Source organism: Gadus chalcogrammus, chromosome 12, assembly GCF_026213295.1.
Source record: "Gadus chalcogrammus isolate NIFS_2021 chromosome 12, NIFS_Gcha_1.0, whole genome shotgun sequence".
NCBI classification, from domain to species: Eukaryota; Metazoa; Chordata; class Actinopteri; order Gadiformes; family Gadidae; genus Gadus; species Gadus chalcogrammus.
In genome coordinates this window covers 14,659,560-14,730,643 of record NC_079423.1, presented here as the reverse complement: position 1 = coordinate 14,730,643, position 71,084 = coordinate 14,659,560, and the positions used below count along the sequence as shown (strand labels likewise).

The window sequence follows — 71,084 nt, the reverse complement described above, 5'->3', positions numbered from 1 at the left end:
TTCCTACCTTCCCAGCAATCTCCTCGTCTCACCCCCTCTCTTCCCCTCTCCCCTGTCTCCCCACTCCTCTGCGGGTCGTCCACCGTCATGGCCTCCAAACCCTTACTGTGAAGGTTTCCTGATCCATCGCAGCGTCTGACTCTCCCCAGTGCTGCAATTAGGCACCAGCTCCCCCTGGTCCTCCCCTCCTCCTCCTCCTCCTCCTCCTCTGCCTCTGCCTCCTCCTCCTCCTCCTCCTCCTCCTACTCCGCCTCCTCCTCCTCCTCCTCCTCCTCCTACTCCGCCTCCTCCTCCTCCTCCTCCTCCTCCTACTCCGCCTCCTCCTCCTCCTCCTCCTCCTCCTCCACCTCCTCCTGCTCCTCCTCCTCCTCCTCCTCCACCTCCTCCTGCTCCTACTCCGCCTCCTCCCTGCATCATGCGACCACAGGCAGTTGAGCAGGAACAGCCTCCTATAGAGGCAATGGCTGTGATAGGGAAAGCTCAACTCCCTCCCGCTAATGCTAGCCACGGGGATGCTACCGTGGGGACGGGTTGAGAGGAGGTGAGCTATGCCGTGGGAGGTTGAATCAGGAAACAATCTCGCTATGAATCTAACCACAGTGCTTGGGTCCCCTTCCTCGACCCCCACTGGGAGTTAATAATAGACTGAACAATAAAAGCCAACCCCCCCCCCCGTTCTTTAAAACTTTGTTCAGAGCCCCCACAGAACCACAGCAATGTATCGAGGGTGGGAAAGTGAGTGTGAAGAGCTGACGCTGTAAAGTATGAACTTGTCACTCGCCATTATTGTTAAACTGGCGAGGCATCGTGATTCAAAGCCAAACAGGCGAGTGAGTTGCTTGCTCCTCGCCTAAAATTGAATAAAAATGCTTAGAGACTAAATCAATCCATAATGATAGTGAGGATAACTCTGTCATGCTAACAAACATGGGCTTAAGAGTCCCACCCCCCCCCCCCCCACCCACCCTGAATCTAAGAAAGACCTTATAATCCGTTTATCTTGGTAAAAGACCACCATTTGCTTTTCAGGAGCACACAATTAGAACTGTCATTTGGACGGGCGAAAAGACTAGATGTTCACAAAGGATTAGAGAAATGCGCGCGACGGTAGCCGCCGCCGTGGATGTGCTAAAGGCTAATTGTGCCTGAAATTAGATTTTTAGCGGGTGAATTAGCAGAGGGCAAGCCGGCAGAAAAATGAAAAGCAAAATGGAGGGAAAATGAGTATGAGTCACATACTGATAAGCACTCTAGCTGTCAGTGTGTCGGCTAGTCTTGCTCCAAGCTGCTGCCCTTCCCTTTTAAGCTACACGCCACCCGTTTGCCCATTCATCGGACTGAATCCATAAAGTAAATGACATTTTCACAGGTTCAATCACTTGGAAAATTAGCATGAATACGTTTTGCATTCTTTCATTCATTTTCTTTTTACATTCACTTGGTGTTCTTTGAGTAGTGATTCACTAATTGTGTATTGGTTCTAATGTGCTAAATTAATAAGTCACCACAATCTGACATGACCTAAAAAATGCATGGCTCTCAACCAATTTAAGACAATGAATGATTGAGTATAAATCGACCGAGGACATAGGATTATAAATGCAATTGTTATTCACGTCTTACTGGAAGACCTATAGAAGCCTTCGGAAAAACTGTCAAAAGAAGAGGATAATAGGTGTGTGTGTGTGTGTGTGTGTGTGTGTGTGTGTGTGTGTGTGTGTGTGTGTGTGTGTGTGTGTGTGTGTGTGTGTGTGTGTGTGTGTGTGTGTGTGTGTGTGTGTGTGTGTGTGTGTTAAGACAAGGATGAAGAAACAGATCTGTCGGGGTTGTCTCTATATTTATGTGTCTCTGTGTGTGTGTGTGTGTGTGTGTGTGTGTGTGTGTGTGTGTGTGTGTGTGTGTGTGTGTGTGTGTGTGTGTGTGTGTGTGTGTGTGTGTGTGTGTGTGTGTTGAGCATGCAAATGCAATGATGGATGCAGCCGGTCTAATCCAAAAGGGAAACAAGAGAGAGAGAGAGAGAGAGAGAGAGAGAGAGAGAGAGAGAGAGAGAGAGAGAGAGAGAGAGAGAAAGAGAGAGAGAGGGGTCCTTGGTCTCTTTCAGACTAATGGAGCGATTACGAGCTCAGAGGGGGCGGCCATTTATTTGTTGTGTATGACTGGATGCACTTCATTAAAAAAAAAAGCACTTAGTGTTATCCTTTTTTATTCTGCTCTTTTCACAGGCTCCTCCGGACCTCTACAGAAACACAAAGACCCGTCACGCAGGGGCGAGGAGAGGTCCCGCCCCGAGCAGCCATAATCTTTCCCGTACCTACTTGAGAAATGTCCTAGAAATGGTTTCATAGAAGTAAACAAATAAAAATGAAACTATGCAAATGAGGATCACTAACGTTTCCCGCGGTGAGTTCACATTTCTGTGTCGTCTTTGGAGACCCACATTAACTCACGCTCACCTGAACACTACCTTGATTCAGCAGTAGGGGTTTGTCATAAGCTTGAAGTAGTGTAGCGTCGCAACACAACACCATGATCGTTGATACAACACACACATTTTATAGTCTCTGGAGCTCACCTGGCTACGCCCAGGTTTGCTCCATCAATGTCTATTGTTGAAATGACCACGCCCACAGTCACTGTGTTCACAGATTATCTAACCACGCCCATACTACAACAGTCACCGTGGCCATGCCAATTACTCACCTACCAACCATTGTTGGTGATTTTTTATTTGAAACATGACAAGCATTGCTGGGGATTACGAACGGTCACCAATAATTACCTTTAAGAATTAGATTAGAACTCCTATTACCTCCCGTTTTGTCATAGATGGATATCCATCAATCTATCCATCCATGAATTGCGTAATGGAACAATGAAATGCTTTTATCGACACAGGACAACGCAAGCAGTACTCAGCTCAAGGTTGTACCGTTTCACCCAAAACTTAGTTTTTCCAGTGAGTGAAACAGAAATTAAGAATCCATGAGAGTCATCTGGGACTGTTTCTCCCCCTCTGGTGTGGCGTCCCCATCCATGAATTGCGTAATGGAACAATGAAATGCTTTTATCGACACAGGACAACGCAAGCAGTACTCAGCTCAAGGTTGTACCGTTTCACCCAAAACTTAGTTTTTCCAGTGAGTGAAACAGAAATTAAGAATCCATGAGAGTCATCTGGGACTGTTTCTCCCCCTCTGGTGTGGCGTCCCCACCTCAGGTCCATGACTAAACAAAGACGCATAAGTTGGTCGTCCTCTTGGAGCAGAGCCTGTCTTTGGTTCACCCCCCTCCCCCTCCCACCCATTCCGGGTCCAGATGAATAAAAAGAGTCCAAAGTTTGGAGCTGTTAAAGTAATTGCCGGGCTGACACCTCTCAGGCCTCAGTGCCAAGACCAGCCGCCACTTCAGAATGTTAATGGCCGTCCTAATCCTGTGAGCTCAGCACTGAGCACTGCTGCACACACACACACACACATTGAATGGCTCAGGAAAATGCCCGCATATAAAAAAAATATATATCGATCCCCAATACACACGGGAGTTTCTGGAAGGCTTTCTCCCCTCCATCGTTGAGTCCCACAACTCACAGACAGAAGGTGTATGTATTTGTACTTCGGTATATCGATTCATTTCAGGGTAACAGAGGATATGAGGTTGGACATAAACAGGAGAGTTGCAAGGATGTATATTAATCCTGGTCGACTATTTTATCAACATAAAAATGTTTTGTTCTTCCTCAAACACACAAACACGCAAACACACACCTGTTGGACAGGAGCTCCGCCTCTTCCAACCATCGCTCACCCGCGTTGACAGCAACTCACAAGAGACTACCATCACCGCCATGAGTACCCTGTGCTCACGAGACACACCGCAGTGACTCCAGACTCTAGCTTCTCTCTCACCTTCGTTAAAGGGGACATATTATACCACCAGGTGTGAGTGGGATTAGGTTTAGAAGCCGTTTTGAAAATCTGCCCCATATGACATCACTAGTGGGCGTGTCTACCTAGATCTGTGCTGGATAGTTGAGCAACTTTTACTTCAGTCCACTGGGTAGGCTGGTAGACTGATCTATCCAGCACAGATCTAGGTGGACACGCCCACTAGTGATTTCATATGGGGCAGATTCCCCCCGCCCCCACCCACACACACACTTCTTGAATTCTATTGGTTGATTGCCATTTGAATGATTGGCCCAGGCTTGCGCCAAGTGACATCATTTGCAAATTACTTCGGTTGGCACCGATTTAAACCAATTAGAAACAGCAGTTGCATGACCTGGTGCGGCCCTCTGGCCTTATTGATGAGATCAGGTTCCGATATAACTCAAGGAAATAAGAATTAAATATAAAGAACAGAGTGAAGAAGACAAGAAACGCGTTGACCAAAGCAACCCAGTCTTTAATCCCTATGATACGACCCACTGCGTTGCATTAGGTTTGGATACATAAAACATCAATTTGTTCGAGCAATTGATGGCAAACAAAGAAAAAGATAAAAACAATATACAAAATAAGACAAATATGTGCAATACATTTACAAAGTGAGCCAGACATATGTACTGTGTTATGTACATTAGCTGTGTGGTGACACACTGTTGAAACCTGCACTCTTTCAGTAGTTTAGCGTCTTGGTGTGGTGTGGTCCAGCTCCTATAAACTTATAATTTGAAGAACTTTGCTTTGATTATTGCCCACCCCCTTTAAAGAAACCTCAACTAGAAAATCAACATAGAAACATTTCAGTATAGAAAAAAATGATAATTATTAATAGTCTACATTGATTCTTATTTAAGATGTATATAAAAAGAAAGAAAAAATACATCCTCTATTTCTGCCCAAATGCATGTTTTTATATAGATCATTTACATGAAGAATGATGAGCACATTAATCCTTAAACACTTTAGGAAAATTCTGACAACATTCCGAAAATGTTCCCAGGAGGACATCATTATCAGCTTTCAGCGGATCGAAGCAAACATTTCTGATGCAATGTTATTCAAGAGAGTAAATAAATTATCTATGGTCAACGGAGGAAGTCCATGATGAGTCAGGCTGTGCTATGACAAAGTCGCCTTCAATAAATAAAGGTCACATGCTTCACAAAAAAAAAATCTATTTCGATGACGAAAAATGATAAATCCTGACTGCAAGCCTCTCAGTATACAACACAAATAGTTTATTTCACTATGCAATGACCACATTTTAAATACTGATTCTCACGTTAATACACCCGCGTCTACCTCTTTCACTCCTGCTGCGTGCGTCATCACAGTCTGATCATATTTTTTATTGACGTCTTTGATTTTATTTATTTTATACACCAAAAACGGCTACGAACATGTGAACCGGGTTTCGAAAAATAGACCTTTTTGTTGCTGGTTTTCAGAGTGTAACAAAAGCCCTCAAACCCGTTTCCCCGAACCCTCGGCTTCAGAGAGGCCTTGAGCAGAAGAAGACCTCTCCTCCCGGTACAAAACCCCCCGGAGCCGTTCTGAAGGTAAATACAAGCGGAGAGGTATGAAGTTGGTTACACCCAGAGGGCTCGTTTATCTACACACAGTTTGGATGACAGCACTCCCCCGTCCTTTCGCTAGCTAGCTGCCGCTGCGGGATATGTTGCGCGCACACCGCCGCAGAAAACACAAACTCGCCCGCGAACTCGGGCGGGAAGAGCCGGAGCGCCAGCTCTCCGGGCTCAGGTTGTGCGTGCGTTTGTGTGCGCTTGTGTTGTGTTTTAAAGTGTCTGTGGTCCGTGTTGTCCACCCTGTACACACACCATCAGCATGAGCCTCGGTCAGAGACTTCCCGTCTGCTGTGGGCGGCTGAGGTCGCAGGGGGGGTCGCAGGGGGGGTTAATACAGGCTGTCGGGGGCCTCTTCCGGGGGGAAGTGGGCTTGCAGCAGGTTCTCCATGTAGGACACGAAGCCGGTGCTCAGCGTGTAGTCCTCCGAGCCCAGGTGCTGCGGCGGGCGGGGCGGGGGCGACTGGGGCTCAGAGTTCAACGACGACACGTACGGCGCCGACACCGACGTGAGCGTGGGGTCCGAGACCAGCGGGAACGGCGCCTCGATGCCGGCCACCGCCGCCGCGACGGCCAGGGCGTCGCTCTGGTCCATGTGGGCCGAGTCTGCGAGGACAGGGGAGGGGCTGGGGGCGTGGCCCGCGAGGGGGAGGGGCGTAACACTGTGTGGGTCGTGGGTGGCGGTGGGGGAGGGAAGGCGGGGGGGCTGGGCCAGAGGCGCCGTGGGGGTCACGGGGTGGGGGGCCGGCGGCGTGGGGGTCTTGGAGGGAAGGCAGCGGCGCTTGGCGGCCTGGGCGCCGTCGTCGTCGGCGGGGTCGACGCTGGGAGCCGGGATGGCCTAGAACGGTAACAAGGTTGGTCGTTAATAACCCTGCCTCATGCGACCAGTGGAGGCGTGTTTAATGGCTCTCGACTGTTCCATGGGTGAGTGAGACTGAAGTGTAAAGAAAAGGACATTTACGCCCCGGTTTTTCAACACGGTTGAGCATTTCTCTCGTTTTAATGGATGACAAATTACAGAGGCGTGTTTTTTATGTCAAGTCTCGGTGCAATATTGTACAGGCTAAAAAATGTGTCGTTCCAGGTTATTCTCGCCTCCGTGTACGAAGCGACAGAAAGGAAAGAACTTGAGGGAAATATTGGGCTGTTTTCAGATGTAGGGACCGCTTCGGGACAGACAGAGAGGCAAAACGAACCCCAAAACAAGCCCACCAATGCAAATCATACGAGGAAACAGGCCATGGTACTGACCAGGCGGGCTCGGACCCTCTTGGGGAGCTCGTGTTGCAGAGAGTAGATCTCAGAGTGCTTCAACAGCAGCTGGCTCTGGTCCTGGAACTCCACCTGGAGGGAGCGACAGGTAGGGAGAGAGACCAAATTCAGGACAATCATTTTGTTATCCACCAGTGTAAAATACTACTCATGGTAATAATAGAGTGTGTGTGTGTGTGTGTGTGTGTGTGTGTGTGTGTGTGTGTGTGTGTGTGTGTGTGTGTGTGTGTGTGTGTGTGTGTGTGTGTGTGTGTGTGTGTGTGTGTGTGTGTGTGTGTGTGTGTGTGTGTGTGTGTGTACCTGGTACTGTCTATTGACGTGTGACTTGACGAAGGAGGCGTTGAGGACGTTGCCCTCGGCCGTGTGGACCACCATCAGCTCCCCCGTCTCCGGGGGTCCGCCGGCCAGGCAGTCGTGGCTCTGGGAGGAGGAGGAGGAGGAGGAAGAAGAGGAGGAGGAGGAAGAGGAAGAGATCCCAGGAAAGGAGAGGACAGAATAGGAGGAGGGAGGTAGAGGAGGAGAGCCCAGGGAATGGAGAGGGACGGAGAGGAGGAGGAGGAGGAGGAGAGACAGAGGGAGTGGGACAGAGAAGGGAGAGGAGGAGGAGGGGAGGGGGAGAGCAGGAGTAAAGGGGAGAGGAGAGAAGGAGAGGGAACGGGGGAGAGGAGAGAGGAGTAAGGGATGGAAGGAGCAGGAGAGACAAACAAACATGAGATCAGCTATGAAGCAAAACGACAATAATCATAAAACCTTGCACGTCAGACCCATCCGCATCGACACCAACAATAATCCATTAACATGAACAAATGAAACGCGTTTTAATGGGATATGGATGCGCCATCCCGATCTTATGACAGAACGGGTTTATAAGCGGCATAAATCCGTCTAAAAGGGTTGGCACATCGGAGTCTTGCTCAATAAACTGAACTAAATCACAAAAGATACATGAATACCTCTAAAGTAGTCGCTCAATCAAATACGCAATACCCTTTTTATTAACCTTATTCCCTAAAGTGCCAATGTCGTTTCCTATTTGTAGCACGTCTAAAAAAAAAACAAATTTAATAATGTTGTTTGAACGCGGCACTGCCACAAAAGCAGAAGGGCTGGGTTTCAGTAGCGGGGGAACTACAGCCCACGGGGGGGGGGGGGGGGGGAGGAAGACCCACCACCACGTTCTCCGGGTGAAGGTTGTCGCAGTAGGAGCCGTCGTCGAAGTTGACCTCGTAGTAGGTCTGCGTGGCTGCACCAATCACAGTGCAGTGGTAATACCAGCCGTCGCTGCTGCGACCAATCACCCGCTGGCCCACGGCGGGCCCCTTTGGCCCCTTGAGGAGGATGGCGGTCTGTCGGTGGGGGGGGGCATCAGAGGCGACAGTGAGCACAGGAAGTGGGTGGAGCTACAGTGTCAAGGTATTACTGCTGTTTTTATTGGTATTCAAGACCCTTTTTATGATTAGGAGGAGGATCAGGGCTATAATTATTATTATTATTATGTTATTGATTGATTAATTTAAACACATTATTAATGCCTGAGCTATTTAATTCAACAATCAATCATGGAGAACAAATATATTACAAATATCTTTGGAGCAAAGTACACTAACCAATCAATACCTCTGTGCAGTTATAACCAATGCACCGGCTTCTTTTAGTAAACATAGCCCCTTTAAAAGGGGTCATAGGTCAAACCCAACTCGCCTTCTCCACAGGACTCTGGACCTTGTGCTTGTGGCAGGTGACGGACACGAGGTAGGGCCAATCGGCGGGCTTGATGACCACGCCGGCGATGTGTGCGCACGTGACGTGGAAGGAGGTGGAGCAGTTGTCGTGGGTGCACTGGATGCAGGCGCCCGCGTTGGGCTTGTCGCTCTGGGTGTGGCAGTACACGCACTTCTGCAGGGACGGACAAAGGAGACGACGAGGGGGTCAGAGCGAGTGCGTGGGTCAGGGTCTGGGGGGGGGGGGGGGGGGATGCAAGGATTCAAGTTCAATTTTATTTGTATAGGCCTTAATCACCAATACAGTCTCACAGGGCTTAACAGGCTAGATATTTATGAAAGGGGGAGTGCGGTGTCTTCGACAAAACCTCACCTAACCCTAACACCACAGCAACCAAGGAGAGATCGCTGGACTACCTACTGCACTACTGTCACACAAAACGATTTGTAGGCGAAGGATGCAGCAGTGTTTGAAACTCTACCCTGCCGCTTTGTTGTCCGGATGGAAGACGACCAGCTTGGAAAAGCGCTTAAGCTAGCAGACTGCTTGTGTTTTCATTGTGACACATTGTGTTTTATAGTATCGTCGACAAAAAGTGAACATGGAAAAGATCACCGACACTTTGTGAGACCGAGACAGAACCGTTCTCAACCGCACTTAGCCTTCAATGCCATTCTTTACCAGTGGGAACCCATCCCCTCAGCCTAGCAGTGTTAACGTCTTCCCCTACCGGTTGAGCTACACAGGGCCACGCATGACACAGAGGCCGTGCGAGGTCCACATCCCTGGAGAGCTGCTCCAAATCGAGAACGTCTGCGAGAACGTCCCCACCCCAAACCTTCGTTCTTCAAAGAACACCTCATTTGCATTCATTTCCATTCATCAACGTCAGATAAAACACGACTCATATGTTCCGCACGCACCTGCAGCAGACACAAGCACGCACGGGCGCTGGTTTCCACGGTGAAACAATGGGGGGGAAACAGGGACTCGGGTGACAGCCTCCACTCTACCTGCTCAGAGTCCCTACACACAGACACGAGCATACTTTCTCCGGCGGGATCATTTCTGTCAACGTCTGTAGTTCCCTGTCTCTAGCTCACAGCCGTCATTGCTATTCTTAAAACCTAGACTTTTTCTTCAAATTCCGAGCCATCCCAACGACACCAACACCAACCTTCCATACGAACACACCGATATTCAGATACTAGTTAGCATTCCTGCAGCGGTGTTCCTGCAACCTCCTCCGCTTTGGCGTCGAGTCAGGATATAATATAATATATATGTGTGGGAGAAAATACAATTACCAGCAAGGATGTATTCTGCTGACTGAAGCACGCACACCCACGATGTAAAGCGCATCGGGTGTCCTGAAAGGCGCTATATAAACGAACAAACTAATTCATTAAAACCCTTCAGTGTGTGTGTGTGACCCATTTCGGTTGAAGCTACAACAACAAACGAGAAACGGGGAAAAAAAGTGGATCCACACTAGTCAGAAGACGACTCACCAGAACCGCTTGCACTCGGTCGGGCTTTGCAGTCGAAAGCACTCCGACAAGGCGCGCCGACTGAACACTTATAGAACATAGATGCTCTCATCCCCTTCTCCCTGCCTCTGAAGAGGGAGTCTTTGGGCTGCGTACCACTAACAAGTCTCTCTTGAATAAAAAAAAGAGCTGAATGGGCTCGCCCAAGCATCAGCCACTACAGAGACTTTCCCGGCGTGCTGTGAAAACATGCTTTTTCATCCCCGGGTTTGAACTGCGGCTCTGATTCATATACAGATTTGAAAATAAGGGCCCCTCTCATCTCTGACGGCAGAGATTCAAGAGATCTGCTTCCACCGGTCCCACCCCACCATTGAGACGCTCTCCTATCAAGTTCCATTTGTAACCACACTCTCTCCTTCTCCTCCACCCCCGTCCCCTCCCTCTCTCCCCTCCCTCTCTCCCCTCCTCTCTCTCCCTCAGGCCTCAAAATCGGAGTGTGAAGCGTGAGAAACATGCTGTGTTATCTGAGGAGAGGGATCATTATGGCACCCACTATTCCCAGTAGGACCAGAAGCAGACTCGGCAGTTCCACCGGCCTAACAAATACATGTGTCCCTTGAATCCACTCTCCCGCCGTGTCTCTCTCTCTCCTTCCCATCCCCAGCACACTGAGCACTGCAACCGTTACACTCTATTGTTTGGTGCATTCCAATGGTTGCTTATCCACTGTACATCATCGTTCGTCTGTCTGACACGGCCCACACACCTCGCTGAGGGCTTTCATCTAACAGCCTCTCTCTCTCTCTCTCGACGTCTGTGCCTCTCACGGTCTTTCATTACTCAGTCGCACGCACGCACGCACACACACACACACACACACACACACACACACACACACACACACACACACACACACACACACACACACACACACACACACACACACACACACACACACACACACACACACACACACACACACACACACACACACACACCAAAGAATTACATTCAGAGCAGCCACAGCAGGAGCGCCGGGAAAAGGGTTCGATACGAAAATAAAAATTCTTTATTAAAACGTCAATACTTCATTTGGGCGGCGGTGACGGAGGAGAATGTACGACAGCGCCTCTCAGCAAGGCCCCTGTGGGCGATGTCTCCCTGCCAGGCTGACGGCTAATTGACTCTTCTCGCTGGGTAAAATCGCGGTTCAGACGGGGGGGGGGGGGGTAACAGGCACAGCCGCAGAGGAGCCGGGGAGAACAGAGGGAACTGGCAGGTGTCACTTTGGAGTTTGGGCGTTTTACCACTTTTCATTTGTTTGTCACGGGCCTGGCGGCTTTTTTGTCATTTCCTGAAATCAGCGCTAGACTTAGCTACCAGAGTGTGCTCTCAGATAACAGAAGTCGCACAATGGGTTGGAGTCCTGCCTCTGATCGTGCCCAGTCGTCTGTATCATGGCAACAGGCTTCAACAAAGACGGACACAAACCGGTGCCCACCGGTTCTTTAAAATGGGACCGTTCAGAGGGAGAGGGCGGGGTCCGATTTATTCGTAGATGGTGTGACAGAATGCCAGGGAGCCTGCTGCTCTCTGAAGAGGAGGAGGAGGAGGAGGAGGAGGAGGAGGAGGAGGAGGAGGAGATGAGACCAATAAAGAGGGAGGAGAAGAAGGAAAGAAGACGAGGAGAGAAAAGAGAGCAAGGCAGGAGGGAGGGAAGTGAGGGAGGAAGGGGGAGAACCTAAACAGGCGGCAACAATGTGAAGATTTCATGGCGCCCACGGGATCGATGCAGTTCATTTGGCACAGTGAGAAGTGACAGCTGATTATTCTGCCGCTCTGCTCCACACATTCATTTCTACAAAACTACCAGCCGTCCCTCCCGTCTATCCATCCATCCATCCGTCCAGCCGAGAGAGCGTGTGGCAGGAGGACTGACCCACAGAGAGGTGTCGGGAGAGACGCACAAGCATGAATGAGTGGCTTTGTGAAACGTCGGGGAGGAAGTGAGGGGGAACAAAAAGCACGCAAGTGGAGAAGCAAGTGAGGGGAAAACTGGAGTGGAGGAGGAGGAGGAGGAGGAGGAGGAGGAGGAGGAGGAGGAGGAGGAGGAGGAGGAGGAGGAGGAGGAGGAAGGAAAGAAAGATTGATAAAAGAATGCTGCGGTTGCTATGGATGATGTGGAAGAAGATCATGGCGTTAACATTAACAAGAGCACAGTTATGCTAAAACCAGGCCAGTAGACTCCCCCGATACAACTGTCAGAGTGCTCGGCCAAGACAGCAACACCAGTAGGTGGACATTTATCGTTTGTGTTTGATTTCCATGAGAGTTGCTTAGGACACTGCTGTCGCCAGAAGGGACCCAACATATGACACGAACCGGTCTCAGCCCGCCCACATCCTCATTGGTGGAACAGCGTGTAGGTCTGATGCTTTGCGTACAAAAATAAAATGATGCAATAAAGAGCTCTCCTCCTCGTGTTTCCTATGGTCCCAGTCCATTGAACCCTACACTGCATCAATTAAACATCAAGAGCGTCAGACCTAATCCTTTTAAAGTGCCCCCCATAAAAACAACGGACCGAACTCGTTCATTAACAACCGCTCAACCCAAACGTCATTAGTGCCATACACTTAGTTTCAAAGTGAACGACAATGGAGATACAAGTCGGGCAAAGAGCGCGTGTGCGTTTGGCTTCACACTGAAGGACGTCGGGAGTCGCACCCGCCGCCTCTCGAACTCACCAGGCTCTTGCGCGTGTCCGGGACGGCGCTGACGTCCACGGGCTCCCGGTCGATGGCGTTGACGAAGCGCGCCTCGGCCACGGCAATGGCACAGATGACGTGGACCCACCTGGCACAGGGGAGGGGGGGGGGGGCACAGATTGCAGTGAGGATGGTAAAGAGGTCGCAACCCATCTGGGCTTACTAGACGGCACTAGCTGACTTGTGGAGCGTCATGTAGTTGTATTATCTTCATCATCATATTATTATTATATCCTCCGTGTGCCTCCACTGTCACCATGATCTTTGGTATGTTTTGAGTGGAGGACATTTCGCTCCAAACTATTTTTATTGAAATGATTAATTATCGCGCTTTTTCCTTATTTGGACCATCTTCAAGTTGAATCTATACGGGACACATCACGTTTGTGGTCAGCGTTAGCGGTGTGGTAAAGTATGTTTTCCCAGAGTACCGTGTGTAATGTGTAACTGGGTGGGCCTGTGTCTACCTGGGTGAGGCCACTCACCTGTTGTCTACCGTTCTCTTCAAGGCTCCGCCCCTCAGGTTGCACAGAGAGCACTCCTATACATCATGAGGACAATTCATTAGACGGATTATCTTTACTTATTCAGCCGCAGAAATAGGCATCCGACTAGTCGCCTCTAAATGGAAAATAGGTAGATCTAAAGGCATCTAAACACTGTAAACAGTACTATCTGCCTCCAGACGTTATGAGGACCTGTGGCTGTGTGTTGACCCGTGTTGGGACTCGAACTGTCTGGCCGTTATTCATCCGAGCCTAGCTAAAATGCACAGATGTTTAAGGAGGAGGTGTGGTAAATTGAATTGAGTACGGCCGTTAATTACACCATTATGTATTTTTTCACTAATTTCAAGAAACACACCAACCTCCGTTTCAGGGATGGAAGCCAGTCAATCAGAGAACTTTAAGTGCGGACACTGTGCTGATTCACTGCTTTCCCCCAACATTATAGACAGGGCCCATTACATTTGCTCATTAGAAAAACATTATATGGATATGCATTTCTCCGCTCATTAAATAGGACTCACATACTATGCATTTAAAACACAGAAGAATACAATCTTTTCATCCTTTGAGGTTTGGTGGCAGAATGAGTTCAGGTACTGTGTTGGGATGTCACAGGGGTGACATTAGGGAAGTTGTTATGATGCCACATAACCAAGTTTAAGTTTGTTTGTGTGAAGTCACAAAACAGACTTTATGGTTGGTGTGGTGATGTCGCGTGAAAGTTCACGTTAAGGGGTTGTGATGTCACAAATTATTTCGGGTTAGGAGTTGTGTTTTCACAAAATGGTTCACGGTTAGGGGTTGTGAGGTCACAAATGGGTTCAGGTTAGGGGTTTTGATGTCAGGTTAAAGTTCACGGTCAGGGGTTGTGATGTCACAAATGGGTTCGGGTTAGGGGTCGTGATGTCACAAATGGGTTTGGGGTTTTAGGTTGCGACGTCACAAATGAGTTCAGGGTTTGCGATGTCACAAATGAGTTCAGGGTTTGCGATGTCACTAATGTGTTCAGGGTTGCGACGTCACAAATTAGTTCAGGGTTTGTGACATCACAAATTAGTTCAGGGTTTGTTACGTCAGAAATGAGTTCAGGGTTTACGACGTCACAAATGAGTTCAGGGTTTGCGACGTCACAAATGAGTTCAGGGTTTGTGACGTCACAAATGACTTTGGCTATGAGGTTGTGCTGTCGCCGTGCTGTGTGATGCGTGTGTGTATGTGTGTGGGGTTGACTCACCACTGCCCAGGCCTCGGAGGCACACCGGGAGCAGGTCCAGGGGTTCTGGAGCATGTCGGGCTTGACGCCATAGCAACCTGCCAAACACAAACACAGAGCTCACCACCGACACAGCGGCTGCAGTGCACCGAGTTCATACATGGGATTAGAACGGCACCTGCACTCGTCAATCAAGAAGAGCAGTGGCCCGGCATGTTGGAATAGAAACCAACGCAGTCAGCCAAGGTCCAAATCGCTATTCCATCCTCATTCTATTTTTTTTACCCATTAAAACCTCATTCTATACGGTGGGTCTACTGACAGGTGTGGATTACGTTATATGTCGTGGGTCTACTCACTGGTGTGGATAACGTTCTATACGGTGGGTCTACTCACTGGTGTGGATTACGTTCTATACGGTGGGTCTACTCACTGGTGTGGATAACGTTCTATACGGTGGGTCTACTCACAGGTGTGGATTACGTTCTATACGGTGGGTCTACTCACTGGTGTGGATAACGTTCTATACTGTCGGTCTACTCACTGGTGTGGATTACGTTCTATACTGTGGGTCTACTCACTGGTGTGGATAACGTTCTATACGGTGGGTCTACTCACTGGTGTGGATTACGTTCTATACTGTGGGTCTACTCACTGGTGTGGATTACGTTCTATACGGTGGGTCTACTCACTGGTGTGGATTACGTTCTATACTGTGGGTCTACTCACTGGTGTGGATGACGTTCTATACTGTGGGTCTACTCACTGGTGTGGATTACGTTCTATACGGTGGGTCTACTCACTGGTGTGGATTACGTTCTATACTGTGGGTCTACTCACTGGTGTGGATAACGTTCTATACGGTGGGTCTACTCACTGGTGTGGATAACGTTCTATACTGTGGGTCTACTCACTGGTGTGGATAACGTTCTATACTGTGATGGTCTACTCACTGGTGTGGATTACGTTCTATACTGTGATGGTCTACTCACTGGTGTGGATTACGTTCTATACTGTGATGGTCTACTCACTGGTGTGGATGACGTTCTATACGGTGGGTCTACTCACTGGTGTGGATTACGTTCTATACTGTGATGGTCTACTCACTGGTGTGGATGAGGTTCTATACTGTGATGGTCTACTCACTGGTGTGGATAACGTTCTATACGGTGGGTCTACTCACTGGTGTGGATAACGTTCTATACGGTGGGTCTACTCACTGGTGTGGATTACGTTCTATACTGTCGGTCTACTCACTGGTGTGGATAACGTTCTATACTGTGATGGTCTACTCACTGGTGTGGATTACGTTCTATACTGTGATGGTCTACTCACTGGTGTGGATTACGTTCTATACTGTGATGGTCTACTCACTGGTGTGGATGACGTTCTATACGGTGGGTCTACTCACTGGTGTGGATTACGTTCTATACTGTGATGGTCTACTCACTGGTGTGGATTACGTTCTATACTGTGATGGTCTACTCACTGGTGTGGATTACGTTCTATACTGTGATGGTCTACTCACTGGTGTGGATTACGTTCTATACGGTGGGTCTACTCACTGGTGTGGACCTGCAGGCAGCAGGAGGAGCAGCGCAGCAGCATGCTGGTGCCGTCCTCCCCGATGTTGGAGCTGGCCGGGAGCGGCTCTGTGTTGGCCGCCACGGCGCTGAAGCACATCTCCGGCACTAGGGGCCGCGTGTGGCAGCCGTGGCCGGGGAGGGCCGGGGCGCTGGGGTCCGAGTGGAAGAGCTCCTTGGCGGGCTGCAGAGGGGGGGGGGGAGAGACCATCCCGCGGGTTAAAGGAAGGCGGGGACTTCCCTGTGTGAGACGATGGCGCACGGGAAAGGGGCGAGACGATGGCGCCCAACGATGGCGCTCCCCCGTAGGGAAGGGCATGTCAACGGAATAATACAACACATACATGTTGTCGGTTTACTCTTAACACCGCACAATACATTCACATTTAGCTGACGCTTTTATCTAAAGCGACTTACAATAGGTAGTCTTGTCAGAAATGTTGCTACCAGTGGAGCTAGCCTCGACCCTATACGTGTGCGCCTTGGCATTAAGGCCGATTCATAACCTCCGGATCCGGACGGAATCCGTCCGTCCGTACCAAACGTTGTCTCCGGGACTACCCTTCACACCTCCGTCCGGTTCCAGCGTTGTTATGGGTGTTACGCAATACATCCTCTAGAGGGCAGTGACTGTCGTTTCACAAATGAACGGCGTCGACGATCGCAAACATGGCATCTGTAGAGATGATTTTGCTTTGCGTCATCCGAAATCGGCAAAAAAAAAAGTGCAAAAAGTGTAGGCCTAGGCGGCGGTGGCATGTGACACCACTCACCATCCCGCAGATTATCTCCTCAAAGTGTTGTTCAATGACCAGTTACAACTCATTGCCACAATAAAATAAATAAAAAGGTCATGTATATAGTATAATATAAGTATAAAACGTTAAATACAATATATATACATATCAGATATTATACTACTCGATCTATTTTCGTGAACGGTCTGACTTCTGACTCTATACTGCCGCCTGGATTTCCGATGGTATTGCTCCGTTTCTCCCGGAGCACTCCGGATTCGTAAGCTCAGAGGCGACGGATCCATTGACGGACGAAACACCTCCGGGAACCGGACGAAACGGTCCGTATCCGTATCCACCGTAGGGTGTGAATGGGCCTTTAGTGTTTTACATTACTGTGAGTCTGCCTCTTTTAGAAACAGTGGCCCCTAGTGGGATTCACACCTTTATCCGCTACAAAATTGAACTACACCGGTCCTGTGAAGGTTATTCATGCATGCATCTATAGGTGTTAAGTTTCTCACTTTGTAAGTCGTCACGACCCTAACGAGGGGAGCCTAACGAGCTCATTGACAACCCCTGAGCTGGGCTTATTCAAGTAGACGTGTGAGCCCAGTGTCAGGGTTTTTCTCCTTAGGGAGGCACCACTTATTGTTTGTTCCTTTGGTCTTTTGGTTTAGTTGTATCCTAGGTATGTTTACACCTGACAACACTACACCCATACACTTTTACGTACACACACACTTGCATCACTGACTAGATTCAATACACACGCCATACCTTATGTTACGTTATATTCACTTGGTTATAATAAACCTTTTTATTAACAAACTCGGTCAATTGTGTGCGTCTCCCGTCTTTGCCACAACCGCCACGGTCGGCTTGTGACAAGGTCCAGTAAAATATTATTTAATTTGAACCCTCTATAATATGCACCTCACTTTCGTTTGCGAGAAAGTGAGGAGGCTTAGCGGTCCTACCTTGGTGTAGGGGCAAAAGAGTGAGCAGACGGCGCAGTAGGGATCCAGGTTGGCCACGGCCGCGTTGAAGGCCTTCTCGGCCAGGAAGTTTGGTGAAGATTGGTTCTGCCACAGGTGCTCGTTCTTCTTCATGTCGCCCTCTAGTGGCATGGTGGGGGATAGCTCTGCGAAACACAGGGGGGGGTTTCAAGCATGGGTGGAAAGCTCTTATATCTAACAACTACATCTCTGGACTAATGGAAAGTGTTGAAATGGAAAATATGGGGGATATTACACCTGTACTTTATAAATATATTCACTGCAGCCATTGACTTGAAAAATATCGGAGTACTCTATGGAATAATTTATTTGAGTCCACTTTGTCCCACTCCCACTGTTAGAAAATCTGTTAGTCTACAAATTGGTTGGTAAGGCCTGAGCAGAAAAGTGTAGGTCAACTGTAGGAGAGAGAAGGACATGGAGAGAGCAAGAGCGAGAGACACACATGAAGGAGATTGATGAGATGGAGCGCGAGAAATAATAAAAAGGAAAGCGAAAGAAAGAAGATCGATGAGAGTGAGGGAAAGAGGTATAGGATGAAAGAAAGTAGGGGTGCAACGGATCAAAAAACTCACGGTTCGGATCGTTCCTCGGATCAAGAGTCACGGATCGGATCATTTTTCGGATCAGCAAAAAAAATAAAAAAATAGCGTTTGTGATTGCTTTAGCCCGGTCTGATTGTGGAAGAAGGGGCTGCTTAAATGCCGCGGTGATGAGCGGTTGTTGAGCCGCTTTCGGTTTCACTCCTGTCAGTGAAACACCGGGGTGATGTCGCTGTAAATGCGTGGCCATGCTCGATGTGTTTTTCTTTATGTTGGCAATAGCTATGTCAGCTACGTGTTACGTCTGTGTGGTAACCTAGGCGACAGGTTTGTGTGGCAGCGCGAGTATATGGAAACAGACGTAGCACTGGAGGCAGCAGTTATCGTTACAGTAGTCACCGAAGTCTAGCCTACTTTTATTTTCCATGCCCACTGTTCTTCATGTTGTACGCTGAGGACAATAAATCACAACGAGCCATAGGACTGTTTGCTTATTGAAAAGGGAACTGTTGCGGACTTTTACCCAGAGCGTGTTAAGTAGCTCTGTCCCTGGAACTAGCAGGAATGGTTACGGCTGTGTGTGGACTGAACATGCGCAATTTTTTTTTTCATAAATCAATCCGCGGATCATGCGTGTGCCGAACCGAAATAGATGATCCGAACGGATCACGGATCAATGATGATCCGTTGCACCCCTAAAAGAAAGGCATCCATTATAAAAGCATGAGCTTCGCCACCCCTAAAACGTTGGCTGTGGACAGCGGGTTTACACTGGGGGCAAACATGGAAGCCAAGGGATGGGAGAGATGAGAAGGAGGCCAACAGTAGGACGGGACCATCACGTCTTCCCAAACATCCAAGATACAGCCATTGATTTTTTAGACCGATGCTTATGATCCAAACGCCGACGGCACGCTTCAGTCTGGTACTGTATGACTTTTAACCTGTAAACTGATGTTTTAACATGCGCTTCTATTGAGTAAATGTGTGGATTTCTTTGATGGAGGGGATTATGAAGAAGAAAAAGGAAAAATCAATGGGTGTGACTGGGTTAGGAGAGACCGATAGAGGCACGGACAGACGGAGAGGCTGTAAGATGAGAGCCCTTATCGAGCGAGTGTGTGTGAGTGTGTGTGGGTTTGTGTGCGTGTCTGACCTTCATCACTGGAGTGCTCTTGTTTGACGATGGAGAGAGGCGAGCGCTTCGGGGGCTTGGTGAGGGGGTGACGTCTGCTCTTCATCTTGGAGTAGGACGGCTGGGGGGGGGGGGGGGTCACAGGGACACATCACAGAGCTGCTTTAGTCTTTATTCAACACGACCACAGAAATAGCCCTTATTCACAGAGTGGTCGCTAGTTGAGGGGGGAAACCATGACAACGATGATGGAAACACATTCGCTGCTGCCTGGTTGGGGAAATAGAGCTGGAAGGATTGCATGTTTCTCTACCTGGGCGGGGTCCATAGTAGTCTCCGTCTTACAGGCGTGTGGCGTATCGTCCGCGGGGATCTTGATGCCGGCCTTGGCGAACTGCTCAAAGGCCTCCTCGAAGGTGTTGATGGGCATGGCTTTGGAGTACGACTTCTTCGGACGTCTCTGCTTCTTCTTGCCCGCCTCTTCGGTCGGGTGAAGCGTCGGGACCGAGGGCTCTGGACACGAAGCAGGAGGGGGGGGGGTTAGTGACGAATGAGGGGAGGGATGGCTGGAGTAAACACGGAACCAACGACCCCCTTGAAGGCCCCTTTAAACATGAAACGTAAAATAATGCTGTAGATTGTAGGATAGACCCCATAACAAAGACATGCATCAAAGCTGCCGTTGGCTCGCGTGTTAGATGATGCATCAATCAAAAGCATCCACACCGTTCAAACTATCCTTCATCAACGTGATTTAATTTGTATCTGACTTTTTTCCGTCTGATTAGAGTGTGATTAGCTACACCTTTACAAGCCGTTTTGAAAATCTGCCTCTTCCGAAATCACAAGTGGGCGCGTCCACCTAGATTTGTATCGTATAGATGAGCAACATTTGCTACATTCCACTGGGTAGGCTGGTAGACTGATCTATCCAGCGTACATCTAGGTGTAGGCTGGATAGACCACACGCCCACATGTGATGTCAGAAGAGGGCGATTTTGAAAAACAGCCTGAAACTGCTAATCACACTCACACCTGGTGGTATAATATGTCTTCTCTTAAACATGAAATGTAAAAGAATGCAGTTGATTATAGGAACGACTGCAGAGCAAAGACATGCATCGCATCAAAGCTGCCATTGGCTCGCACTTTCACAGTTCAAACTGTCCTTTTATCAACGTGATTTAAATAGAACCTGAATTAATTAACTTTAAATAAATAAGAAATAAATCTTTCATTTCAACCAGGGTCCTGTACTCTGTGTGTGTGTGTGTGTGTGTGTGTGTGTGTGTGTGTGTGTGTGTGTGTGTGTGTGTGTGTGTGTGTGTGTGTGTGTGTGTGTGTGTGTGTGTGTGTGTGTGTGTGTGTGTGTGTGTGTGTGTGTGTGTGTGTGTGTGTGTGTGTGTGTGCCCCCCCGCCTCTCGAGACGACCCCTCCCCTCACCTTCCTCGTCCTCGTCCCCCGGGGGGGCCAGCAGGGCGGCGGCGGCCCTCCTGGCGGCCTCCTCCTTCTCCTCCTGCTCCTCCTGCTCCAGGGCCACCAGGGCCATCATGGCCTCCCGGGCCAGCCTCTCGTCGCGGAGCTGCCGCCGCTGGGCCTCGTGCTCCTCCACCTGCCGCTGGTACTCCTCCGTGTCCAGCTCCACGCCCTCCTCCGTCAGCACCTTCACCTCGCCCACCTTCAGCCGGCGGAACTGGCTCTTCCTCAGCAGGGCCCTGGGGAGGAGGAGGAGGAGGAGGAGGGAGGAGGAAGAGGAGGAGGAAGAGGGAGGAGGAAGAGGGAGGGGGGAGGAGGAGGAGGAAGAGGAGGAGGAGGGAGGAGGAAGGAGGCGAGGGGGGTGGGGGGAGGAGGCGAGGGGGGAGGAGGAAGAGGGAGGAGGAGGAAGAGGGAGGAGGAGGAGGAAGGAGGCGAGAGGGGGTAGGAGGAGGAGGAAGGAGAGGGGGGAGGAGGAGGAGGAAAAGGAGGAGGAGGAAGAGGAGCAGGAGAAAATGATGAGTGAGTATGGGTGGTTTTACATCAAGGGACTAAGGAGTTCTCTCCGTCCAAGAAGGCTGACTTCTGTGAGGTGGAGAACAATCAGTTATAAAAAACGCAGAAATAAAAAGAGCATCAATCAATTCAATACAAATAAAACACTTAAAAAGGTCAGGCTATAGCTGGAGTGTTTCCACCATCGTCGAGTGTTTTAATTCCTTATTGCAAAATAAAATGTTGCAATCAAAAAATTCTGGACCAAACCGTTCAAAACCTCATTGGTGATTGGGTCACTCTGGTGTCACTTTTAGAGCAACACCAACCCAGCCTTTTGGCCCGCTTAAGAACGGAACCCCTTCATCGTTGTCGGTGGTCTTCTTTGAACCCTCACATTGACCCTTGACCCCGTGCCCGGCTCACCTCCGCAGCAGGTTGGCGCGGTGGGCGACGCGACGCTGCCTCCACTGCTCCAGCTGGGCGCTGTCCACCTCGGTGGGCTTCAAGTGGTCCAGTACCGTGGTGTCCTTGCCCTGCTTCCACAGCTCGTAGCGCTCGGGCTGCAGGCAGCGCACGAACACGTCCATGGAGATCTTCACCATGTCCTTACGGCACGAGCACTGTTGGGGAGGAGGAGGAGGAGGAGGAGGAGGAGGAGGAGGAGGGTTAGTCGTGTCCGGGCCACTTTATTCCCACAGCGCATAAATAACAGGTACAGTCTGCGACGGCTCCACGGGCCCTTAATGTAGGACAGCCCGGGATCCATTAGCCCTCTCAAGGTCTTTCTCAAGGTTTCAAGGCCCTTGAAGTCAAGTCAAGGCCCTTGAGCAAGGAACACAGAAGAGGCTTCCGCCTTCTCAAGGCCCTAGAGTGGGCCTTGAAGGAGGGCTCCCTCTTGTGTGCTCCTTCTCAGTGTTTCCAGGCCCTTGAGAGGGCTGATTTATGACGTGCTTTGACACAAGACATGAGGGAGAGACTGTTGTGGTTTCGAACCCGCACCGTCGTAGAGAGCATGGGTCAACAAGTGTCCCATGCATACGGCTTGAGGAAGAGCTAGTGTAGATGGGACACACACACACACACACACACACACACACACACACACACACACACACACACACACACACACACACACACACACACACACACACACACACACACACACACACACACACACACACACACACACACACACACACACACACACACACACACACTCCCTGCATTACATCCGAGCAGTTTTATTCGCCCGCGTTGCGCCATATGTTCAATTACCGGGAACATTCTTCGGCTCCCGGGCCCGGCGAGAGTGGGGGGGAGGGAGAGAGAACAGGGAATGGGACACGAGAGACAGGGGAAGGGAAGGAGAGAGAGAGGTTGTTGCCTCCCTACACGTCGCTAGAAGACTAATCTCCGTGGTACATTTCATCTGGCCGGCCCACGCCACTCCAGAGACACACACCGACAGAGACAAGAGTGAGAGGGTAGACGGATGCTGGGTTATGGTGGCTTTCGATATAAGAGTGAGTGCGGGGAGCCGGTGGAGATGGAGCTGACACCGCCCTGCACTGATGCTGGCTTGCCTTGTAACACACACACACACACACACACACACACACACACACACACACACACACACACACACACACACACACACACACACACACACACACACACACACACACACACACACACACACACACACACACACACACACACACACACACACACACACACACACACCCTTTTTCATTACCCCACCGAAGCCCATATGAACCGCTTCTTTATGAAACTATTAAGCGGTTATGGAGACGTTTGCCATCCTCGAGGGGTGCGGGAGACTTGCGCTTTGTTATTATGGGATATAAACTTCATAAGCTTTGCAGGGAAAGGGGAGGAAAACACATTAATCGAAGCAGACAAAGGCCCAGCAAACAGAGAGGCCTCCGGAGCCAGGCAGCCCAATGAGGCCAGAAGTATAGCACAGCTCCTAATGAAGCCTAATGCCAACAGGCCTGCTCACGCCAACAGGAACAACTGAGCTAACTGCTAACAGGCCTGCTCACACTAACAGGAACAACTGAGCTAACTGCTAACAGGCCTGCTCACGCTAACAGGAACAACTGAGCTAACTGTTAACAGGCCTGATCACACTAACAGGACCAACTGAGCTAACTGCTAACAGGCCTGCTCACACTAACAGGAACAACTGAGCTAACTGCTAACAGGCCTGCTCACACTAACAGGAACAACTGAGCTAACTGCTAACAGGCCTGCTCACGCTAACAGGAACAACTGAGCTAACCGCTAACAGGCCTGCTCACGCTAACAGGAACAACTGAGCTAACTGCTAACAGGCCTGATCACACTAACAACTGAGCTAACCGCTAACAGGCCTGCTCACACTAACAGGAACAACTTAGCTAACTGCTAACAGGCCTGCTCACACTAACAGGAACAACTGAGCTAACTGCTAACAGGCCTGATCACACTAACAGGAACAACTGAGCTAACTGCTAACAGGCCTGCTCACACTAACAGGAACAACTGAGCTAACTGCTAACAGGCCTGCTCACACTAACAGGAACAACTGAGCTAACTGCTAACAGGCCTGCTCACACTAACAGGAACAACTGATCTAATCGCTAACAGGCCTGATCAAACTAACAGGAACAACTGAGCTAACTGCTAACAGGCCTGATCAAACTAACAGGAACAACTGAGCTAACTGCTAACAGGCCCGATCAAACCAATAGGAACTGTGTAGCTTTTAGGCTTACAGTATTGGAAAAATAACCACCAGGAACTAACTTTTGTACACAACTTTTTAAAAGCATGTGACATTTTAAGGTACTACGTACTAACTATGTGCCTCAAGGCCTAAATGATCGGGAAACTGCTGCACATAACCGACACATCCAGGAGTCATGACATAGCAACTTGGTTTCAGAGCCCTTTCACAAACGTGTCCAAATCAAAGACAGGACAGCAACAAGACGTCCACCTAGATGTTGTAGACCAATGTCTGGTGAACTGAGTGTGTAAAAGTATCAGGCAGCCTACCACCTTATTCTAATCAACCTGTCATTTCTTTCCTTTTGAGAAGTTTGTGAGCATCCAAAAGTATACAAATAGCAATAATATTTTTTTGCCATCAACACAAACTAATTACAAATCCAAACCCCCATAGTCATTTCATGTAACACCTCTTCCATCTTCTGGGAAAAATGGGGTTGTCAAATAAATGGCAATACTGGGTCACTTGTGTTCAGCTGGAGTTAACAGTTCACCAACCACAAGTCCACCAGCATAACCTCCAAGGATATTAAAGATATTTGAGGAGGGAATGGACACACCCCCACACACTTGAAACAGTGACAGACTCCATAAAGGAAACTATTGTTCACTATCAGATTAGATACCACTGGGGACAGGACCTTGGTGTTTGTGTGTGCATGCATCCGTGTGTGTTCTGCTTGGTGCTGTCAATTTGTGGACCCACAGCAGCAAGACCGAGTTGACCAGACTGACCCAATCCATCTCTATCAGACACCCACAAGAAGCGTACACACACACACACACACACACACACACACACACACACACACACACACACACACACACACACACACACACACACACACACACACACACACACACACACACACACACACACACACACACACACACACACACACACAGTAGAGGGAGAAAAGAAAAACGAAAAAAAAAAAAGCGAGAGGTTTCTGAGAGAAGAAGACAGGAAGCTGGTGGTAACCAAACTCCATTCTAATAGACAGTTGCTCATGCTGAACAAACTAGGTGGGCAGTAGCAGCAGCCCTGTGTGCCTGTGTGTGTGGCGCGCGGCGGGATTTCTCCAGTATGGCACCAAATAAATCAGACATGCAGCCAAGCAGAAAACAAGTGGAAGACATTCAATTAAGTTGAACATGGGTGCCAGAGAGGGAGAGGGGGGTGGGGGAGAGGGAGAAGAAGAGAGAGAGCGAGGGACAGAAAACGAAAGCTTAGTTTGTAAAAGCTGAAGAGCCAATACTTTCTTTATCTGAATGTTGCCCCATCTGTCTGGGATTTAAGTGCCTCACCTGGGTGGCCATCTTGCCGTAGTCGACCCAGCGTAGCGTGGCGAAGTTGGTGGACTCGGCGCAGTTGAAGCCGTGGTTGAATCCGGCGTGGTAGCCGTAGGGGAAGGTGATCATGAACTCTCCCTCGTTCTGGGTGATCTGGAGGAGGAGGGAGGGGGAAACAACCAGTTATAACGTGTCATATGTTCATAACAGTCATTCTGGGTGTTCTGAGGAGGGGAGAGGGGGAACTACTGGTTATATATTCAGGACATTTAGCTAAGCAACACAGACCACAGATTGGTCGATAGGACGAATCAACACCTCCCAGAAGGCGTGGGTGGTCCTATAGAAGAAGCGGAATATAAACAAGAAGATAAAACTAGAATATAAGCGCCGGGCCGGCAGGAGGCTGTGATTCCGTGGGCGTTGAATCACACCAACGTAAAGGTTGCTACCGGAGCGTCCTTTTCATGCCATCGTTTACAACACTATTGACATCCGCGCGGCATAGCGTTAAAAGTCAATTTCCGATTGGGTCGCGGGTTAGGCTGCACTGCCCTACGTCGTCCAATGAAAAAACACCTCGAAACAGAGCTGTCTCCGGACCCAATCCAAGAAACAAAAGCGGGAGAAATATCAACGACCACGATAAAAGACAGCGATCGTCGCAGTGCGCCGAGTGCCGAACCCCTGCTCCACTTTCCCTCCCAGCGATCCCATATAAAACCAAGGCGCTGACAATCTCAGCTCCCCGCCGTCTCATGGTGAAGGAGGCGTCTGCAGGCAGGTGCAGGAACATGTTCGCTGTGATAATGACACCCCAGGGGAGAGCACCGGGGGGGAGGTGGGGAGGTGGGTGGGTGGGTTAACTGGGGTTGCACCGTTCCGAGTTTAAACCAAGAAAACTTTTTGTGCTCCTGTACTTATTTCCGCTTATTCTCCCTCGTTATCGCTGAACCCCAGGAGGCTCTGGGATCTTTTTTTTGGTTCTTCCTTTTACTTTTCGCCGGGGAACACAAAACAGAAATACCTCACCGGAACGAGATCTCCTAAAAATGCATGCCAAGGAGTCGCGTTTCTGGTTAATAAGAGGCTATTCTGATACAAGAAAACATGCGTTTACATTTTTTTATACATTAATGGTCGGGTCTTCCGCTCATGATGTTGGTAGACGGGGTTGGTTGGTAATGAAACAAGCTCCCTGACCCATACACCCTGCATGGCGGTTGCTACAGTCATCTACTACTAGTACTAAGCCTTAAGGTACGGCCACACTGAACGCATATCAGCTGCGGAGCTGCGGAGCGCCTGTCCTCCGTCTCTCTGCCAGTGACGTCGGGTCAAGCTCAACGCTGATTGGCTATCGCGGCTAAGCGTCACGCGTAGGAGCAAAAAGGTTAAAAAAAAAATTAACTCTGCGCGTAGGTGCGGTGAACGCGTTAGTTAGGTGTGTAAAACGCGTCTAACTTCAGCGAGTGTGACGCATCTACATGCCTAAACCAATGGTTCCCTATCCAAAAATGCAGATTTCCTACGCCTCTAACGCGCGTAACGTGTTCAGTGTGGCCGGACCTTTAGGCATGACACAGAATACTGAGGCCTATTCCTTAACCAGATTTGGAATGTAATAAATGGGGTCTAGTAATTCCTGAAATATTAATGGATAACGTTCACTTTAAAGTTACTTAAAATTGATTCTTTAGGGAAGGAAGCCTTGCAGCGGTATCTGAAAATCTGTAGTGCAGCAGTGGTGGTAGTGGAGCTGGTGCTGGAGGTGGTGCTGGAGGTAGTGGTGGATGTAGTGCTGGATGTGGTGGTGGAGGTGGTGGATGTGGTGAAGGAGGTGGTGTTGGTGCTGGAAGTAGTGGATGTGGAGGTGGTGCTGGAGGTAGTGTTGGTGCTGGAGGTAGTGTTGGTGCTGGAGGTAGTGGATGTGGAGGTGGTGCTGGAAGTAGTGGATGTGGTGCTGGAGGTAGTGTTGGTGCTGGAGGTAGTGGATGTGGAGGTGGTGCTGGAGGAGATGGTGGATGTGGAGGTGGTGCTGCCGGTGGTGTTGGTGCTGGTGGTAGTGGATGTGGATGTGGTGCTGGAGATGGTGGATGTGGTCGAGGTGGCGGGAGCAAGAGAGGCGGCGTTGGTGGTGTCGAGGAGGGACTCACCCTGTCGAAGGGGATGCTGTACTTCTTGAGGATGGACGGGGAGATGAGGGTCATCTTGTGTCTCAGGAAGACGTCGCAGCCCTGGGAGCTGCCCGGGAAGAAGCCTTCAGGGAGAGACAACGGACCAACGTTACACCAAGCACCTCCGCCAAGTCCTACGGGCTAGCAAAGACGAATAGGAAGGAACGTGGGGAGCATGAGGGAGCATGGGATCGGGTTGGGGTGTTTTGACCAGCAGCTGAAAGGTAATTGGTTAAAAGCCAAATGTTTCCCTATCTGGGAGACATCTGAAAATAATTCACTTTGATAGCAGCCGTTGGATACCAGAAAATATCTCAATAAATAACGGGATATGAATCACAATGCGTGTAAAATGAAGATGACCAACAACATTGACATTAAAGAGGCGAGTAATTAAATGAGGAAATGGAGGCAGACGCCACTGTTGCAATTTTTCAAAGTTATGTTTTGACACACACACACACACACACACACACACACACACACACACACACACACACACACACACACACACACACACACACACACACACACACACACACACACACACACACACACACACACACACACACACACACACACACACAGTTAAAAGCTTCCTCGGTGTGTGCCATACGTTTCTCGTCGGCTGGGGCCAACACAGACACACCAGGGGGGCTTCACTTTAGACAACCCATAATTATGATAATCATTTCCATTTACTCACAACCCTTCCTGCTCGAGCCGTCCGAACGCCAGGTCGCCAATGGACAATGATAACCGTCACTCTAGAGTACCCTAAGAGACCATTGACGTCATTGGCCCGGAGAATGGCGTTCTCCCACGGTTCAATTGGTTGGGGCGACGTCACCGGCCCAACCTCTGCAGTTCTTTTGTTGGTGGTTCAGAGGAGGACACACGTATGAAGCACTTATACAAGAACCTAGCCGGGAAGTGATGGTTGCCATTTATTTATTTATCCTTTATTTAACCAGGCGAAGTCCCATAGAGATATTAAAATCTCTTAAAATGTCAAGGGAGCCCTGGACCTCATCTCGAGAAGAGGTCCAGAAGACACACAGAAGAGGTCCATTATCACTTGAGGGGTTTCTGTTTTCCTTCTCCTGTCCTTTATTTAGGACTTTTTAGGACTACAAATATGGCTGCTCTGGAGTCCAGCTGGTTCCATTGGTGGAGGCTTACCAACAACAGCCAAGCCCCCTGCTAAAAGGCCTTGTTGGTTTCACCTGGGGCCCATCAAGCAAGCACATGATTAATAATGGAACTTAACGAGGAACTAACAATGGTAAATAAAGATGTTTTATTTTGTAGAGTGAGGTCCTTTTAGAAAAAATAGATGTATCCATCTTTCTTTCTCTACTCGCCTCCACGGATTGGGGGGGGGGGGGGGGGGGGGGGGGCTTGGCTAGGGGCTCCATCAGAGTGCTCTCCCAGTTAAACCCAGACACAAATGACATTATAATAGCAGTCTATTTTATCATTCTACTTACACACCATTGTTCCAGTGTCTGCTCCCAGCTACAAAGGACACACACACATCCACACGCGCCTTGCCACTCTGGCTGCCTGCCTGCTTGCTGGGGCTGATAAAAGGTGAATTATGTGCAGACATCGCTGGGTTATTAATCCCCATTAAAATGCAGCTGGCTCAGCAGCCTCTCTGTGGGCTAATATTAAAGTTAGAGCCTTCAGTCTGCCCTTTGGGCTGGAAAGAAATTCTGAAAAACCCCAGACACCATCCCGCCTACACCTGTGCAGAGCCTAAACCTTTCAACCAACCCGTCCCAACCCTTGCTTATTTTCTATTAAATCACAAGGGTGCAGGATAATGTTAGGAAGCTTGACTCCCTGTCTAAAAAGGTTCTGGGTTCGAACCCGGACCCTTTAGGCTGGGGGGTGCCGAGCGGACCTTCAGTGCGGATCACACTGGGTGGTCAGGAGGTGGAACGCAGACGTTGGTACCGCAGACATTTGAACGGGTGAGAGGGTGCTTGTATAAAAGGTGAGGGTCATGGCTGCGGGGTGCTGTAGCTGCCGGCTGGAGTGGGGGATAAACAAGATTTTGCTGTGACTGAATAGCAAAAAAGGGAATAATTGTTCTTTTATGGACAGGACAGTGAAGAGACAGGCATGTAGCATAGGTCCACAGGTGGGAGTCGAACATGGCTCGTTACAAGGCGCACTGCCTACGTGGTCGGCGAGCTATCAGGCAATCTGTGTATATAGTTGAAGGCTTTAGTCATCCCCTGTTTGGGTAGACACGGTCATGGTGAAGAAGGGGACTGCATTTGACCTAAAATGGCAGTTTAATATTTTGAGCAGGCGAGAGATTCCATGTTTGGACATTTGCCATCCGTTAGGTTGTGTCTAAACACCACTTAGGGAACATGACTGGCTACAAATGCTAGTTGATTTGAAATTCTCAAACTATTGGCTTGTTTACTTAAAAATAACTAAATTGATAAATTCTACCAATTAACATAGCAATTCTGTCCAGTCTCAGGGTTTATAGTTTTGACAAGATTAATGATTCCCATTCCCTTTTGACCTTTATTTACCGTTACTGTTGAACAGCCGACTTAATGCCTTATTTGTGCGATTGCTGTGCAAAGCACTATTGCTTTCAGATTCCTTATTGAGAAAATATCACAATTATTATCTTGCCACGGATCTTTTCCTTCAAGTTGGGGATCATCAATGTCTGCCTCCATCTGGTGTAGGGTGCTTACATCCAGATTTTGACATTCAGTAGAAATCGGCTGCAAATGTCTGCATATGCATGTATTGAGAAGAAGCAAGAAGGTACGAGGACAGGGGACACAGTCTGCAGTTATGCTAACATGGTAGCATGCTAGCCTGCTAACGGTCCCAGAGTTTCAAAGTACATTCATTACTCTAGAAAGTTGCAGCTTTTAAATCACCTTTAGTTCCTCCAACACTGACCTTAGTTTAGATATATATATTTCAATATAATTTCAAGTATTAAAGTCAACACAAACACACACACGATTGTGTATGCGTGTTCCTCTGATGGAGTGTCCATTTTGCTGTGTAAACTGGATTTTAAACCACACAGAGGTTACACCCTGGACAATGATCACAGAGACACGGCACAACAAGGACAAACCAGGGAGTTTTATTTAAAAACTCCAATCGAGGCGGAGAAGAGACGGGACGTGGGTGAGTGACTGAGTGAGTGAGTAAAGAGAATTTGGAGGAGGGTAGGTCATAACTGACTGCGTGTTGCAGGTAGACTCACCTTGTGCCAGCCTCTCCAATCTCTTGCCATGCTCAGGTGGGATTGCATACCTGTGGATAGGTAGGGAAAAGAGAATAGCATAAATACGCATTTCAAATGAACCCATAGACCATCTAGTAATTCATCATCAGCAATTTGAATTTAGTCATTAACAAGACAATTTCATCCAAAGCCTTTTGTATAAGTCTTCCTCTTCCAACAAATTGGGTGACAACTAGAAAAGTCGACTGTCAATGCGAGAGAAAATACATTTGGGATGTGTTTTAATAACTTGGCATGAAATCTGACATGAAAATGCTGATGCATCCGAAGGCATTTGTACTTCTCCCGGCTGCCAAACAGACGAGGTGAAACAAAAACACAAACGAACATCCTTCTTCTTCCGACCATTTAAAGTCAATATGTTGTTCCCATGTCCGTTTTAAGGGACACAACACGTTCAACCACAAATAACCCGATTGCTAGATTGGTTTACACACTGCCCAATATGGAAACCCTAGGATTTAAGTGTTTAGCCAATAAAATAAAGACTCGGGAGATTTGTCACCAACCATCACACCGGTGGTGTCCATCTGCTTTTTATAACACTCCCTAGATGCCTGAAAATCTGCTAGCATTTGTATCGATGAAGCCAGCGAAGAAGATCAATGGAATGAGACAAAACATATAGTCAGAGACATTAAACAATGGGCTAGGGAGAAAAACGATGACAAAGATTTACACAGACAGTGAGAGAAAGAGAGACAGGGAGAGATAGGGAGGTAAAAGGTTTAGGTTTGGGAAACATAACCCTCCCCCTAAACTACGGTACCGCAGCACCCCCTACAGGCAAACTCTTAAACCACACAGGATTTGCCTGAAATGTACCGTGGCAGCTCTGTGCAGCAGGAACCATTCATCACAGTGGCGATAAGGTCAACCCTGTACCGCCGTTTTCTGTCTCACTGTTGGCAAGCTGCCATAGTGAGCAGACTAGAGAACTGTGGTTAAGAGTTTAGGGATGTGAAATTGTTCATCTGACACGCGGTGGGACCACTATTGCCGTGGCATCTGTCGTTTAAGAGTTTCTTAAGAGGGAAGAAGAGCTAGGGATTTCTGTGTGGTTAAAAAATTGTAACAATACAGATAATCATTTGACTGACGAATCACTTCTGGACATGATGCAAGAAGCTTCTCTGCACCTCGTGGTGCCTAGATTCCAGACAGAGATGGGAATGGGCCGATGGTGTGTGTATGTGGTCTGAGACAAATTATTTCCCTGCCTACTCTACCTCAGGGGGCAGTAAAGCTACACTGTGCTTAAGGTTCAGAGCCTACTAAAATCAGGGGCCTGATGAGCAGCAACTCCTTACATCTCAACTACCGGTAGTTCAAAAAAGGGACTGGTCATATTTCGTTGGTACTACAGAGTACCTCTTCACGTTGTATCAATTGCCGCCAAATGACGGTACCTGAATGGCTCCAGCCTCCGAGCACATCTTGTGGCTGAGAGAGTGGGCCAGACAGAGGATAGAGCACAAGAAAGAGAGAGCGCGTTTGACTTTGTTGCTGCTGGTTCAATGGGTGCGGTAAAACAGAGAATGGGGAAGTCACGCTGTGGTTGTTTTCCCTAGAACTGGAAGCAGTCAACGCTCACTGCAATAGTTTCGTTCAAAGCTGGCCAGTAAAACATACCTTTCAGGAGACAAATCCTGTTCAGACTCAAAAGTACATGTAAAAGTCGTACCGGGTTTCATAATCTTACGTTTCATGGCCACGTAAGAGAGATAAACCCTCAGTGGTTGATGAATCTGAGGCATACACGCCTCATCAACGTCGTCAGGTAACAAATTAGCTATAGAGATAAGTTGTTGTCGGAGATGACTGAGCTTTTTTGACAGTAGCTTAGCACTTTTTGGTACATCCAAATTAACCTTACTATGAATTCAATGGTACGTGAATTGCGTACTATTCCCCCGTGGGAGGCACTGGCACTACCACCCCAAGCTCTTGGGAAGGAAGTCACATGTACTTCTCCAGGGACACAAGACCGCGTTCTCACGCTACTATGTGGACTGACAGGGTAGGGGAAGTAGGTTGGAGAGGGGACAGGGTTGGAGAGGGGAGAGGGTTGTAGAGAGGGGCATTTTTTTGTGTGGTGGCGTTTAAAATCTTCTACATAAATAAGGTAGAAATTGACACGTCTTGAGTTTTATTACAGGTTCCCAATAGTGAATTCAAGGTACCGGAACCAGTTGAAATGTGAACGGTACCCATCCACAGAGAACAGCAAAGGCAGCCTGTAGCGTGACTAGTGGAATGATAACAGCATGTGCATGTGTGTCGGACAGCCTGTGTGTGGTTATGCGTTAGACCACAGTAGCAGAATGGAATGGGTGTGACTGTTCAACCATATGAGTAAGGGTGCAACACTTTAGGTGAGTCACGGTTCGGCTTTGCTCTCCTCACAATGGCCAGAGTAACATCTGGCCTCAAAAATCGGCCTATATCAGTATATCTATATTTATATGTATAGATATATTCGTAACCTGTTTGACCTGATAACTTGTTGAAGCTCAACCAGTTTGACAAGCTCCCGCTAGTACAAGTTATGTAACTAGAGGACGGTCACAGATTTAACAGCAACTTTAAACGTATTTTGTCCACGTGTGGAAACCTTAAGGCTGCCAGACTTAAAGTGGATACGCAGATCATCTCTAAATTAGCGATTGCTTTACCCAGACTATATCTAGTCATTTAAATTTAAATTCATCATTGTGCGTGGGTAAGCATTGGCTTTGCGTCAACGTCTTTATTCATTGACTTGGGGAGTTATGGTAGCCTAGCTTCTGTTCATGTGAGGGGAAAAACACTTTTAATTACTTTCAAAAGATTTCCAATGCAAACCACCATCTTTTTGTATAGTTAGTGGCACACGTTTTGAATAAGCAACTATTCTGAACGTATGGGAAATCTTTGAAAAGTAATTAGGAGTTAATTCCCCTCACATGAACAAAAGCTAGGCTACTGTAACTCTGCAGGTGAATGGAAGTGGCTTACGGAGACAAAAATGCTAACCCAGTGAACTCCCGTTCAGTATGCAAAATGGAATTAAATTACCCCAAATTGGGGGATTTCTCTGCATATCCCTTTAATGCTGTGGGAGCTAAGGACGGCTCTCTATTCTCTCCCATTATGGTCTCAACTATCCAGCGATCAATCAGTGCAACAACATCTGAGCTTATCAATAGTCACCATTGTTTCTTGCAGTGCTTATGGTAGAGTATAGAAAAGTGATAATATACAAGTATTGTTTACAATAATGATATGGCCGTGAAACATATTTCCTGAACAGTTCATACACTCGCTGAGGGCATTCTTCCATTCATTCATCCATCCATCCATCTATTCAGTGATCAATTGATCGTGTAACCACCTATGACCGTCACACATGATCACAGAGTTACAGATATGCAACAACAGTTTATCTGAAGGTGACAAAAAAAGGAAAAACTGGAACACCACTGCTGCCTGATAACCAATCAGCAGTCAGCCCACAAATAAGGTCATTATCAAAACACACCAGCCTCTTACCAGAAATAAACCCACATGGTAATCAATCAGATAACCAGATAGGAATTAATTAAAGGTTCAAATCGTTAAATAGCATCCAGGGTCACTCCAGGTACCTCACTTGATGTTATGCCATTACTTTAGTTATTAAATTGAGTTTAGGGGAAGAAAATAGAAAATACAATTTTATAGTGAATGGGTACATGACGTTCCATGTGTATGTAGTGGCCCCTGGTGGACAACCGGAATACTGCACATAGATCACACCTTTAACCAGTTGATCTTAAAGGAGTTCCTGAACAGACACACAGGTCAGAAATACCAAACAACCCATAATGTTGTTTATGTTTTAAACTAAAACCAACTTTATAAAGAACACCAAAGTCAACCAATGAATAAACATTCAAACTAACCGCAAACCAAGCTAATCGTAAACCAAATCTAAAAATAACCACTTTTAGAAAGTTTGGTCCTCAGAGCTTGAAACTTAAGCCTCCGAGGGATGTCTGGAGTCCTAACAGCACACGGTGTGTGTGTGTGTGTGTGTGTGTGTGTGTGTGTGTGTGTGTGTGTGTGTGTGTGTGTGTGTGTGTGTGTGTGTGTGTGTGTGTGTGTGTGTGTGTGTGTGTGTGTGTGTGTGTGTGTGTGTGACAAACGGCTGCACAGAGTAAGACGAGCTGAGGTCTGCGGGGGAGAGACCCCCGGCTATTAAGCACGAGAGGCGGATATAAAACACGACACTGTTTTCTTTAGAGAATCATGAAGACGGGCGCACACGCACACACACACACACACACACACACACACACACACACACACACACACACACACACACACACACACACACACACACACACACACACACACACACACACACACACACACACACACACACACACACACACACACACACACACCCTCTGCAGGAGTATTTACTTAACCGGTTGCTACGGCAATGCCAACCCTGAGAAATGATACTCTGTGCATGCATTTAGTTCCTGTCTGCCAGCTGGCTGTGTGTGTGTGTAAAACCACCAACTGGAACTTGCAGAGATAAGAGTAGTGGTAACCAAAGAGAGCTGTGAGAAACAACCTCCAAAGAGCAGGCCGGGAACCCCTTTGTATTTTAACTGGTGAAGCAAGGCTTTACACTTGGGTCAGGGGTTGGATTCCTCGCAGGACCACCCCTGTTAAGGATGCACTGTGTAGTTTGCGATTTGGATTTTGCAGTCGCTTTCGTCCAAAGCAAGTCAACATACAACTATATTAATTGTTTTTCTGTAAAAGATGCAATTCCTACGTTTTACCAAAGAAATCCCGATCTAAAAACATGGTTTTCTGCTGCCTTTCTGATAGCCATCACTCAAGCTGCTTTTTCCGGAAACCAGGTTTTGCAGCACTGGGGATTTGTGCAAAGGCACAATTTACATGCTATGCTGATGTCTCTCAGCCCCTAATGAAATGTAGTAAAAAGCACCATGGGTTGCTTGGTGTACCCACCATGACTTGGACTGTCCGAAGTGCAGGTAGTTGATGCTGTAGAGGTCCATGTCCTCTGTGTGCCAGGCGAAGGTGGTCTTCCACATGCCAAAGTACATGTAGGGGGTGTTCACCCCCTCGATCACGATGCCACACTCCTGCTCCACCATGTCAAGCAGGGTGTTGAGATGCCCGATGTTCCACTCCTCCACACCCTAGAGGAGCAACCGACACAGAATCAGTCAGAACAATAATCCTACGTATTATTTCAAGGGGCCTTTTGTGACAGCCAAGGTCACCTTACAATTCAGAAAACAATCCAGAAAACAATCTAGAAACAGCAAGAGCTGGCATAGCCAACAGCATGATCGAAACAAAACATAAGTTGGGGGAGACACTGTTGGGAGGGGGGGGGCAAGAACAGCAGCCCAATGGGGATACGAGGGGGCACGCCCGCTGAGGTGTCCCCTCGTATCCCGTATTGGGGGGGGGGGGGGGGGGACAAAAGTTGAACTTCAGTTCACTTTATGCAAATGAGCAGGTCTTTGGACAATCCATAGTCAGTGGGTGCCAGCGGGTCCTACGGATTGGTGAGGGAGTTTAATTCCCTGGTTTTAAGCACAAAATGGTGAACCCCCACCAACAGCCACTAGAGTGAGTGCGGGGCGTCGATGCGAGTTCCCACGCTTGAGGCCCCTCGTTTGGCGGGGCCGAGCCCGGAAGAACAGCCTAGTGTGGTATTTAGGCTGTTTGACTCCCAGAAGTCACCCTGTGGGTTCACCCCCACCCAGTGCTGCAAGGGTAGGCTTCCGGGAGCAAGATGTCTTCCCAATCTCAATGTGTGATGCAAATGTGTTTCTGAAATATAATTAACTGTATATTTTTCTCTATTATTTATTGATCAAGTTGATTGATGAAGTCGATTTTTCTCCATTATACCGAGATCTTCAGAAGTTATCAGAAGACAAAAAACTCAAGAATAAACAAGGGAAGGCTTTCGCTGAGATGCAACAGTAGAACCGGTGAAAGGAGCGGTTCTTACAGGATCATAGATGGAACCGCTGACGTCTGCGCCGTATATGGGCGACACAAAGGTCAAGTTCTTCCAGTACTTCCTCTCCAGGTCGTCAAAGTCCTTGTGGCGTGGTGTGCAGTACCTAAACACACACACAGACCGTTTGTCATGCATGGATCTGTATATGGGGAGTTGTTTTGAAGTTGGAGGAGTTACATGTGGCCACTAGAGGGAGACAAAGGAACAAGTTCTAAAATTGTTGTCGCGTTTCGAAAATCTGCCCCATATGACATCACTAGTGGGCGTGTCTACCTAGATCTGTGCTGGATAGATCAGTCTACCAGCCTACCCAGTGGACTGAGGTAACCGTTGCTCATCTATCCAGCAGAGATCTAGGTGGACACGCCCACTAGTGATGTCATATGGGGCCGATTTTCGAAACGGCTTGTAAGGCTAATCACATTGACACCTGGTGGTATAATGCCGCTTTTCCACCGCACATGTAGCTCGACTCGACACGACACGACTCGACACGACTCGACACGGTAGCAGCGCGGGTCCTTTTCCACCGCAAATATTACCTCCGGGACGTGGGCGGGGTCGGCTGCGCGAAAGGGCCGTGACGTATTTTTGTACGCGACGCAAACAACACCTACGTAACCCACACATGGACAGAACCCACATAACAACAATGGAGAACATCGATGCGATGGTATTCATGTTCGTATTATTAGCTGGCATGTTGAAGAAGTGGAATATGTTGGCTGCGGCGCTGCTATGGCTACCAGCATGGTTGCCATGTCGCTCCCATGACTTCGTCACACTCTCTGGCCAATCAGTGGCCGGCCGTCTGCCGACGTCACCTTTTAGCATCGGCTCAGCCGCTTGGAACCTACAGCGAGGCGGTACTAGAAAAAGCAGCCACTTCAGGTACCAGATACCATGTTTTCGCGGTGGAAACGCAAAAAAGGCGAGCTGAGTCGAGTCGAGTCGAGCTGGTACCATGCAGTGGAAAAGCGGCATAATATGTCCCCTTTAAGGTCCCAGAATACAAACAATATCCTTTTTTAGTGACTTCAGAACGCTTATGGATATTGTTCAATACAGTTTGCAATGGCTGTGGCAGTAAATCAACTTAAAGCAACTGTGCACGTGTAATATTCTCGGCACCAATTTTGCTAAAGGACCCTATTTAAATCACTATAATAGGATATTTCCATTCAAGAGACTCAAGAGGCCATTTCCGCTGCCGCCTGCTGGTAAAGCGGTGACACTGCACCCGAGAACCACCGCCGCTCACTTGTTGCTGTTGGCCAGCTTGCGGTACTCGCTGACCGTCATGGACTTCTTCTGGATGTTGTACTGGGTGAAGAGGCCCGACTGGCCCGTCACCACCTGCATGATGGGGGCGGGGATCACCATGTCCTCGATGGTGTCGTAACACTTGCGTGGCTTCCAGCCCTCAGGTGGGATCACCTGAGAGAGAGAGGGAGGGAGGGAGGGAGGGAGGGAGGGAGGGAGGGAGGGAGGGGAGAGAGGACAAAGGAGAGATGATTAGCATTTTGAGTATTTGCATTAGATATGTGGCTTCAAAGAAAGACAGCAAAAGGTTTATGTGGTGTAGTGGTTGTACCCATGTTATTCTGTAGTAGTAGTAGCAGCAGTCGTCGTACCCCACTACACATTATAGTGTGGGTTGTTGTGCCCATAGTGTTTGTTGTTATTGCAGTAGAACAACAACAACAAGTGTGGCAGTGGAACAACATCAAAGTTGTGTTGTGTTAGAGCAGGTGTCTTCTAACCACATTCCTTCAAGAGGAAGTGATAATAAACCTGGCCAGTGGCCAACAACCTTTACTATAGTATTTTGCCTCCAGAAATGTCTATCATCCTATTAAATTAAAACCCTCTCGAGGAAGGACAATTACTCTTGTGTAGCAACTGACAGCAACCAGCTACTGTTCAGTGATTTCACCACCCGAGATCACGCTGTGTCAGTCACCACGTGATCAGGGGATTCATAGATACTGTATGTATACAGTATCTATGAATCCCCTGATCACGTCTATTAACTATTCACTATTAATTATTCACCAAATAACTGGGGTATACACCAGTTAATTGGTGAATTATTAGACGGTTCGTTAAACTAATGGACAAGGGTACAATAGAGCATTGGGTCCCAAACCCATAATTTACATATGCAAACGTATCATACGCGAAGGATCAAAAATAGATAAACCATCTGCAGTGGTAGTGCAGGTGCTCAACCAGGGTGGGAGAAGTGGTGTGTTTACACCTCTGTGGCGTTACTTAACCAACAGGTTGAAGAACTACAAAAGAGGACACAGCTCCTACGCACGACAGGCTTTGGGGGGGGGGGGGGGGGGACTCTACCTTAGCCAGGCCGGCGCGATGGGCTCCCTGGGTCTCCATGTACGCAACGTATTTCCTGAAGTCCTTGAACTCCTCCATGGTGGGTCGAAAGGTCATGATCTTGCAGCTGGGGTTCTGAGCGCTGGCGGGCGGCTGCGGCGGAAGCGGGGGCAGCAGCTCGGGGACGGGACCCGGTTCGCCGACCGAATTCGAGTCGGTGGACTGGGTCGACGTGGAGACGGGAGCGGCCTCGGGAGGGGACGCCAGGTCGGGGGGGGCATCTGTCGTGGTCTCTAGCCCGGCTGGGACCTCTTCCTGGGCTGGGAGGAGGAGCGCTGAACGGGGGGGGGCCGTAGAAGCTTGAGTGGGTTGGAGCACGTCAGGAGACTGCAGAGACACCATCGGCGTGTCACTGAGTGTTTCCGTCAGAGTATCCATTGGGGGATCCAGGGGGGTAGCCCTTGGTCCCATTGGTAGATCTATGGGTGTTGCCATGGGATTCATTGGTGGCTCAAGAGCTGTGGTAGTGGGTTCTGTTGGAGGATCTCTGGGCCTTGCCAGAGGATCGATTGATGGATTCGTGGGTGTGGCCAGGGGGCTCGTTGGTGCAAGTCCGGCCGTGGTAGTGGATACTGGTAGTGGATCTATGGGCATGGCTACAGCCTTGGTTGATGGATCTATGGGTTTGGTCTTGGTGGACTCCATCGGCACATCCATTGGTGGGTCCGCAGGCGTATCCATGGGAACATCTGGTGGCGAGTCTTTGGCCATAAAAGGAGTCCTGTATAGGCAGCTGTGAAGCCTGAAGAAAGGGGAAATATTCTTTAGTATAAAAGTCGTATGTATAATAAAAACACATCAAAGTGAAAAGGCACAGCTTTTGGTTGTTTGACGGATGGATGCCATCAAACATTGTCTGTTTTTGTGCTTCAGTATCTAAGGTTTAGCATGAATACTGAAAGGAGTGGCAACCCAGCCTTGGTCCTCGTATCGTGCTGTATCATAGCCAAATAGAGTCATAGTGAGAATAACAAAAGGTGGAGTTTAAAACCTGACCAACCCTTATTAAAAAAAGGTCTTGTCATTTTCTTTGTCAATTCAAATCGACAAATAATTTAGTCAATGAAATGACTAAAAAAATAATTGTCCAAAATGGATAACTAACCTTAAAACCAAGAGCCACCATATATTGCACCATATATAGCTTGTGTGACAACTACATTTATCTTAATGTGCCGATTTCTGAAACATACTTTGCGCAGCAAGAGAGCCGACTTAAGGTTTCATGGATTGGCTCTCTAGTATAGAATATTTGTAGACATTACTAAAAATGCAACGTTCCATTCATTCATTATCATTCAAACACGGCTATTGCTGACCCGATTAGGAGAGCTTGGTCTAGATCCTGCCCATATTGTTGGGCAGGATGAAGTAGGCTAGGCAGGTATGATTCCATTGCGCTGAATTTTGACGGGGGAGGGGGGGGGGGGGGGGATATAGGACGTACAGGCTATTATGACACGGCTCTTCTCACAACAACGCCAGCCCATCACAACAACGCCAGCTTCTTCGGTTGCTAAGCGACGTCAACGTCTTTGGCTAACTATTTCTCTGCTAATCAACACTACGTATGGTAACAAATAAATTGTAAAAAGACACCTTGTGAAGTTAGGCTATTTTTTCGTTTGGCAAGTAGCCGCTCATAATCGAAAATAAGCCCCTTCAGGTCGAAGCACCTCCGTTTCGCGTCGGTGTCCGGTTCGCCCTGACTGGGCTTATTTTCCCCAATAATGACCGGCATTCCATTATCCCACTTAACGTCAATATTACTCTGCATGTGGAAGGGAAAATAGCTTTATTTGTAATTACAATATTATGAGGCTCCAAAGATATTTGAGTTTACTGCTTTCATGGGAGCCAGACCTCTCTCTATGGGAGCTCAGCTCCCACTGGCTCCCACCTAACTCGAACCCTGGCTATAGGTCTGTCTACACTGCCGAGCCGGTTCGGTCGCAGCTTATTGGCACGCCCGGCGATTTCACCTTCTTATCTCAAGTTTCCTGTGTAAAACCGAGGGGGTCAAATCCCCCGTTTGTCACGACGCGGGGTTTCTTGGAGTCTCTGACCTCTTTAGAATAATTTGTATTATTGCATACTCCCGAATGTAATGCAATAATGAGTTCACTCTATAGTAGGCTAACGATGCTCTTAGCGTCCTACGAGTACCCTGGAGCACTCGTTAGCTACGAGCGTTTTTACGACGTTCGTTACCAACGATGCTTTCGGGAAACGGTGTGAAAACTGTACGATGCTCGTACGACGCACTTCAAGATCCACTTAGGCTAACGATGCTTTCGGGAAACTGGGCCCAGACTATTGATCTTCTACAACAATCAACATAGCCTTAAATTATGCTGATGGAGCTCAGCTTTCCCCTGCACAGTTGGAAAGAGGGCATAGGAAATAGGAACATAGGAAAAGGTTTTGGAATATACTCCAGGACAGTGTGATAATGATGACAATGGAAGTTGAGAGGGGAAATGCAAAGAAGATCTTTAGAAGATGCAAAGTTAAGACGATGGAGCCAGCAGTCTTTCATGAAAATCGTTCATGCTGATTGATAATTTTATGAAATGTTTAATCCAAGCAAAAGAGGATTACTTTGGACATACAAGTAGAACACCTCTAAAATGTTGAAAACAAAAATAGACCTCTTAACTGACTGACAAATATGGTATTTGATTGAAACATTCCTGGCACAACCACAAGCAACATGCCAATGACTAAAATAATCGGCAGTTGGTAGTGAGCCAAATTCAGAATTCGACATAACCAGACACAAAAACCTATATCATAGATAAATTTGCGTTTTCTTTGGTAAGCCTGCAAGGGAGATTAATTAAACTGAACCGATGACTGATTAGTTTAGGAACATGGCATTAATAAGGTGCAAGTAGGCGTCAGGCATCTTGCTCGCTGATGCCTAAAGACATTGAGGATCTAACCCTTTACCTTTTTGCTGGGAGTCAAAGACATTAACCGATGCAATATGCAGAGTCATGAAAGCATCACTTAAAAAGGTCAACACTAGGTTGGGTATATGATGAGTGTGGTTGATGACACTTTTCCCAATTGGACCCAGACATTGCCGCAGAGCATGCCAACTGAAGTAGTTGTAATGCAAAACTGACCTGAAAAACAGGATGAACCTGAGTAAAACACCTGGGTACACCTCACTCAAAACTGTGGAATTCAAGCCTGCAGCCAGCGCCTAATAACTTAAACCCTCCGTGATTGATGTAAACAAGGAAAAGATATCAGGTAGTCAATGAGCAAGTTGGATAAGTTGTTGTCCGAGATAACTTGACTATTCTCACTGTCTTGATTGACGTTAGCTTAGCATTTTGGGTATTTCTCGGCACCGTATTATAGGGCTGAACGATCTATCGTTTTCGACCGAAATCGCGATCTCAAGCATTACGATTTTGGGATCGTCAAAGCTATGTTTTTTTAATTTATTTTTTTTATTTTACAAAAGTGCAATTATTTTGATGCTGATGAGCCATTGAAGCAAGTTTACTTAAGAAAGAGGGCTCCCTTTTTATTTGACTTTTTTGGTTGTTGTTTCTTAGGTACTTGAAACAGTCTTGCATTTGAAATCTGTTGCCAGCAGTTTTCATTACCTTAATGGAATTCATTGGTTATATTAATTTATACTGAAACTTGATTTAAAGAAAATAAATCGTGGTTGAAATCGAAACCACAATCTCTACCAGAAAAATCGCAATTTCAATTTTTTCTTAAAATCGTTCAGCCCTACCGTATTACCTGAATTGCATACTATATAATGGGCAATATTGCAGTATGAGAGGGCATATAACCTTCTTGAAGTTTTGGTAAAACAATAAATTGTAATGCTACTGTTAAGTGAAATGAACAGAGCATTAATCAATGTCATGTTTTAGAGTGAATATCACCTATGCATTATCAATTTGTGGATCACAATAGGGTAATAGCACAATATCTGATTATTTGGTACCTAGGTAAGGATTTGATGGCAATAAAGCGAATTTGAGCAAAGATAATGTGATAAACAGGTAAATATATCTTAGGAACCCACTGTTAAATGTTGACATTTGACCGCCGTGTTGACCTGCCAGGGCGAATGGAATTCAATCACACCAAGCATACTAAATCTGAGCCCCCTAGTGGCTTGAATCTGCAGTTGCAATAGCATGTGGAGCGGGTGGAATAGTGCGGCGCGAACGACTTTGCTCACACGATTTCCCGTGATTCTACTTATGCAAACGATGCAAGCAAAAATGTGTCATTCCCTCGAGTTGAAATATCGGAACTTTCCCGCGAATTTCGCTGGATGCTGAATCGCTCGTGCGAGAAAGGTTTGCGGTTTGCATGAGCAACCTCGCCAGAGTTACAAGAAAAGAATAGTTGCTTCGCTTATGGTGTGTACGCAACTTTAAAAAGGGAGGTCTGGGATCCAATTGGTTGGATACTTAAAAAAACTGCTGTCTCTGGTTGGTTTCTCATGGTGCCCAGATGCTGCATTCACCCCAAAAGACACATTTGTCGCCGGAGAAATCATAATCTGTCGCTGTGCAAGTTTTGTCAGGCGAATTTGTCATGCCACATCTTTTGCTCCCCAACGGTGCTTCATGCGAATTCATTCTCAACCAGGGCCGAGATAACCGCCATTGCATGTCTTTACCTGTTGAGGAAGAGGGAGAGACATCGGAGAACCTGACGTATTCTATTCATATTAATGTAATGACCATGGAAGAGGCAGTGAATCAAGTATTGATTAGACAGTGATTTATTAGATACCTAATAAACCGTTGGAACACACAAGAACATAACCATAGCAACGCCGGTAAACAAACCCCGCGAAGCCCAATCCCTAAGAGAGCTCCCCGCGCTACGGCCATCCGGAGGCGCACAGAGCTTTTGGCCATGATATTATATATACAATTATATTATATCATATATATATATAGCTCCGGGAGTCGCAAACGGCAACAAACATTCTCCTCCATGCTGCGGTTCACCCCGGACTGCACTGCAGGGAACGGTTGACCGCTGATTGGCTGGTTACGCACGTCACTCAGTGGCCACGCTGTTGAACGCTGATTGGCTGTCATCACCCGAATGTCGCGGCAAAGTTGAAATAGTTCCATTCGAGGGAAAGTGTCGCCCTGCAAATCCCCGTGAACGCGCTCGGCCTTGCAGGGCAAAAGTGCGCTGCAAAAATCTTGTTGCAGGTTTTCCCTAGCGAAAAGTTCGCTTGATTAGCGTCTCTACGTTGACTACTTGACTTCGTATGGAATCGTGTCGCCCCTTCTCGTTTGGTGTGAACGCACATAGGAAGATTAGGGGACAACTTATTTAGAGATCTTTTTTTAAATTCAGTCCTAATCATACCCTTCAAATAAGAATTTTAACCCAGTTTACACAAGATGACTCACAGCTATGAAACGTTTTTGCTTAGCTTTCCTTTAGCGTGACCAGAGTAGGACGAGCATCATAAGATGTGCAATTTGGTGGATCTTTTTGATATAACGTTTCTAACAATACAGTGAGTTCATGAATTTCTTAGCATGGAGAAACCTAACCCTTGCAGTGTGAATAACATGCTTTACCAGTTGAGTTAGAAAGCACCAGTACAGTGAAACCTTTGGAAGGACAAAAATAGAAGTGCATAATGTTGGATGACCAATATAGTCCCAGTCCAGATGTGAAATTGGAAGAGATAACCCATTGGAGAAATGTGGGGGACAACAGCTGAATTCGTTTTATTTAATGGATAGTCTGTTCTACTCACTATAAAAATGCCCTTAAAACTGAAGGAATATATGGAATGTATTCATATTTGTTCTGCGTGTTTTAAAGAGGACCTATTATGATTTTCGACTTTTATGACCTATAAACGTTGTTATAATGATTGATAGTCATGTTTAACCATACACAAAAAACTATGTAGATTTGCGGGAAACTCTTCCTCTTATCTGGGCGCTATCAGCCTTCTCTGTCAAAGCTCCGTTTCGTCCTTCTCTGCCCCCTCGCCCCCCTCCTGCCAACCCAACTCCGTTGTGATTGGTTACCTTCCTTGGAGCACGGGCAGATTTGAGCAGGCAAGTGAATCGCAATCGTTGTCCCGAGTGTTTAGCGCTCTGCACAGCCACCCCAGACTGTCAGCAGGGAATACGTCGAAATGCATGTACGTCATTATTTGACACTTTAGTATGATTAAACATGACTATCAATCATTATAACAACGTTTATAGGTCATAAAAGTCGAAAAAGCATAATAGGTCCCCTTTAAGGATCTACTGTCCAACATGAAGATGTAAACAAATCCAACGTGGCCGTCGCGTGCTCATTGCTGCCCTCTTATGGTCGGAATTTCCAATTTGAATTGTTGGAACTTTTACCAGATAAAAACTTGGCTACATGCAATTAGCAAGTTGATTTGCAATGTGTTGTTAAGGTTACTTACTTAGAATTACTTTTTCACTGTCGTGCTGAATGAATCATAGGGAGGGAAGTGTAGAGGAAAAAGAGTGAGTATAAAGTAAAAAGGCTTGCGTGATCATGGCTAGAAAGAAGTCACCTCAGGTCACGGTGCTTAGACATGGTGCTACCGTGCTATGCACAGAGTACAGGATTTTGAATTGCATACGCTCCCTTATCACCTCAACATACAGACATCAATCCAACAAACAGATGTTCACATCAACATATTACCACACATATGCTCCCAATTAACTCGTTATTGCAAAGGTGAGCACTGCGTATTATATCATTCATAAAAGCGAAGATGTGAAAAGCATTAACATTTGTTTTTCGTACACTTGGGACACAATTCACAACTGAACACCAAGACCGATTGGGGAACATGGATTGTGGGAACTGCAATAACAAGCTTGCCTATTCGCCTAAAAGTTAGATTACTAGAGTATAACTTCTCATTTCATAGGGATATGTAGTTTTAAACCCAATTTAGAAATATTGCAATCTACATAGCGTGACATCGTGCTGATTGGCAGAATTAAACTTCAACCTGTTTTTAATCAAGTATGAAAACTGGGTATTGTACAACATTGCATCATTACGGTGATATGTATATATTGTCACAAATTGTAGTACAAGACGGAACAGCTCATTGACATTGAATTATGCAGATGCAAAGATCTTTGGCCATTCGTGCAGCAGACATGACAACTCGGTAAAACTGGGTTCTACATTTCTTGCACTACTATGCATAATGTGTCATCCAAAATAAGGACGGGTCTAGGCAACCAAAAGCGGCCTGCACGCAGCTTCCCCCTAACTTATCCAACGGGAAAAGGTATTTTAGGGTTTTTAAAGATATAACCCAACAAACACGCGCTTATCGTGTCACCAACGCGTTAAACCACCCAAATGTGTTGCATTTGATAGTGTGGTGGTTTACTCGTGCATCCCCGTCCCTGGGCTTAAAGGGTCTGAACGCCGCACAGTGGCAGTGCTGCCATCTAAGAGCACCGCTGTGCACAGCAGTCAGTAAGCAGCGATTTCATGCTATAATGCAGTCGATTTCCTTTGTAGGGGTATGTGTTTGTACGCATACGACCCGTACGAATGTTGTCTCCACAAAACGCCCGGTATATTTGACGTTTAGGCCTTGAAGCCACACATCTCATGGTTTAAAAGGCAGGCTAACTTTAGCCACTTAGCTAGCTGAACCTATATCTGCAATGATAAAGTCAACAAAACATCGCGACGACGGTTTCGTTTACCAAGCAAAAACACAGATACAACGGATAGCAAAACTGATTGTCAATGCACCGGGTTACGTTACCTCCTGCTGTTATATCCGTGTTTTCTGCGTAAACCCAATCAGAATGCTTTCGTTTTGTTAAAATGTACTAAGATCGATTATCTTTTAGCATTGCTAGCTACTGCCTCCGTCAGGATCACGCCACGCCCTCTTAAGAAATACAACTTCGCCATTGGCTCAAGGGTAAGGGTGACGTTATTCGCCGAGGTGATTCCAGAGAAGTCGACGGAACGTTTTGTTGATTGCCCACTGGATGAACCAGTATCAAAGACACCATGCTCGCCTACACGTCGTGCACGTAAACCTTTCATTTTGGAGCTTACCCTCGTTTTTAATTGGAGAATAACTATTTAGATTAACCGCTGGGGCGGTATCCGAATTACCTCGGACAAAATAGTTATTGTATTACCAAAACTACATGGTATTAATTGCTTTTTAAAAGGGATCCAATACCTGCAGATTAATGAACACAATCATGTTTACATTTTTATTGTATAAAAGATTGAACGTGTACATTTTGCACCAAACAAGTGCAAGTAGAAAGCATCCTAAACCTACATATCAAAACTAAGTGGGACTAAAAATATACAATTTAAGAAAATATACAGTTTCCAGTCAATGCAAATATTTGTAAATATTTGAGGTATTACCAATATCTGCAACCACTAGCCTCAAAGCTCAGCTCATGGGTCCCCAAAGTGCACTATACTTAACCCGACAAACTCCAACATCAAAAGCAGTTAGAACCAACATTGAAAGGCTGACAGACTGCTGGTTAAAGCAATATATTGCAAGCAAAATACATGTGTTCCCGATTGGTACAATGAGCTTGGCTGGTGAGCAGTAACGAGAACCTGACAGCTGCTTTCCTGTTGCTTAGTTAACCATACATTTTGAAATGCAAGTTACAAAAAACGGCTTTAAACCTACACTAAACGGAATGAGGACTGTTCCAAATACAAAAAGTGAGGTTAAACTTAAACATTCCCGTTTTATTAAACTATTGCATACGCCGTTGAATAAGGTTTTCCATTAACTCTGGTTCCCCCAACTAGGTTAAGAATAAAACATTCTCCAGGGACCCAAGAACTAGAACAAATTCCCTCTGCAACGGACCATATGGATTCACTATCATAGATTTATATTCAGCTCCCATATTCAAATACATTTGACTCTTCCAGGGTCACATTCTACAGCATCACATTTCCCTCTTGAAGCCTTTTGCGTGTAGACCTTGGTCAGACTCTAGCCCTTGGTTTAACAGCAGTCAGTTAAGGCAAATGCATGAGGAGACGGTGACACAGTGGGATAACATTACTCGAGTGGTAGACAACTTTTCTTTTTCATCCTAAGTCAAATGCATGCAACTTTTAACAAATCTTCAAATGCTATAAAATTCTAAAAGAAAAAAAAAGTTATAAACATTGTGAAGCACCAACAAATTGATTATAGGAATATAATAATTCTGATTATGTTTGATGGAAATTTAGGACAATTGTGTAAATGGCATTTGGACAGTGCTTTCAGATACATTTGGGTTAATCGCAAACAAATTTGTGCACAAGAAAAAAATAAAAAAGGTATGCTGAAATGATGTTGAAACTATGATATGCTTCAAATCTATGGTCAGGGACAATTGGAACATTTAGAAAGTTTGAATATCTGCTTACATTAAACCAGTTCTGGAAGCTGGCAATATAAGTCAGACCACTTTGAGTTTATTTATTAAAAGGAAAAAATGACAAGGCATTGCAGAATAAATACAGGCAAGGGGAAAAATCCCCTGCACCTGGCCTAATGCGCAGACGAACAACCATGTGATCCTTTAATTTGAACATGTACAAGTAAGAACAAAAACTTGATTGCAAAAATCTGGTCTCAATTTGCATCCAAAAACAGAACGGCAGGCAGGGTTAACGTTTAGATAGCTCCATATACAAAAAAACAAAAACTGTACAAAAATTGCAAGCTTGGCCACCACCTGGACTTGCTAGAGAGGCGTTCTGAGGGAGTGTGGTTTACACGTAGAGGAACTTTGTTGTACTGCAACCATGAGTTCCGTTATGGCAAACGTGGAGAGGTGTGTTTGTTATTGTTAAATGACAAATAATGCCAAGCAATGTGAGGTTAAAAAAAAATAAAAAAAAGAGGCATCTGTAACGGACTAGGATTACATGTACAAAAGCTTCAAATGCAGTTTCAATGAACAGTTAACCACACTTGAAAACAAAACAGCCGAACAACCTGGGAAGTAGAAGGAATTAACCGGAGATGGTGATAAAAATCCACCAAAATTACTTAATTTCAATGTAAAAAATATATATTAAGAGAAAAAAAATGATTCTTTGTTGCCTCTACTGAACGTCTCCCCTTGTTTCAGTTCATTGCGCGTCCTTCCGGAGCAGAAGGAAGGTGTGATCATCGTCCACTGCTGTATCCGGGGAAGAACTGATTCAAAATGACCTGCAGTGGATTGTTGACGTTCATGGCGTAGTTCTTGCCCAGGTCGTGTCGGCAGGCGGGGCAGGTGTACACGTCTGCCCTGAAAGACCTCTGCAGACATTCCTGGAATAGAACATATTTCCCCATCTTAGGAACCTGCCACAGCTCTACATTACATTGAGGGAAGAGAGTGCCACTTTTTAAACGCATGGGATTTACTTTCCCTAAAAGGGCTCGTTGTGGGAGATAAGACTCGCTAGGTCATTGAAGGGAAACCCGTTTTGCAGAAAATTCAACCATTTATTTTGTGAAGATCACAATAAGAGTGGAGTTCTGGTTTTCAAGTGTACCCTGATTTAAATGCAAGACAAAAATGTCAAATAAAAGTGAACAAACCTTCTCATTGAACTTTGTCAGCATCAAATACCTAAACATGATCCCCCGTTAACCCATCTGCTCAAAATCAGCTGGTCCTCATCCATATTTGCCATGGAATACACTTGCTGCACTTCAACGGTTGGCGGCAGATCCCATGATAAGCGGATGCAAGAGAGATAGCAGCAGATCCTACCTTGCAGACGTTGTGTTGGCAGTCTGTGGTGACAGGCTGGTAGACCACCTCCTGACAGCAGATGCACAAGAACATTTCTTCCACCTTGTTCAGGAACTTCTGCAGAAGAAACATCCCACAGTATTGTTACACACAACCTGCAATATATACAAATCTTTCCCCAACCTATATATAAAGTAATTTTTAATCAATCAAGTCACGAAAGTTTTGTTCAGATTATTGCTGAAAAAACCAAAATGTATACTGACTGCCTTTAAATAGAAATGACGACACGTCATTATTGGCCCAGCCTATAGACAGTCAGGTGTGTGGTATAAAGTAATGGATTCTTACCGGTCCCAGCGCCAGCGACTGCTTGGCCTCGACCCAGATCTTCTTATTGGCCTCGTCCTCCTTAATCAGGGACTTCTGCTCCCCGGTGAGCTTGTAAACCTCCACCTTCATCTTCTTAGGCGTTCCTTTGGCCGGGGAGGACTTGGCCGAGTCTAGCAGACGGATCACGTAAAGCACACGTTAGAAATCCAAGCGCCTGGCTCGTTTAAACCCCATTTTAAAAACTAATTGTGAAACACCCTTCCATTAGACTAATGCTATCGAACATTCCTCGGTCACAGATGGAACTAGTGGGGACTGTAGGACTCATAAGTCAGCGTTATAATCAGTATTGCTGTGAATGTGAACAGAAAAAAATAATAATCTTAGTAGTCACATGCTTTTGATTTGTTTGTTGGAATGGTTGTTCATTGAAATATCAATGCTTATTATATTGGGGTAAAAGGGGGGAAGCCCACAGCCCAGCTGTCCCGTTATGGCACTTTATCATAAGGGGAATGGTTAAACGCTGGGGTGGTTCCAATAGCCAGTAATCCCATATCCCCAATAAAGTGGATAATCATCTCATCTGGCTCACCTGTACCCTGAGATTTCCTCTTCCTCTTGCCCTTGGTTGGGGTCTCCTCCTCTGGCTCACTCTTGTTTTCCTTCTCCTTCTCCTTCGCTGCCTGGGTCTCAAGATAGCCTTCTGGATACTGGGGCGGACACACACGCATTCATTCATTTGACTCATTTGCAAAGACTTGCAAATTACATTCAAAATATACATGTAAATCAAGGCATCCTCAGCCTGCAGGGTTATCTCTTTAAGTTGGGCATTGCCTTGGAGCAACCAGTCCAATATTTACATCCAAATGCATTGATTTGGTATTCATTCAATAAAAGTAGTAGCCATGAAGTCCATGGGGAAGTGAATAACCTGTAGTTCATCCAACAGCCTATAGGGGGCTCACAGTGGTTGGATTCAAAAACACAGGTCGCAGACGTCCTGTTTGACATTCTACATTAATTAAAAAGTTAAGGACTGTATTTACTGAGTTTTGGCCATAGAATAAGGGTAGGAATTGAAAATATCCATATTGGGCACATTACTGTGAGGATTCATTTCAAGTGGTGGTTTCAGAGTGCAAGAAATGGTAGCACCATTAGCTTTGGCTTAAACCAATGGGTGACATCCCTTTCAACAGTCACAAATTGACTGTACTGGTGTACTTTCTACACCGCTGACCATCCAACCGTTCCCGGTTCTACCTCCCCATGTCCAGCTCAAGCATTATCCAATGACGTGTCCTCACATTCATGGTGAGCCCCAGCTTCTTGATGCGCTCCTTGCCGTCTCTGGTCCAGGGTGCTGGCTCGTCGTCGTCCCTCTTCAGCAGGTACCGCCACACCAGGAAACCAGACTTCCCCTTCTCCGGCCAGTATTTCACCACCTAGGAGATACGAAGGCAGAGGTAAAGTGACCACCAATGCCAAGGATGTTCAGCCTATTTTAAAGTTAACAGCATATATCTTAACATGTTATGAAGTGCCATTAGTAATGTTTCGGACAATTGGCAGAACAATCAGGTAAATCTGTCCACAGAACGTTAGGATGCTTGTTCACACCACTGTCGGGGTTCCCATCGAGCTTCAAACTGACCAAATGCCTGGTCCTTATGCTTTGCAAGTAGCACCAAATTAAAAATAAACAGTACATCCAATTTTATCTACCAGGTAGCTAGCGTGACAACATATCACACCCCTCTGAAGACGGACATAAATATCACCGATGGAGACCTGATTACAATACATGAACCCATCACAGAGACCCAGAACCACAGGACATGTTGGTAACCGTGTGGCTCCTCCCCCAACGCTGACCTTGTAGATGCCGTCGTAGCGGTTGCCGTCCTCTGGGCTGTATTTGCTGTGTTTGCGACCCTTGGAGCTGCGGATCACCCGGACAGACCTGCCAGCCTTCCAGTTCTTGGCCTCCGCCCCGTCCTTATCGTTCACAGGCGTGTTGCAGTTCAGAGCCAGTGCCCTGGTAACGAAACCGAAACAAAAAGCGTTTAGGATAAGGACCAGTATGACCAACCGACAACTGTGTATTGGGCGGTTTATTATAATATTAGTGATGGTAAAAGTGGTACGATACAAGGAACAGGTACGAGAACCCAAGCTAGCGGCTATAGGCACCCAAGCTAGCGGCTATAGGCACCCAAGCTAGCGGCTATAGGCACCCAAGCTAGCGGCTATAGGCACCCAAGCTAGCGGCTATAGGCACCCAAGCTAGCGGCTATAGGCACCCAAGCTAGCGGCTATAGGAACCCGAAAAAGCGGCAATAGCAAACAGCAACTACACACCTGTTCATGTTGGTCAGTTTTTGGTCACATGACTGTTCGGCGGTCCTCTTGTTGCCGGACAGATCCCGTCCTCCGGATCCAGTGTAAGTGAACTCATTACCGTCATCCTAAAACCAGGAGCAAGAATACAGATCATCAGAACCAGGTCCCCTTAAGTAGCCCTACTTTCTTTGCATTGAAGCTCATGCCAGTTTAAGAAACAAATATAAAATACCAATATTTGGTAACTCAAAAGCAAAAAAAAGATTAATAGCCGTAAATAATCGTATCCAAAGGGACTGACTAAATACAGGCCCTTGGGGGTTTGGCATCTTGTTTATGAACCCTTTCAAGCAAGCTGTGGTTAGCAAGGAAGTCATCCAAGAACATGGCTGAGAAACAGCAGCAGAGCAACTATTCTGACCACCACAACCCAATAAAGCTTTATTGGGAAAATGTAGACAACCAAGTCAATGACAATTACTTCACAAATGTCCAAATATTATTATCCTAATTTGGGGAGACGTCTAGCTAAACTGGAAGTACAGGACAAAAACTCACAGGGTTGAGTGGTTAATTCCCACCTATGCCAAGAATGCATGAGCCTACTGTACCCAAGATGCTTCAGATCAAATAAAATCATCCAAACTGCATCATTAAAAATCCTGATTATCAAAAGTAATAAGCAAGCTCGCTTAGCGTACCACGTCATCCTCGTAGCCTCCGGCTAGCACCAGGGAGTAGGCTCCATCGTTGCTCCTTCCATGGATACCGGCGACATGGGGCCGGTGGACACCAGACTCGCTCACCTTGACACGCAGAGAAAACACACTGAAAGGTCAGAAGAAACGGGCACTCTGATGGACAAACGGTCAAAAGGCTGTAGCTGCTTAAAGATATAATCGTTGTTTAAATGTATAATTTTTTCGTCTTTGCTTTTTAGATGAACCGAATGAAATCAAATGATGAAAAAATAAGGCTTTTTAAAGGCAAATTAAAACAAAGCAATCATGGCCCCCAAGGGGCAATGCCCCTCTTTTCAGGCATTGTTAAAAGTAGCCAGTCACTTTAAAGACAACCAGATGTCAGCATTAAAGGAAGTGAAAAAAACAGCTAAGCGATGATAGGATAAGAATCGCCATTTCTATTTAACTGCCTTCAGAGTAATCACTTCCTCTTTCAGCTCCGATGGCTGCCACTTGCTATGAGGGTCAAGTTGACTGACCTGCACCCTGAACTTCCACTGGGACCCAACTGGGACACAAGGCACTGGGCCATAGTGGTTGGACGGCACGATGGTGCACTGTTTAGTGCGACCTGCACAGGCCATGCCCTGAAAGTAGAGGAAAAACACCCATCAGTTGGTTTGGAACTTAGAAATAACATGCCACAGTAGTCGTGTTATTTCCGTAAATGTGTCAGGGGAACTCACTTTGCCCCAGTCTCTTTGGCTGGAGGAGCTGGCCGAGGCCATTTTGGACTTCTTTTTGCTGTCCTTCAGCTTCTCACCAGCCCTCACCACCTCGCTTACATCGTTACGGCAACTGGGACAATACCTGAAATAGACCACCGCATGCATATTACTAAACATGAAGTACACAATAATATAAAAGATTCCATTTCGATTCATGCACCCTTACAAAACAAGTAAATGTTATTATACGCTTTATTATAAATAAAGGATGCAAGTTTTGCTACCACGTCCACCCTCTTCTGTGTTCCTTTGACAGTTATTCCTTGACATACAGAAACCCCCTAGCCCCCTCTGAATAAGGGCGGGTCTGTGATGTACTACTCAAACAAAATCGACTTCATCAGCACCACTTCTACAATTGACCTCTGTGACGCTGATTGGAAGATTCGCCCGTGATGGTTTTAGTTATATAGTATATAGTATGGTTATAGAACCCCGACTCACCAGTCCTCGTCGTCGGGGATGGACGTGAGCGGGGGGTCCAAGCAGTACATGTGGAAGGCCATGTCACACTCGTCGCACAGCAGCTGCTTGTCGGGGTCCTGCTTAATGCCACACGCGTGACAGTTGCACCAGCGGCAGTTCTTCTTGGGGTTGTCCTTGCAGTGCTTGCACTCGGGCCCGTTGGACCCTGAAGAACCGAGGAGATCAAGGTGGCTCAGCACAAGAACTTGAAACCCCGTCTCATGCTGCCCCCAAAGAGAATATGTGATGGATATCGTCGCCACCATTTTCCCACAACTCCTTACTTTTCAGCGGGCTTTCCGATCCCGGGGCCGAGTTGTCTGGACCCCCGGCCTCTTCGATTTTGTAGATCTCCGTCAGGAACATGATCCGACAGTCGTTAAGGGAGTCGCCAGCCTCACTGCAGAGAAGGATTATGAAACCATCTCAGTAAAAAGGATCGTTCAACAGGGACGCAAAATGTTTCGCTATCAATAAACTTCTTTAATGTCAAAAAGGACTTTGGGTTAGGGCAGTGGCACTATCAAATACATTTCCTTTCCAAGAAGAGCACATTCTTGACACACTAGTTATAATAGAAGGTTACACTACATCTGGAAAAAGAAAGGAGAACTGTGTCAACAGCAGTCATCACGCCTCTCGTGGTGTTGAAGTGTATTCTCTCCCTTGGTGCTCAGTTTAATAGGGCATTTTTGCTGCCCTGCAAAATTGAACGGGGGTAAATAAGTACATTTTTGTCAAGTTGAAAGCAGACTGACATGAATGGACGCATCAGTTTGTTTAATGTTTGTCCAGGCCATTTTGGTGTTCTCATAATGATGGACGTCTCACGCTCATACATAATGGGCAGCCGAAACCCGAGTACCAAAGTAAGTAGTACCAAAAAAAGCGTACAAATCCTGAATAGAGATTTTAATACCTACCTAACAAACGTATACGAATATACGACAATTTGGACTCATCACTACTACGGACATGTGACAATCAGCCAAAAGAACTCACCAGCTGAAAATGCATCAAAAGAAGAGAAAAGTCCAAAGTTCTAGGTTTTAAACTTCAAAATTCAGAATAGTTTGAGCTAAATTTCTAACTAACACAAAATAGATTTCTCTTGTTAAAAATTCCACCCCTTCTTCCCCCTGAAGCGCCAAAGCCAAGCGGCCCCTTACCCGAGCAGGATCTTGGCGTGGATCTCATGCGCCGTCCGGGTCTCCTTCTTCTTGTTGATCTCGGCGTCGTACCAGTACCCCCGCTCCTTGGGGTCGTCTGGGTTGAAGTTCACCATGACGACCATGCCGGGCTCCAGCTGGTGCCACTGGTAGACTGTGCGGGCGCGCGGCCGGATGTCCTTGGCCAGCAGCTGGACCACGCCGTTCTCTGGATAGCTGAGGTGACGGAGGACTGTCAGTGTGCAGCTCACACGCACATGTTGGATGAAACACTCGACAAGACACCACGGTTTAAATTTTTGAGGGGGGTCACCGACTACGGAAACTGAACTATAAATTCGGTTAAAACTCAAAAATGGGATAATGCGTAATTCCCCCTCTCAAACAAAACAATAATTAACAAATATTGCAAGTTGTGTCCACTAAAAGCAAACAGAGATAAATCTACAAATGAATCACTAGCCAAGTATTTACATTTCCGATATCAACTTAAGAGTACAGATGCGTCTTACTCTTCGTATTTGACGTGGTAGCGAATGTCCTCATCCGTGGGTGTGCCCGGCTCCTCCTTCTCTGGGCTCGGCTCCGGCCCCTTGGTGACCTTCAGTATCTGGGCCTCGAACCACGCCCCCATGTTCAGGTCCCTGGCGTCCACAAACTCATTGATCTAAAACACAAAGCATCAGATTAATAAGAATACAAAGCTTTTTCCAGACGTTTTTCTGTCAATGCTTAAAATCTGTTGGTTATGGGTGATTACGCGGTATAAATGAAACATGCAATAATTACAAAAGCATCCAACATTATATTTTGTCCAAAGTAACGTTTACTACGAGGCATGATTTTATTGTTGCAGTTTGCCCAAATGTGATCCATTATTGTAATGATTCAATGTCTCCTCCTCATTGAGGCATCCATCGATTACTAATCTTACATTCTGCTTTTAAACCAGGAAAATCATACCACATTACAACACTGTGATAATCCCAATTTCGTAACCAACATCCAAAGTCGGTCTCGGCTCGGCTTACGAAAGAGTCACCCCTCAGGTCGGGTTAAAGGCGGAGTCCCTTCTGGGGTTGGGTTACCAACCATGCTGACTCTTCTATTCAACGGTTAGCCAAAACACTCAACAGCCAGTTACAGACGTCCAAACCCATTACCTTGTACAAGCCGAACCCAGGGTCGATGAGTTCTTGCGTGTCGGCGCTCGCGGAGGTCCCGGCGGCCTGTGGGGCCTCGGGCTCCCCGTGGGTGGAGCTTTTGTCGGACTCGCTCTGGGCCGAGCCACAGCCGGAGTCCGAGTCGGAGAGCTCGGCGTCCTTGGGCTCCTTGGCGTCTTTGGTCTTCGCCGTCTCCACGGCCGGAGCGGCCGTCCTCAGCAGGAGCTGCACGATGTCGTTGAGACCCACGCTGTAGTCGAACATGGTGTGGCCGTCTTCCATCTGGACACACAGGGAGAATTAGGTTCTGTACCAGGGCGTGTGTGCGCATGAGCGCACACGCGTGTCTCACGATGGTCATGCTTGCAGTCAATGCCTTCAGGACCGGAATATACAATAAATAATTGTAGGAAACAAATTAATTAGTGCTCATTTGTGCAGACACATCTCCTCTATATGATAATTGGAAATCATAAAGCGTTAGAAAAGGACATTTAGTGAACGTGGAGGTTTGCATTTATGGGTCAAGAAGGTCAAGTACAGTGAAGATGCAAATAAACGATTGGATTGTTTCCAAACTAGGCGTGACCCTTGACCTGGCTGGTAATAACTAACAGAAGGATAAATGGATTCAATTGAATTGCGTTAGCCCTTGGGGTGGGGGGGACTTTATCTCAGTAATCCCCAACAGACTGCTCCTTCATTTAGTGCCATAGACAGACAGACTGAGCCGGAACATAGGATATAAAAGACACATTTATATCCAATATCACACAATTGAGATCTGCTGCAAAACTTCCCCGTTGGCTGATCCAATAGTTGCAGAAATTACGACTGCTTGGGATTTGAGATACTGTCTTGTTACAACCCTTTGCCAATTAACTACAACAAGGCTTTCAGACTTAGTTTTTACAAATTCAGTTAACATGTTAGATATGTCAGATGCCTTGTACACATAACAGTATTTAAGAAAAAGCACCCCACTACTGAAATCCACAAAAACAATATTTCTATTACATTTGTTCATTCTGGTGTGAAGCACTGTCAGAAAACATCAGAAACATGATTATGATGCTTTATTATTTGTTTTCAGCCGTTTGCAATGCAAAAATGCATTGCAAGCTCTAAAACACAGCCACAAAAAAAGTGACTTTTGGCCAAATAATCTCATTATATCTTGCAATATCCTCGTTGTTTGCATTCGCATTGTGACATGGGATCTCTGATCCAATGAGGCAACTTGAATTGACAACGTTTACACAGAAAACACGTTTAGTTTGTTCTTCTAATATTTAACCAACAGACGTGAATTAATTTCCGTCAACTCACTTCCAAACAGACACAGCCACGGTTGAATTTGACAGGAAATGACATTACATTCAAAGTGTTTATACTGTACGTGTGCACTGATGCATTGAATAGTATGTAAAGTAAATAGTAAGTACCGGTAAATAAAGCCTGAAATATAACCATTGCGAAGGACCTTCATGGCCCACTGTCAGATCTTTTAAGTAAAGCGCACCAATGACATTGGATAAACCAATGACATTGGATAATATTTATACTGATAAGAGTGCCTATAGTTTAATGGATCATTTACAGGCATCATAAAAATAAAAAATAAATCACACCATTGGAATGTCTTTGTTTACTTTTGTCCTCTTCAACACACAATGTCAAGAGTGATGTAAACATGTAAAATAAACAATTTTCCAGAATTTGGGTGAAACAAGTTCAGACAATTCAGTCGAAGGCTAAACTAAAGAAACTTAAAATTAAAAATAATTAAAATACCACAGAGGGAGGTTTCCACTGCACCTATCAGATCGTGTAGGGGTGTGGTCTGACCCCACGCCCCCCCTTCTGTGTAGTTCGTACTTCCTCAAAATCATAAATCATCTGTACTGTAATGGCTCACTGCCTTTGCCACGTGAATACACGGCAATTGGTCACCCGTTTGCGTAAATCTACTCCATTCAATTGGCTTGATGGAAATCAATGAACTGAACGTATGAGAGATTGCAATGGATTTCCCCACGTGCCGGATTATGTTCCATCAAACATCAAAAGCACCTTGATAACCCGTTTGAAAATATAATTAGAAGTAGATAATGTAGTTTCTTTGACCAACACTTTAAAAGAACACCGTTATGAGCCGCCATTTGCATACATTTTAATATTCCACTTGCATACATATAGCACAATAGCACCTTCTTCCCTTCACACCACCACAGACAAAACCAGGAAGACAGAATCCATGTACATGTTTTCAAGCCTATAACTAGCAGTCCAAAACAGACTTGGACAACATTTGATCCATCAAATAAAGCTTGAATGACGATGCCGCAACCCTGCAGTCAAAACAGATGAGCACCCAACGGCTGGAACTCAAACATCCCTGGCATCCAATCCACAACCAGCAGCCATTATCTGCCAGCTGCAGGTTTCACATGGCAAACCTCCCAGCTCTTACACCATCTATTCACCACGTCACCGGCTGTGTGACCTCAACGTACCTGTTTGCCGCGGTAGAAGAGCCTCTGTCGTTCGGGCTCCACCTTGAAGAGCTCCTGGATCTTGAGGCGCAGCTCGTCCACCTTGGTGAGCTTGGACAGGTTGTCCACCCGGTGGGTCTGGCTCCCGTCCATCGTCCGTACTTGGATCCACATTGCAGCTGCCCTGGGGATAACGGGACCCGTTAGAGGATGCTGTCCTGCAGCTGCGCCAGAAGTGGGCCAGGCACACCGGTTGCCGCTTAGACCGGGCCCTCTACTTTGAGCCCCCTTTCCAGCCCGCTCGTCAATAGCCAAAGCAGAAAGATCCTTAAACGTTGACTGTTAATACAAAACGTTTGCCTCTTCAAGGAGAACAAGGCAGGTGAACGTCTGTTTGTTTTCCATTAATTGAAGTCAGTGAAATTGCCATAATTGAAACTGGACACCGTCTGTTTCCTTGTATTTTGGAGCCATTGTTTCCAAAATAGTACAAAAACAAGCCAGACAGCTGTGGTGCCCCTATAGCCGCTATAACAGAATCCATCCATCATCACCACAATGAAGCTGACAGCCGTTTCCTAAATCATCCATGTTAAGCAACAGAAAGGCGGGTTTGAGTTTTAGGTAGCTACTGGGGTTGTGCTTAAGTTATGTTGATGGCATCTGCCTTGCTGCCATTGCTATTGAAAATAGTATGGACGATTGAAGTACTCACAAGTATTGCTTATTAATATTCCAAGTGGGATACAGATTCAGTATTCTATAGACTTCCCCCCAACCTTAAAAACAAGTTGTGAATGAAAGTTATTGAACTGGCTTTCATGTAATCTTTCGAATAAAGAATTTTCCATTCACACCACAGTCAGACTTGACAACAGTGACAAGGCATCTGGTGTTGTCATTTGTGCCATTTGTGCAATAAAACGTGTGCAATAAAACGGTTTAACAATGGAGGTCAAAAACTGCTGCGGCTGTTATATCCACATAACGGTCAGATTGTTTAAATTAGAAGACAACTCCTGGATTGGGATAACTATTTGGTGGAAATAAAGATAAGTCGCCGAGGCTAGTAAACAAGTGATAATCCACTAGAGTGATAATGACACGGCCTATTCAAATCTCTACTCCGTGCCTTCTGCCACTGGATGACGGTCAATAACAGTGTTCAAACGGTCATTGTGCTGCGCCTCCATCCGAGTGACCTGTCACCCCTCCAACAGTCTTTTCTGGGCGTGCCCAAGCTGATTTAAATACAGTGCGGGAAAACGAAGCGAAGGCCACTCCCACTGAGAGCACATCCGGGCGCGAGGAGCTGCTACCAAACAATGTGGCTTCGGGTTTCTGACAATAAAACACGCCATGGGACCACCCAGTATTACTTCAGATAGAATCGATAAGGTTTAATCAGTAGCTACGATTATGTTGTAACAGAAGATGCCTTTGCGGTCCGTTTTAAACACGATTGATGTATTATACACGGTGGTCTGTGCTCGCTGCGCTCAGCTGGGATCAGCTGGTCCGACGATTCATTAAAACCCTTCAAATCCCAGTGTGGTCTCGTTTAAACTGGTCACGTCCGTCTTTCCCCACATGTTTAGTAATCTAACCACCAAACCAAGAAAGAATGGAGCATCTCGAAATATACAAGGTTTACTACAACCACACCTCTGGCCAAATACTGAAAACTTTTTTTTTTAATAGGACAGTTTCTCCTTCGCATGTAAACGTTTTGTATCGAGTGTAAGTACACGTACTGGCCAAACTTGTGTGAAAGTGGATCGCCCATTCTGTACGTTCACCCAGTAAACAAGGTAAAAGCGCGCACAACAGCATCACACACACGGAGCTCAACCCTCCAGCCCCGGTAGCATTGACAGCGGACCACGTTCCCGACCCCTACCAGACACTTATGTGCACAAAACACGCACATGCCCGTTCAGTCATTCAGCAGAGCAGCTCCAAGCGCGCTAGTTTTAACTCGGTTGGAGAATGAACACGATGTAAACAGTGTTAAGTCCCCCGAACAATGCATTTGAATGACGAGGAGAGCCGTTCAGAAACGAGGCAGGGAGACTTTCCAAATTAGCAAAAACAGGCTAGCTAGCTAGGTCAACTGATACGATCCAACACAGGTTGTATGTTATTAAATTCAACGTAGTTCGTGGCTTTACCTGTTTGATTGTCCAAATTCTCGGATAAAGTTTATGCCGCAAGAGTTTTCCTCGTACCGCTCTAGTTTGCAAGAGAAACTCAACGCGCTGCAGAAGACAGAATCAATAGTTCTTTGATACTTTCTTTCCCCGCCCGTCTACAACTACAAGGATTCCGCTATTGGCTCGTTCTTGCTCACAGGCGGCCGCTAATTGGTCGGCATGGTTGTCAATCTGTCTTGTGACCGGAGCTTAGACTCAGCGCGCGAAATTGTGGTCTCGTGGGCACAGATCACTTCCGAGAATTTGGCGCGAGATTATGTAAATATATGTACTTTAGACCTTGGAGCTGTTTAGTAAACATCCCTTCTGCTGGGAGTTCTTGCTAGAACAATGAAATCACACCAATTAAGCCTTAAAGACGATTTCGCCAACCCATTATCCGTGGAAAAATTAAAATGGCTGAATGTAGTTATATTACGCTGCTTATTGCATAGTAATGCGCTTTTTGATCTCTTTTGGCGGGAGAAGTTGACGAATCTCTGTTGTCTACCTCAATATAGGTAGCTGTGTGTTAGTGTTTATATTTGTATGCATCCATGCATACAAATATATATAAAAAACCGATTCACACACACGCGCGCACACACAAACACACGTGTGTGTTTGTGTGTGCGCGCGTGTGTGTGAATCGGTTTTTTTGGAATTTACATACGAACTCACGAACTTTCCCTGACATATTATGTAATGACATTATACGTTTATGTTATGTGTTTATGTATGCATTGCATTCAAATTAGATTTTACTCAGGAGTTTATTCCCAAAAAAACCTAGTACTTACAAAAAGTAGAATTTCAATGAACCTTTATTTTTTTTATTAGTTTATTCATGCATACAATCTCATCAAAAGTCTTCTTTAAACAAGTCCATAATTACACTTTCCTGTTCACATTCAATTAAATGCAATATTTATGAAGTAATAAAATTAGACACATCCCTTTCAGATAACAAAATAGCGACCTTAAAATCCTTAGAAAAGTGCTGCTGTGTTACAGTTTAGAAATAATAATCAAGTTAAAAGAGTCATTGTGGATACAATTTGGTTACAGGTAACATACACAGTAGCCCAAAATATAAGCTCTTCAACTACAACTAAGTTCAGTCTAAAGTTGTGCACATTCTAATGTCCAGAGCCATAAAACTGTTAAATAAAACTATCAAAAGTTACAGTTTGCAGTTTTTGCCTTGCCATGGTGCCATTTCAAACAAAAGTTTGATAGACAAGATGGTACCTTAATTGTACTAATGCCAGACGAGAAAAGTGGGGTACACCCGAGCCTCAACAGCGGTATGAGTCGTCGGGTGCGGTGGAGGAGGGGCACAGCTGCCGTGGGGCCGCCCCCCCACCTCCACCCTCAGCCAGGGAGGAGGGGAGGAAGTGCACCTGGTAGGACAGGTTGTCCAGGAAGTCCTTCTGTTGCTTAGCGATGGCCTGGGACAGCACCAGGGGGAGGGACTGCACCCCCAGCAGGACCGAGTCCAGTTTCTCCTCCAGCGCGGCGATCCGATGGTCCAGGTTCTCGCTGCGCCGCTGGAGCTCCGACACCAGGTCGTACATCATGTTCTGGGTCTAGAGGAGGGAGACCAGAGGAGATACCAGGTGAGACATCGTGTTCTGGGTCTAGAGGAGGGAGACCAGAGGAGATACCAGGTGAGACATCGTGTTCTGGGTCTAGAGGAGGGAGACCAGAGGAGATACCAGGTGAGACATCGCGTTCTGGGTCTAGAGGAGGGAGACCAGAGGAGATACCAGGTGAGACATCATGTTATGGGTCTAGGGAGAGGAGAGACAGGATGGTCTGACCCAAGAGATAGGGAGACATGAGGGTCTCACCCTAGAGAGAGGAGAGACCAGGAGAGACATGAGGATCTGACCCTAGAGAGAGACCAGATCAGAGGAAAGGCCAGGGGTGTTACCTGGTTGAACGTTATACTCAGAGTCTGGCGAAAGGAGAGCCCATAAGAGAGATCATACTAGGAGAGATTTAGAATGCATACAATACATGACTATTTTCATGCATCAAAGATGTATCTATTATTTTGTTTTCCAACAGCAGTTGAAAGCAGGCTTGAATCATGACCAACATTAGTGACATTATTTTGAGTCACAACTCAAACAGCCGTAATCTTTGCTAACTTGGAATGTTAAATTCTCTGAAGAACAAATACAAACCTTTGCGATGTCAACAACTGTGTTGGCCTGGTCAGTTAGTTTCCTCTGCTCCATTTTGACCCTGCGTAATCTGATTGAATGAATACATCAATCAATCAAATAATCTTTCCCTTTACTTGTACAACCGATGGACATTAATGAATTTGCCTAAAACACAAAGCAAGCAGGTTATGTTAGTTATACAGTTATAAGTTCTATACATTCTAAGTTATGACTTCAATCAGTTATAATACTTTATCAGTTTTAGGTTTCATCAGATGAATTCTCATCTGACCGTCCACAGCAATTTTATGGCCAATCAATGACTTAAAAATGCCATGACCGTGCGTCACGAACGGGGAATCACCACAACTTTAGATTCTGCTGAAGGCCCTGAACATGACTCTTTAGCACCTACTGGTGGATGGCCTGGAGAAACTTCCTCTGGTGGTGTCGTACAGTGGCGTGATCAATCTTCTTCACCAGTTTGGTGTACTTGTAGATCAGCCATGTCTCCCTCAGAACGTTGGCTGCTGTGTTTTTCACCTGCGAAGAATTGGATTTTAGATGTATTATTATTATTAAATAAAAACACAAATACATGTCACAATTCATTTTGTTATTCAGGCCTCATGAATTTTTCTGAAATGATAATTTAATTGATCTATCATAAATGCAGCCTGGGGTGTGAACTGACCTTTTTATAAAGCTGAGTGTCCATCATGAAGTTGTGGACGTGCTTCTCTGCTCTGGTGAGCTCCGACTTCCTCGCTACCACGGCAACCACCAGCGCTGTGCAGCCCGCGCCCTGACAACGAGATGACAGGAAGCAAACTTCAAAAGAATAACTCCAAAGTCAAGTGGCCGCTAATTGACTTGAAAATCGAATGTAATAAATAATAAATTAATTACATTGAATACAATTGAACACATGATGTTAGCTTGTGAAAGGTTGATATTGTTATTACATGGTACAAATATCCCAATAACAAAATCCTGCATGTACAACTGTATTGTGTGTGTTCAACATATATTCCACCATTCAGAGTAGATAAGATGTATGAGAATGCACAGCCCTACAAAAAAACAGCGATAATTACCACAAACATCAGTTTAAAGTGACCCAACACAGTGAGACACAACAACAGTTCCAATGAGGGTGGGACTCACCATGATGCCGGTCAGCAGACACACCCCTTTGCCACAGTAGGTGTGAGGGACCATGTCCCCATATCCGATGGACAGGAAGGTGATGGAGATGAGCCACATTGCCCCCAGGAAGGTGCTGGTCACCTGCTGGGCATCGTGGTACCTGGAAGAGAGCAGCTAGGGATGAGCCAGTGGTGATCAGGAACAAGAGAGGACATGTTTCTGATCAGCCAGGCTGTGTGTGTGTTGCATTTCAGTGATTCAGTTTCAGTGATTCAATCTCCTTTTGATCGTTTTATCAAAATTAGTAAAAAAAAAAATGGATGGATCATTGGATGAATGAGTGAGTGAGACAATTTATAAAAAAAAAATTAAAGAGTAACTGAGAAAAGAAGCGAGGGATAAAAATATATAAAGTGTATATAGGAAGTGTATAATTATTTTAACTTTTAAGTTTGAGTATGTGTGTATGAGTTCCTACTTCTTAAGTTATTTTTTAGGTTTTGAGAGTGGGTAGGTACCTCACACACACACGGGCAAACAAACACATCACACGTTGTAAATACACATTGTATGTCTTGTTTAGTAAGGCAGTATATTTCCCAGATTGGTTCCAGGTTGGGAGCCCGTACCTCTCACACACGCGCACGGTCCAGGCAGCAATCACCCAGCAGGAAACACTGAAGACCAGCAGTACCGTCCCGGGACACATGGTCATCAGAGTCTTCATCACGAAGCGCGTGTCGAAGCTGATCTTGTTCAGGGCACCGATACTGTGCGATGAGGCGTCCGTGAAGAGCCTGCCTGCGCACACGAGACCCACGCATCAGATCGGAGGTTCCCCTCGGTGTTCCTGGCCCCCCCCCCCCCCCCCCTGCCCCAATGTAACCACGACGACGCGGTCTCTGGTTTGGTGTGAGGCTGTGATCGAGGCTTGACGTTGCTACCATCAGCACCTCATCACCATTGACAATGCACATTTTCTATTTCTTTAGAAATTGCACTTCAAATGTTTGCTTCTGATACCACTATGCATGTCAATTTTGCCACCTATTGTACCCCTAACTGTCACTGGGATTAAGGGCTATACATATTTTACTCGGTAAAATATGTAGGCTACTATAAGAATTCTACAGATAAAATAAAGAGTTTGCATTTCACTTTGTGTCACTTTATCCCTCGTTTGAAATATTATAAGATAATTCTTCCAGAAAGAAGAATCTGGTTAATCTCGTAATTTAAACTCGTCTCATTGTGATTTTTGCAGTTTGCATTCTTATGAAAAAATAAAGTGATTATTATTATATTATTATCTTTTATCTGTTTATCGTTTTTATGTTATTCATGAATTGTTCCACAGTGGTGGATGACTGCAATCCAAGCACATCTTGTTCCCTAACGCGGATCAACCCAGAACAGGAGGAACTTGCTGTGCAGCAGCGTCACGCGGCCAATCAGGTAGAGGCGCAGGAACATGGGCACGGAGAGCAGGATGTCCAGGTCGGCGTCCGCCTCCGAGGGCGCGTGGCTGAAGACCAGGCGGGCCGCCCGGGTGAAGACGTAGCGGCCGGGGACGGGGTGCACGGCGCACACCACCAGCTCCAGGGCCACGAAGAGGATCCGCTCGCAGGTCATGGCGATGCGCCAGTCATCCGCCCCGTTGTCCACCATGAAGAGCTGGACCCCCGCCGAGAGGGGGGGGGGGGGGGGCGAGACGGCCGACCAGTGAACGGTTAGTGGAGCACATGGTTCATTTCTTATATATATATTTTGTTATATTTTAGATGATTTTTTTCTTTTAGCAATTAATGTTATATTTTCAAAAATACAAATTAATAGGAAAAGGGATGAAATATTTTGTTAAATAGTAATATACTGAAAAATACATTATACCTAGTTGCAAAAACAGCTACAGAGAAGTATATAGACAAAAGAGATTAAAAAAAAGATGATATATAATATGATATGTTATAGTTAATAATAGTCATTAATTAATTCCTTCATTTATACTTTAGTGTTGCTATTTAATCAATCAGCTGACGAGTTCCTCCAGAGGGATTTCTGGTTAATAATTGGAGATACATTTTATGAATGAGCAGGTAGGGGTTCAGGCATTCTGCTCAGGGATGCTTCCAGGTAGATGGTGGATATGGGAATTTGAACCCAGAATCAGCTGGGAGTGAAACATCGTAACCACTAGAATATCCTGCGTCATTTGGGTTCAACAGTAAGAGAAGTGAATAATTGTTTTATTTACTACTATTGAACACTCCAAAAATAAACAAGATAACACTTTTTGCCGGGATTTTTTTTTTTTTCAGATCTCAATCATGAGATCTCAAATCATGGGATATTGCCCAATATCCCGAGAGAGGGAACCAATCAAATTGCGCCATCTTAGGGGGTTCACGTGTAGCTTATACTAATAGCTGATATCTACCCATACCTCGACCTCCCTGGCGTGGTACATCACGATGAGCCCCAGCAGCACCACGGTGGAGACACTGATCATACCTTTAAGGACAAACGAGTACACAGAATCCTGGGGAGCAGGGAGGAAACAGTGTTAAAGGGGTACGAACTCAGACCAGCTGTTTGATTACAAATATCTCACCGGATCCAGAAGGGGAGTTCGCTGCTCCGATATAATAATGAGTAAACATTTTACTGTGTTGTTTTGATTGTACTAAGCATATTAAAGAGAGGGTAAAACACATTGTATATTCTTGATCGGTAAGCAATGGCTAATATGATGTAATGTATAATATAAACACGAAAATACATTTATTTTCAAATTAATCTCATGTTATCGCTATAATATTGCTATTATGATGATAACAAAACACCACAGTGTATATATATTCTGCATGTTTTTACCATCTAAATGAGTTGTAATTAGTTTAATCATTTATTCCTCACCTTGGTGTAAAACCCCCTGGACAGCTCCGTCTCGATCACCATGACGACGATGCCAAACATCCCGCTGACCAGGGCGAAGTCGCTGAGCCGCTTCCTCTTGCCGAACAGCGCCCGGCGCTGGCCCAGCCGGTGACCGATGTCCCGGTTCTTCTTCGGTGGTGACGGCGCCGGCGTCCCGCCGGCCTCTTCCAGCCGGTCGCTCCCCGCCTCGCTGGGCTCCTCCCGGCTGGTCTTAGAGAAGGCGTCCTCCGGGACGGCCCGGTAGAGGAGCCGGGGGGGCCGCGGCTCGGCTGGGTCCGCGTCCGGACCACGGGAGGGGTGGAACGCGCCCTGGCGGCCCACGGCCGACGGTCTGGGCGCGTCCCCGTTTGGGGCGAGTCCCGGGTTGTCGATGGCCCCGTTGCATGGCGGAGACCCGGTTCCCCGGAGCAGGGAGACCCTGGACCCGGTGGGACTGAGCTGGGACTCATCGTTGTTCTGGACCACAGAGGGGAGGGGAGTTAGTGCAGCGAAGGGGACGCACACACAGACTATCATCAGCGGGCATCAGAGTTGGGGATAGGGTGTTTGTTCTGCCAGCCTAAAGGTAATGGGTTCGATCCCCAACGTGAAGTCTAACTGCAGGCATCCTTAAGCAGGATCCCCTACCCCCCCCCCTGTGCATTAATGCCCTGTATCAAATATAAATGAATCACTTAAATTGATTTCAAGCCTAGGGTGAAACCGTCGGCTAAATCACTAGCAGGTGAGCACTGATGACCTTGTGTGCTAAGGATGGTGGATGCAATTGTGGTACGTACAAAATAAGGACGTACAATGTTCTGCTTCATCTTATGCAAATTAAAGCTTACCTCTGTAGGAAAATGCACACACGAGGAGAATATGTACAAAAGAAAATCGAGAAGGGAAATGGTTCCACACTTCAAGCTCCACAAAGCAAAACCAGGTACCTGATTTTGCGCGTGATAGAGCCTTTTGTCAGCTCGGTGTTTGTTTTCAAGAGAGCCACGGTGGCTGAATGAAAGGGAATCTGCACTTTGGTCGGGAGCTGAACCTTTCATCCAGGGACTGCTGGTGAAGGGGGAGTCAGAGAAGTTCAGGGGGTTCAACACGAGCGAAGAACGGGTTTCTGTTCCGGAAAGTTCTCTCGACCGGCGTTCGGCCTCCGTCGAGCCTGGATCTCCGTCCTGAGGTTTCGACAGAGGCAACAGCAGGTTCTTCTCCCCGAACTCGAGGGAATTCAGCGGGATGTTGAACAGATTCTTTGAGGCTGGTACGCAGCCGTCTTCGCCTTTAAAATGGTTGGAAGGTTGTTGGTGTTGTTTTTGTTGTTGTTGTTGTTGATGATGATGTTGTTGGTGGTGGTATTGGCGCAGGCCTCTCCCGCCGTCGTCTCCGTTGCACTGGGTACCCGTGAAGCCCTCCTGTGAGCAGAACGTTGCAGATATCAAAGGGTCCTCCGGGAGGGTCTGTTGAGGGAACACCTGGAAGGTGGAGATCAGGGAGGACTTGAAGAAGGGCATGTTGTTGTTCTGAGCCGACAGCGAGAGGTGTCTCTTCTGGGGGACGCCGCCGCCGACGCTGCCGGGGGGAGCGTCTTGTCTCGGCCAAAGGTGAAACCCCCCTACGTCCTCGTGTTCGCAGTGAGACTCGTCACGTGACGGACATCCGCATCCTCCTCCTCCTCCACCATCACCACCATGATCGGGATGGGAGAGGCCCATGATGGCAATCTGCTTTGCCGCAGCAGTTGGACCGCTCACGCCCCCACCACCACCACCACCACCACCACCACCTCCACCACCGACCCCACCACCGCCACAGACATGGCTGCAGAACGGAAACCACGGCCGCTCTTCCGACTGCGGTAAGGTTCTGCTCCGGATCTTCAGGGGTTGCAGCCTGGAGGGAGTGGCCCCGGCCGGGGTCGCGGAGGAGGGGGTTCGGCGGGGTTCAGGCACCGGGGAGGCTCGAGAGAGGCGATAGTGCAGGACATCGGGGTCCCTGCCAGAAGTGGGGGGCAGGTCTGGGCCGGGATGGCAACGATCATTACCCCCGTCGTCGAGCACCTCTCCGGTGGAGTCTAGCCGCTGGGTGGCGTTGGTGGGCTTGACCAGGATCAGCCTCATGGCTCAACGCCGGGGGGGGTCTGGACTTCAGGTGCCGGACGCCATCCTTCTAGAACACAAATGAACGTGGATTACAGCACACACCTTTATTTAACCAGGTAAAAGTCTCATTGAAAATTTAAATCTCTTTTACGAGAGACCTGGCCAAGAGGGCAGCATAAAACCAAGATATACATTAAGGTTTCGCCCCACAAAAACACACAATTTTCACAACATTAAAATACAGTTTTGGGACTTCGTGCCTATGTCTTAGTTAAGGAATTAGACATAGGCACCATTTACAATACTTCCACATTCTAGGTCCTAAAGAAATAGTAGTAGTTGTATGATCTAATGTTGAATGATTGACCACTATCTTTGAATACCTTCATTTATATCCCGATCCTATTTGATGGTAAACATCCAGGCCACCATGATGATGTCTGAGCATGTTGTCACATGATACGCACCCACTTATGCACGGCATTTTGTGGTTTCCGTTCCGCTGTTCTTTTTTCACACTTCCATTTGAACATCTCGAGCATTGTTACAAGTAACCAATGAAGAGTAAGTAAACATAATAATAATACAATAATGACGTATGAACCAGACCCCCAGCTGTGCATAATCAGTGAGGCGTCATGTTATCTTAAGGCTCTGGTTCGGCTGTTTCACAGAAGTAGAGGGCTCTGACAGCAGCAGATGCTCTTATCAAAAAGGCTCACGAACACAAAGGACTGACATTCTTGAGAGTAAAACCCCAACATGGGGTCTCATCGCCAACATTTTTTCCATTACATTTCTATTTTATTTATGCAAACTAATGGTTACTG

At 46.6% G+C, this 71,084-nt stretch overlaps 4 protein-coding genes across 5 annotated transcripts; all 4 read right to left on the bottom strand.

The window, feature by feature from the left end:
• Window positions 1-12,894: 12,894 nt before the first annotated feature.
• kdm4b (lysine (K)-specific demethylase 4B) lies at window positions 12,895-47,723 on the bottom strand. Its single transcript, XM_056604629.1, has 16 exons — window positions 47,294-47,723; window positions 39,460-40,240; window positions 38,363-38,538; window positions 37,090-37,204; window positions 36,069-36,262; window positions 31,017-31,066; window positions 27,737-27,840; window positions 25,596-25,733; window positions 21,915-22,111; window positions 20,964-21,235; window positions 19,834-20,033; window positions 19,542-19,641; window positions 17,805-17,968; window positions 16,070-16,271; window positions 14,526-14,602; window positions 12,895-13,323 (listed from the first exon to the last, which is right to left on the bottom strand). Exons 2-16 carry the CDS (start codon window positions 40,207-40,209, stop codon window positions 13,264-13,266), a joined length of 2,799 nt encoding a protein of 932 aa, XP_056460604.1. The 5' UTR covers window positions 40,210-40,240; window positions 47,294-47,723; the 3' UTR covers window positions 12,895-13,263.
• Window positions 47,724-47,786: 63 nt separating this feature from the next.
• On the bottom strand, window positions 47,787-62,035 carry uhrf1 (ubiquitin-like with PHD and ring finger domains 1). Of its 2 annotated transcripts, none has more exons than XM_056604630.1 (17): window positions 61,884-62,035; window positions 59,734-59,896; window positions 57,218-57,499; window positions 56,567-56,721; window positions 56,055-56,270; window positions 55,170-55,285; window positions 54,865-55,051; window positions 54,379-54,502; window positions 54,172-54,279; window positions 53,651-53,755; window positions 52,968-53,074; window positions 52,482-52,644; window positions 51,914-52,051; window positions 51,196-51,313; window positions 50,619-50,770; window positions 50,286-50,384; window positions 47,787-49,837 (listed from the first exon to the last, which is right to left on the bottom strand). In XM_056604630.1, the coding sequence occupies exons 2-17, from the start codon at window positions 59,884-59,886 to the stop codon at window positions 49,691-49,693; spliced, it is 2,370 nt and encodes a 789-aa protein (XP_056460605.1). In that variant the 5' UTR covers window positions 59,887-59,896; window positions 61,884-62,035; the 3' UTR covers window positions 47,787-49,690. The 2 variants fall into 2 exon arrangements, with proteins under 2 accessions (XP_056460605.1, XP_056460606.1); XM_056604631.1 differs by having other exon boundaries at window positions 59,734-59,891.
• Window positions 62,036-62,758: 723 nt separating this feature from the next.
• LOC130393876 (small conductance calcium-activated potassium channel protein 2-like) lies at window positions 62,759-66,074 on the bottom strand. Its single transcript, XM_056604632.1, has 6 exons — window positions 65,857-66,074; window positions 65,246-65,387; window positions 64,773-64,883; window positions 64,494-64,621; window positions 64,097-64,166; window positions 62,759-63,493 (listed from the first exon to the last, which is right to left on the bottom strand). Exons 1-6 carry the CDS (start codon window positions 65,952-65,954, stop codon window positions 63,203-63,205), a joined length of 840 nt encoding a protein of 279 aa, XP_056460607.1. The 5' UTR covers window positions 65,955-66,074; the 3' UTR covers window positions 62,759-63,202.
• Window positions 66,075-66,197: 123 nt separating this feature from the next.
• Window positions 66,198-69,867, bottom strand: LOC130393505 (small conductance calcium-activated potassium channel protein 3-like). Its single transcript, XM_056604178.1, has 4 exons — window positions 69,094-69,867; window positions 68,144-68,620; window positions 67,671-67,766; window positions 66,198-66,901 (listed from the first exon to the last, which is right to left on the bottom strand). Exons 1-4 carry the CDS (start codon window positions 69,865-69,867, stop codon window positions 66,620-66,622), a joined length of 1,629 nt encoding a protein of 542 aa, XP_056460153.1. The 3' UTR covers window positions 66,198-66,619.
• Between the last annotated feature and the right edge of the window lie 1,217 nt (window positions 69,868-71,084).

Bases quoted from the DNA above. Each gene is read 5' to 3' on its own strand.
- uhrf1 (XM_056604630.1), bottom strand. From the start codon at position 59,886: ATGTGGATCCAAGTACGGACGATGGACGGGAGCCAGACCCACCGGGTG. The intron at 54,280-54,378 runs GTGAGTTCCCCT...CTCTACTTTCAG, and splicing joins GCCAAAGAGACTGGGGCAAA to GGCATGGCCTGTGCAGGTCG. The intron at 50,771-51,195 runs GTGAGCCAGATG...TCCGTCTGCTAG, and splicing joins GAGGAAATCTCAGGGTACAG to ACTCGGCCAAGTCCTCCCCG.
- LOC130393876 (XM_056604632.1), bottom strand. From the start codon at position 65,954: ATGAAGACTCTGATGACCATGTGTCCCGGGACGGTACTGCTGGTCTTC. The intron at 64,884-65,245 runs GTGAGTCCCACC...TCTCGTTGTCAG, and splicing joins GTCTGCTGACCGGCATCATG to GGCGCGGGCTGCACAGCGCT. The intron at 64,167-64,493 runs GTAGGTGCTAAA...TCATTCAATCAG, and splicing joins TTTCTCCAGGCCATCCACCA to ATTACGCAGGGTCAAAATGG.
- kdm4b (XM_056604629.1), bottom strand. From the start codon at position 40,209: ATGGCCAAAGACTCGCCACCAGATGTTCCCATGGATACGCCTGCGGAC. The intron at 38,539-39,459 runs GTAGAGTCCCCC...TCTCTCTCTCAG, and splicing joins ATCGCGCCGGCCTGGCTAAG to GTGATCCCACCTGAGGGCTG. The intron at 13,324-14,525 runs GTGAGTCAACCC...CATGATGTATAG, and splicing joins CCTCCGAGGCCTGGGCAGTG to GAGTGCTCTCTGTGCAACCT.
- LOC130393505 (XM_056604178.1), bottom strand. From the start codon at position 69,867: ATGGGCCTCTCCCATCCCGATCATGGTGGTGATGGTGGAGGAGGAGGA. The intron at 68,621-69,093 runs GTACCTGGTTTT...TCTGTGGTCCAG, and splicing joins TCTATCACGCGCAAAATCAG to AACAACGATGAGTCCCAGCT. The intron at 67,767-68,143 runs GTGAGGAATAAA...CCTGCTCCCCAG, and splicing joins CCAGGGGGTTTTACACCAAG to GATTCTGTGTACTCGTTTGT.